The sequence below is a fragment of the Alexandromys fortis genome, unplaced genomic scaffold (genome assembly GCF_014885135.2).
Source record: "Alexandromys fortis isolate MF-2015 unplaced genomic scaffold, M_Fortis_MF-2015_v1.1 scaffold_146, whole genome shotgun sequence".
NCBI classification, from domain to species: Eukaryota; Metazoa; Chordata; class Mammalia; order Rodentia; family Cricetidae; genus Alexandromys; species Alexandromys fortis.
The window spans coordinates 4,112,178-4,175,763 of record NW_026068042.1 but is presented as its reverse complement, the minus strand read 5'-3'; the positions used below and the strand labels follow the sequence as shown (position 1 = coordinate 4,175,763).

Sequence of the window (63,586 nt, the reverse complement as noted above, 5' to 3'; positions counted from 1 at the left end):
CTCTCTCTCTCTCTCTCTCTCTCCCTCTCACACACACACACACACACACACACAATGTATTTGCAACAGCATTAATTTATGACCTCTTTTGTTCTGTGACCACTAAGATAAGCATGTCCGTGATGGAACAGGCCATTTAGAGCAAACCAAATGCAACCTCCCAACTATGGTTACCCACATTTGGCTCAGAACAAACTATCATTTACTCCTTTTGGACCCAGAGCTCTGTTTTGCAGACAAGCTTGCCCACAGATACAGATTCTGTCTGCCTACACAAGGCCTGTGGCTCTATCTTGGGGAAAGCCTATGAATCTTATCTTGGCTTCAGAGAGGATGTCCCAAAGCAAACTGTAGAACAGAACTCAGGTCCCAGGGACCACCCTTGACCCACAGCTTCTAGCATCTCTGAGCACCTTTGACCTTGTTTCTCTTCCCAAGAGCAGAGGGGGAGGGGAAGGTTTCTTCTCAATTTCTTGAAAGTTCCTTAATTTGAGTAAGAACACTGAGGGGAACTCCACCCAGGAGTACAATTGCCAAGCTGGGAAGATTAACCAGGAAAAGACTGGACAAAGACTAGAATCCTTTCCACACCCAACTGCACTTTTCCTCTGCTTCTCTCAGGCAGACAGCCTGGAAGACCTGATCCACATGTCATACCAGGCCAGTGCTGTTGCCTCTAGGTCAGGGGTCACCTGAGCATTGGTCTGGTGTGGGAAGTCCTTTTGCATATGCGCTGCTTTTATTGGTTAATGAATAAAGAAGCTGCTTCCAGCCAATGGCTTAACAGAATATAGCCAGATATATAAAGAGAAAGTAGGTAGAGTAAAAGAGACGCCATGGAGCTGCCAGAGGAGAAAGATACAAGCCGCCAGCTGGAACCTTGCCAAGGCCACAAGCCTTGTGGTAAAATATAAAATAATAGAAATGGTGTGATTTAAGAGATAAGAGTGAGCTAGAAATATACATAAGCTAATAGCCCAAGCAGTATTGTAATTAATACAGTTTCTGTGTGATTATTTCTGTTTAAGGCATCCGGGAACAAAAAAGCGGCTTCCTCCTACACTGGTCCACTCCTGGAGGCAGAGATGGTGAGAAGATCGGAGGGTCTGCTGTGCAGCGGGCACAGAACAGCAGGCTGTGGGTCAGAACATTAGAGAAATAACAACCTGTAGGTAGATACAGACATGGGGCTGGAGAGACAGCTCAGTTAAGAACACTGACTGCTCTTCCAGAGGATCAGGGGTTCAGTTCCCTGTACCCTCATGGCAGCTCACAACTGTCTGTAACTCCAGTTCCAGGAGATCCAACATCCTCACACAGACATGTATGCAGACAAACACCAATGCACATAAAATATAAGTTATAGAAAAAAGAAAGAAGGGTTCTTTTAAAAGGGAGAAGAAGATATAGACACTGAAATAATAGCATGGACATCATCAGTCAGAAATCTGTGGGTCCTGGGGAAATGCTAAGACCTGCTCCTGAGGGCCTAAAGGCCCAGCAGGGTTCATCTCTGTTACCAAAATCCTGTCCCAGTGGGACCTGAACTACTGCTGTCCCCAGACTGCTCTTTGCTTCTACATATGCCCACAAAACCACATCCAGCACCCACCAGTGACCAACAGGGTAGCCTTGGGCAAGCTGCTCCTTGTGGGTTGTCACCTCTAGGCCTAGACTGGAAAGCAGCTGCTCCTATTCCTAGTTGCTGTGGGGCTAACGACAGTGTGCAATGCCTGTCTGCTTGGCACAGATGTCCTTGGCCATGGCATGAGGATTTCCTGTCCACGGTTTTAATTGTAGTATGTTGTGTCCCCAGACAAATCCCTTTCCTTTTACTATTTTCTGTCTCCCAGCTTTTCAGTGGGAGTGGCATGAACCTTACTTAGGTTAAGGTAACAATTGGCTTCCACTATCCTGGTGCAGTCTCTTAGTCCCAGACCTTCCAGGGAACACCTTGCCAGTACCTCTAAGGATGAACCTGAATGCTACCTTCCTCCTTAAGAAACAGAACATAAGCACTCTTGAACTCCTTCCTGACATGCCTACATCATCTGAGTAGAGAGCAGAAGGCTGGACTGGGATGCAAGGACCACCGGATACCACAAATGCAAAGACCAGAACTGATGTATACTGTGCCTAACGTCAGAGACCCTGCAACCTGGCCCTCTACAGCCTCTCCTGGTACAAACTGGACCTTGCTGGAGAGAGAAAACTCAGTCTGGACAAAGAAACCTCTCTCCAGTGCCAGGACCATCTTGTTGATGCTGGTTATTACTCGACACCTGACAACACCTCCCCCACACGCCATGTATTCTCCTCATGGAGACCCAGGTATGTGTACAATTCAAAGTCTGGCAACAATTTTCTTGAGTCCCGCTGTCTAGACCCTTGTAATTCTTTTCCACAGGAAAAGGAGCCCTGCAGCTAGGAAGGCTATACCTGTGGGAAGGCAGGCTGAGGGAGCCCTGCTCTAAATTCCATAGGAGGGAAGTCTTGCTCTTATTTTGGACCTAGGATAAGTGAGTTTGCAGAAGCTTGTGCATTCTGCGGACTTAGATCAGGCCATTCCTGTGTCCTGATCTAAACTGGCTGTCTTTCAGGAGACCTGATTGACTACAGAGCAGACGGCTTGCATCTGTCCTGCCCTGCTTTGGCTGTCCTCCACACTTGACCCACAGCAGGACAGATGCAAGGCCTTTTGGCACAGAGCAGAGGCCCAGGGAAATCGCTGTTGACTGATCACATGACGTATGAGATCAACAGACTCTCTTTAGTTTGACAAGCTCCAGATAAAAGCAGAACTGGCCATTCAGTGAACCAAAGTGGCCAAATAAGGTGGTATAACGCTGTCAAATCCCAGTGGGGAGATTTTGAAAGCTCAGCCCTGCATGCACAGAGTGGTTGAATGAGGAGCCCACTGACATCGGGGCTCCTTTCAAAAGGACTGCCGACAGCTGGTAAAAGAAACACACCAAAACCCCAAGTATGAAGAAGTACTTTAATAGCTGAAACTCAAAGTCGTTGTGCTCCTGGTTCCAGGATTTCTAAGAGGCATCTCTGGCCATCTCAGAAGCCAGGGTCACCCACCTATGGTGTCAGGGCATGAACTTCTTCTGGGTGCTGAGAGTTGGAGGAAAGTGTGACCACGTCCAAGACCATGGCTGTGAGGACCTTCCTCTTATCTATGCATCCAGTCAACCGCATCAGTCGGGACAACATGGGCTAAGGAAAGAGACGAATGTTGACTGCTTAAGCAGGAACAGCCCAAGCTTGTAAGGAAAAGCACGCTGCCATACATAGCATACAGAGGGTAGGGCTTCTGCCTGCGCATCTGCAACGTTACATTTGTTTTGCCCGCACACTATCAAGAAGGATTCTGTCGGCAGGGATGTTCCCTGAACAAGCAAAACGTTGGACAAAGATCCTGGATGTCCTGCGTCACCAGCTCAGAGTTCTCATGCGTCATCCACTGGAGAGTTTTGAGGGAAACATGAAGTCAGGCTCCTGCCTCTGCCTATGGGTCGATTTCTTCAGGAATCACGGTAATCATAACGTCTTCGTTGCCCCTGCGGACAACCATGTTCAGGGTGTTTTCCTTCTTAATGACGTCACTGACGTCATTGGCAGTGACCACCGACTGTCCATTGATGCTGATGATGACGTCATTTTCCTTGAGCCCTCCACTGAAAAAAACAAAGGAAAACACACTGGTAACACTACCATTGTTCCCAGTTATCCAGAAGGCCACAGCTTACAACCCCAAAGCCCAGAACGCAGGGGTTTGGAGGAGATGGTGATGAACTGGCTGAAATGATTTCTGACTGATGAGTAGGTGACATTTCCTGTCAAGATCTTTGGGCTACATCAACAATGTCCATTGCAGAAATGCCTATGGCATTAGTACGAACTATGATCAGCTATCCTCAGAGGGGACAAGGAAACACCAGGTACTGTGACCGCAGCCAGTTTGCTCATAAATGGCATCATAATCCAGACAGTGATTCCTCCGGGAATGCTGGATGCCTCTATTCAGAGAGGCTCCTTTGTGCTGTGGCTGGAACTTTAGTTTATACGTGACAGGGTCGCTGTGCTACCACAGCCCTCCTCCTCCTATCCTAAGGCTACAGACTTGTTCCACAAAGGCCCAGAAGGGAAACAGCTCAGGCTTCCCAAAGTATTTAGTGGCTGTGTCTTAGCTATCCCAAGTCTGCCGCTGCAGCATAAAAATTGCTCCAGACAAGATGTCATCTTGTCTGGGGACACGGCTGTGGTCCAATAAAACATGTGTCCACATTAGCATTTCAGAGAATGTGCAGTGTCACAAGACGGTGTCATTTGGATATTTTTTCCCAAGCATGAAAAAAATGCAAAAGCTATATTTTGTTAGCCCACAGGTCACGGACAACAAGGCATCAGGCCAGGTCTGGCCCCTGGGGCTCATATCTGCAGCTTCAGTCCACATTGCTTTCTAGAGGTCACAAGGGGTCCAGGTAACAAACCTAACTTTTGGCTGAACTGCATCACGGGGGTCCAGGTAACAAGTTTAACTTTTGGCTGAACTGCTTCTTTCACTATTTTGATGTCATCCAGATTGTTTCTGCATAGGTGTTGACAGGTATGACTTCACTAGTCACAAATACAACCAGAGCAGGCCCTGGGGATCTGCATCCTGCTCCACAGACCCTTCCCCTCTAGCCAGGCTTCCCAGGAACTCGCAGCCAGCCCCCCAGTTGAGTGCTCTTCCCATATGGATGACCCCAGCCATGACCCAAGGCAAGAAACCTCCTTTTGGGGACAAGCCCTGAGTCCAACCCAGTCAGAAGCCCTGGCTGCGGGAGATGGTGGGCTGACATGGCCATCTGAGCCAGCCGTAAACACTGCTTCCTAACCCACAAGCCACGTGGATATTAGAAAAAGGGGAAAGACTTATCACTCACGCTTCTGCCGGGGTCTCGGGGATCACTTCAATGATATACGCTCCAGACAGTACATCTGGGAAGTCCCGGTGGCGGTCCTTCAGCTCTTTGGCCTTGCTGCTTAGGGGTCAAAGTCTTGGTGTTAATATCAGGCACCCACAGCCTTCCCGTGCCAACACTCGGCTCTTACCAGAGTCCCTTCTCATTCTCCACTTCAAGTCGTCTCATTTACTTGATCGTGACACATACATGCACAGGCTTTGACACAGCACATTACACTTGCAGAGGTCCGAGGACAACCTCAGTCATCGCCTGGCACCTTGTCAGGAACAGTGTCTCTTGCTTACTGTTTGCACACATAGGCCAGCTGGTCTGCAACGGAGAGTCTCCCCCATTTACCTCCAGTCCTGACATAAACAGCCGCAGGACTACAGGACTACTTCTATGCCTGGCTTAGCATAGGTCCACTACAGACATGTACTTCTATGCCTGGCTTGGCATAGGTCCTAGGGATTTGAACTTAGGTCCTCATACTACCAGAGCAAGCACTTTACCCATGGAGCCCTCTCCCCTGCCCCCGATTCTCCTTTAAAATGGCCTGCCTATTAGCATCAGCAGCTGCTGTATGATAGCAGGAAATGATCTAACCATCCGCATAAGACAGCTGTGGCAACAGGGGCTGTCATTGCCATGGCTGAGCCATACCTGACGATACAGTAGGCACACCCACCCTGTTAACCTCATCCTAACAGGGAGGGTGCTGAGCACCCAGGATAGAACGCTGAGAGGTGTAGGAGCTTGGGGAAACAACACCGAAAGGTGACCCTATAGCCTAGCTTCCTCTACCCACACTTCCATCTCTTTGGCTCCCAAAGACAACCCGGGTGAGTTCAGGCTCGGCAAGCTGTCCCATTCTTGACAACACTAAGAAAAGTACCATTGTTCATAGCTTGTATGGAATGTCTTAATATTTTGATAACTGGGTAAAACAGTACTATCAATACGTTCTGCTCTTTAGTGACTCAGACATGCCAGTCAGTTTGGTTTCCTGGATTTCCTGCCGTTTCCCTTCCACCCCCTCTAGGAGTACATCACGAGCCTGGCAACCCCAGGCAGCAACCTCCACACTCAGGAAAACAAGTCCATCAGTCTTCAGTACCCCGAGGCAGGGCCTGCCCTGGCATTCCTGCAGCCACACCCCACGCTGCTGCAGTGCAGGGGAGGCAGGTGCTCTCGGCTGGGGCAGGCAGGCGCTGGGGCACTCCTGGAATGTGAGTTTCAACAGAACAAGTGGCCAGAGGCAGGCAGGAGAGTGTGCTGGAGGGAGCCAGCCTTCTGCTGTTCAGGCCTGCCTTTGGGGAGGAGGGCAGGGTTTTCCAGGTGGTCAGAATGCAAAAGCAAAGAGGCCCAAGCCCAACGGCCCCTCCCTTTCCCCAGTGTGGCTGACTTTTAAGCAGAAACTGAGGTATCTGAAGGAAATAGTTTCTCTTCAAGAATAGCCATGAAGCCTTGTGATGCCCAGGGTTATATAAAGACAGTGCAGACGTCCACATTTATATCATTGTGTGTCCTGTTTACCCACCTAGATGTGAGCGACATCATTCGGATCCCGATATACTTCTTCTTGGTGATGGCTTTCCCTGGTGTGGCAACAAAGGCACAAAAAGTCAGTCCCAACTGGTGGGAGTATTGGGACACAGGAGCCAGAGTTCCAAGGCTCCAGTTTGTAACATGAGCCAGAGGAGGGCACCCAAAGACTGTGGTTCAGTCCTGGCCTGGGATTTTAGGAATGTCTCTTGCTTCAGAAATGGTCAAAAATTTGAGCTTGCCCTTCGTTCCTAACCCCTATGGGTATCTAGAATGCGAATCCTCTTTGTTCAGTCTCTACCACCACCACCCTGGTAACATACATTGACTCTTGAGATGACTGGTCTCAGGGACTGTCATCTTCCCCTTTCCCAAGTCCTCAGGGGGCAGCTAAGCCTCAGGACTGAACCTGCAAAGGGTCCCCAGGATGCCTGGACCTGGTTACCTTTGGCCTGTCGGTCGTGGGATTCTGTCAGGAACTTTTTTATCTTATCGGATGGAATTGCAAAGGAGATGCCCGCCGTCACCTTCAATGTGTTAATCCCAATCACCTCGCCATCCTGCAAAGCAAGCACAGCTCGCTGAACCCGGGAGGGTCAGAGGCAGGTATAGGCAGGAAGATGCGCAGACGCGCCAGGTGACAGAAGTCTCTGAATTGTGTTGCCAGGCGTGGCGCCTCGCACCTGTCATTCCAGCATTCAAGAGCAGCTGAGATAGGATCGCGCTGAGATCCTGGCCAGCCTGAGCTATGGTTTGAGACCTAGTCTCCAAAAACAAGGTTGAGAAGAAGATGCTATCTTCACTGGTCATCACGTACTCTAGCCTACAAATGTGTACAATTAAAACAATAAAAAGAAGAAGTGTGGGCTGAGAAGATGACATGATGGTTAAAGTGCTTACCAGGCACATGAGAAACTAGGAGTTAGGATCCTCAGAACCCATGTGTATGTTGGGTGTGTGTGGCGGCTTTCCTATAATTTCAGCCTCAGAGGCAGAGGCGGGATCCCAGGAGAAAGCTGGCTAGTACAACTAGCCGCAGCACCTAGCTCTGGGTTCCACTGAGAGACCCTGCCTCGAACCTTCATCAGCCCTGGTCCTCCCCAGGCACAAATACATACGCGCACAGACAACACCCCCCAGCCACCCACTCACACTTGGGACCATACATGCAAATGCTCATATACATAGACATATGGCAGGGAGAGTATTTTGGCTACGTCTGAGAATCTGGGGCGGGGCGGGGGGAGGCTGCAAGGAGGAGGCCTGAGGGTAAGGAGTGGGGAGACATTAGGGCACTTGTGTAGTGCCGACCACACTCAGTTCTGAAAGGATAAACAGAAGCTCCAGGTAGGAGTTTTAAGGCTGCTTCACTGCATGTACAGATGATGTTCAAATCCACCAGACTTGCTCTTTTCACTGGAAGAATGTGTCCACCCTTCATTATCTCCCTTTCCAAGGACCCTGATGTGACTGGATATGCTGAGTTGAGCCTGGACCCTCAGGGTTTACTCCCCACAGCTGCCCCAGGGTATGGTGGGGACGAGCGAGGATGTGGCTCTTTCCTGAGAAGTTTCTGGTGACCTACTGTTGTACTGAAAAAAGGGACCTTAAGAACGGTCAACATAAATTGCTCCTGTTGTACGTCACAGACAGCAGCTCCTGACAATGACACTTCCCAGGAAGTATCACTGGGTGGCCTCAGTTTTATACTCTCTTAAACAACTCCCAAGCGCTGGCGTGCTGTGACCTTCAGTTTTATGCTGAGGTATTAAAGTCTAGGTTAAGGGAGATTTGTGTGAGCAAGCGGTGGCTCCCCATCGTACCCACAGGCATTCAGGGAGAGTTCCGGCATGAAGACAAGCCAGGCCAGCTCATCTTCACTCAGCTACCCTCGAGACCAAAGGCACCTTTCTGCAGCCAGCCTCACTGCAGGGACCTTCAGTCCCCTTTCTGCCTAGAATTTCATGGTGTCCACCTGTATGTGGCCTGAAACACAAGAGTGTCCTCTGGCCTTACTGCTTCCAGAAAGGGCTGCTGGGGCTAGGTGCAGAGATATATACGGTACACTCCAGAGAGCCCCCTGTAAAGTTAATTACATCACGTGTTCTGACAAGCTCATGTCCAAAAAGAAAGCAAAGAAAATAGCATGCTCCAAGACGGAACAAACATAGCACAGGTATTGAAAGGCCTTACCAGGTTTACTAACGGGCCGCCGGAGTTTCCATACTGAAACTGAACCGAAAGGGAAAGGTCAGGTCTGTCTCACACCGTCATGTAGCCAATGTCTCCGCCCAGCAGATTCAAATCTGAGCTGAAGCAGCTGGCAGGGCTCTTCCCCAAGATTCTCTGCTCCCCTCATATTTACTTGGCTTACAAAAAGGATCATGACCGTTTTCACAAAGCTTGGGATCTGACATAGTGAGACCATTTAGGTCCAGGCCCACTGTGAGCAGCTAACCCCTTCTCACCTCCTCCTCGGATGAGACCAGCTACCCGCTTGCTTCAGGATCTTGTTCAACTCTATTCAGCCCCAAGTGGGTCGCCACCATCACCACCACCTGCACACCCCCGCTAGGACTACGCTCCATGTACTTATTCTAGTTCCGAGAATTCGTGGAGACTACAAGCAAGTTTGGGAACAATAGCTAACTAACTTCCTCTGACAAAAGCTTGTCCCCACCCCAGTAGGTAGAGGGAGCGGAGGGCTCACATTGATGATGGCGTCCGTCTGAATGTAGTCCATATCGGAGTTCCGGAGCCCCAGCTCTTTGCCGCCTCTCTGGGTGGTGCTGACAATCCCGGTGGTGACCGTGTTTTGAAGAGAAAAGGGGCTTCCGATGGCTACCACAAACTCTCCTGGTCGTAGCTCCGAGGAACGGCCAAGCAGCAGGACTGGCAGCTTTCCCTGCAAGCACAAAGGCAGGCGTTGCTGCACTGCAGCTTGGCATGCTGGATAATACAGATGCAGGGGCCACAGAGCAGTCCTGGCTCCTACGGATGAGTTCATCAGCGCTAACACCGCTCTCTCAAGCCCCTGCCATAATCCACACACCACAGGCCGTTAGGGATCCAATGAAACAGAAGACACCCAGAGCAAGGAAAATGGGGAAACATGAGAAACCATTTCTCGGTCTCACATCTTGGAGCTATCCACACAGCTTGACAGAGGACACCAGGAGACAACCTAGGCTGAAGATTCCAGACCGGAATCCTGAGCCCAGGTGTTTTAGGGGAAGCAAGGAACCTGGGGCCTACTTCCCACAGGCATAGCCTTCCTGAGGCCTGGGATATGAGGAGCCCTGAGGGCAGGGACTCACACTGACTTCTTTGTGCACCCCAGTGGTGGAGAGGCACAAGGACAAGCAGAGAGGCTGGCAGCACTCAGGACCCAAGTGTTGGGTTATCTCTCCTGCCGACCCTGGGAAGGTGTCTATGCTCCCAGCCTGGGCAGACGAAGGATGCAGCAGAAGCCGCATTTCCCATGCCCTCTCGTTAATGGGCAGAGTTGTGAGCCCTACACAACTCCTCATAACAACACAGGACCCTCCAAAGGCTACAGAGGTTGATGGGCTGAGGAAAGTCAATAGAGACTGCCTTCATTCACTAACAACGCCCCAGGCCCTGCGTTCTTTCTTCCACGTAGCCCAGCAATCCCGCGTGCTGCTCATGGAGTTCTGTAAGATCTGGTCCTGCTGCCTGCTAAGGGAAACTCTTTACATTAATCGCCTTGAAAAAGAATAAGCTTTAAAAAAAGGACCCAGTGTGGGTGGAGATAGGATGGGTAGAGAGACCAGTGACTTTAGCATCTCCTCTATAAAGACAATCGAGCTGCTGACAAGCTGGGACAATTGTTGAGCAGACAAGGGAAGCTCTGGGGACCTGGGTGACTTGTGACATAACCAAGGTTTAACCTGACTCATCTATTTTCCAGCACTACACAGTCCAGTACAGATTCTACCCAACACACACACAAAGCCACACACATGTGCTCACATGCACACATACTGAGACAGACAGACAAACAGACAGACAGAGGAGTAAGGTCAATACTGGATAAGAAAACTTATGCAGAAGGAGAGAATGCAAATTCTCACCAGCAAGGAGCCCGAGAAGCCACACCCCTTGACTCTCGGATAGCACTCAGCCCCACTGAACACCAGCCATCAGTGGCACAGGCTGAGGCCACACTGCCGAACTGAAATTCTGCTTGAGTTTACAAGCATGAACTCCTCATCTGAGAAGTGGAAATAAGACAGTCCACCAATCTCAGGGGTCTCTTTTGAGAACCCGATGGATCAGGAGCCTGACCGGCTCTCTGGAAACAGCCTGCTTGGCTGGTGTTATCAGCTGAGCATCAGCTATTCTCCAGTATTAAAGTCCCTGAAAATTCAATGAAGGATTCCAGCAACTGTGCTGTGACAAGCTATGTCACCTTTCCAGACACAGTTCCACCCAGTCTTTGACCCCTTCACTTTAAGGTCACCTGAGGCCAGAGCCTATGGCATTCCCTAAACAGACCCACTCAGCATCCAATGGCACGTAGCAAGCTCAGCGCGACGTGTTTACCCTGGGTGGGCGCCAACAGTCCCTGCCAACAAACTCTGCCAAGAATGACCTCAGCAATCACGGCAGGGTGAGGCAGAGTCTGGCTGCTGATGTGTGCTTGCTCGGCCACACTGGAAGAGGCCCACCAGGACAGTGCCGTTCCTTTGGGGGCCCAGGAGTGGCTAAAAGTCCTGTCTTTGAGGCTTCAGGGATAACTGAAGGGTATACAAAAGGGGTGGCCAGGGCTGGAAGCCTGGACATCCAAGGAAGCAGTCTACACAGATGGTCGAGCTAAACTTGGAAGGGTGGGCCCAGCTACACAGTGGGAACTATATCAGGTCAGAGGTAAGCTCCACTGAGAACCATTATCAGCATTTATCTTGCGCCACACCCCAGCCATTGCCTCTGCTTGAGAGGAGGGATGCCAGAAGCAGGCTTTAAGCCTCAAGGCCCTTAAGACAACAGGGACCTAATGACAACTCAGTCTGGCTCTTCTGTTCCAAAATCTGAGCTCAGGCCCAGAGGATGCTGGGAAAGAGACAAATGTTTCAGGGGAAGTTGTGTGGACAGATGGTAGGGACCTCTATGATGGAAGGAGATAGAGGCGTCTATGTCATAGAGTACTCAGAAGACATGCCAAGCTCAAGATCAGTGGACTCATCCACTGTCACCGAGGTGACCATGGGCTTGGACAAGAAGGAACACTAATGGTGAGAACCCATAGGAAAGCCCATGTCACCACCCTGTCACATCTGTCCAGGTGGGCAGTCCCAATGGTCATATCTCTTTAAATATATGTTATAAATCATGAAGGGTGACTATAAACACAATACTAAACAGGCAGACACATAATGGCAGGGTAAGGAGCAGGGTATCATAGTCCAAATCCTCACTTTATAGGAAAGGATTAAACCTTTCCCTGCCAGATGGCCAAGTTCTTACAGGGCACTCGGATGACTTGGGGACCTAACACCCCCACACACCATTTTATGGCTATGGAAACTGAGGCTCAGGATGGAGGCGCTTTTCTCAGCCATGAAAAGCCTGATTAATCTTGAGAACCAGCCTCCAGGCTTGAGCCTCCATCCCCATAAGGCAGGAATTCTAATTGTTGGACTCCAATTATAGGCTGAAATCCCTACAAGGGAGAGTGAGGTGGTGCCAAGCTGGCGGCCAGGCCTGAGTTATGGCTCCATGAGGTCAAGTTGCCTTAAGGGGCCCTTTTGGCCCTTGCTCCCTGCAGGTGCTGGCTGGCTTTGAGCCTCAGACTCCTTAGCCTTATTCAGATCCAAATGGGGCTAATTCTCAGCCACAATCCTCACTCAGGCCTGTCTGCTCGGTAGCTATAGCCTTTGCTGGCCAAATTCCTGCGCAGTAATTGAGCTTTTAATTCTATCCCTGTCTAGACAGCCACACTCTTGGGGGGACAGAGGGGAGGAAATATACATGTCTGGAAGGCATTGCAGTGCCGCAGCCTTGACCTACAGGCGCTCCGCCACACTTCAGGGTCCCTGCTCCGTGTCCGCAGGCTGCTTCCTCTGTGCCCACATCAAAGCTGTCTCCAAGCTCCTGGCTGTAGACACTCTGTCTAGGGTTCCCTTTGAAGGGCATCAGTCAGTCCCAGGCCATCCAAGAGATCAGCTCCTCTCTTGACAGACACTTCCCATATTCCCCTCCCCCCCCATCCTACAAATCTAAGCTCCCCTAAGCAGTAAACAGGACAAGCATCCATCCTGATAGTTGCAAAGATTGAGGGGAAAAAAGGGATCCATCACTCCCACTGACCTCACTGCTGGGGAGGCACGGACTTGTAGCCTGTGGGAACACTAAAGTCATGAGATGGAAAAAGAGCTCTGAGGCTCCATATCATTAAGCCAAGAAGGAGCCCTCAGCCTCTAACAGGAGGGGCAGCAGCTTACACCAGGTCAAAACGCAAGTCCTTCTAGGATGAGGGACACTGCCCGGTGAGTCTCTCACAGTTGAGTCCTCACCAGGCTGGAGAGCAACAGTAGCCTACGAGGCCAGCAGAAGAGAAGAGTTTGAAGCAGGAAGATGTATAAGTACCGTATCTTCAGGACACTGCCGGACGCTAAAGGGTATCCTCAGCATCAATAAGAAAGTAACCTGGGAAAGAGAAGAATTCCTGGAGGCCTGGAAGACGGCACATCCAGGCAGCCAGATGACCTGAGTTCCACACCTAGAAACCTCATACAAAGCCACACGAGGTGTCACAGATCTGTAACCCCAGCACTCCTACTTTGAGATGGGAGACAGAAACAGGAGATGCTGCCTGCGGCTCATGGACCAGTTAGCCTGGATAACTATATACAGGGCAGTGGCAGGAACAAGAGGGTCTTTCAACAAGGTGAAAGACAAGAACTGCACCTTAAAGCTGTCCTATCATCCCCACAGACACACTTGCATACATATGCACAGGCACACACACACACACACACACACACATACAACAACAACAACAATAATAATAAAAGAATCCATATGTCCAACTTATAGGCACACTGTCACCTGAGTAGGTGAAAAATGAGCTCAAGGGAGTGTCAGTGGCCCTGGACATAGACTACAAGCTTACCATGTGCACACAAATTACTAAATAGTCACAGACTGAATGCTAACTGTGAAGTAGGTCAAGGGCTTGGTCCACAGCATGGTTCTAGCTAATTAAATTATAGCCATCACAAAAGCAGGCTTTGCTTTCAGGGCACACTGCCTACCTGAAAAGGAATAGTCTCAACAAATTGTCTTCCCAGCACCTGGCATAGGACCAATGTATGCAGTCCAGCTCTCCAGGCTTCCTGTCTGATGGGCAGAGCATGGATGAACCACTGGGGCCCAAGAGTAAACGCAAACAGAATCCATTCCCTTGCTGTAGGCAACTGGGCACAGATTGTCTACAGTGCCAAGCACAGAGCAAGGATCTCTGCCTGTCTCACGTGCAAGGAAGAAAAATCTGAATCCAAAGTGGACACAGCCATGTGTCTGGGGCCTGAGTTGTACCATGCCTGGGAATAAGAAGAAGCACTTTGTGAGGTGAGCTAGGAGTGGGCTTGTCCACTGTGCCCAGGCTTCAGAGGCTGAAGGACAACATTAAGACCCAGGAGCATCCCCTTCTCTACTCTCTCAACTTCAGTATGCTTGTGGTCACCAGACAGTCACCACCACTCCAGATATCACACAAAAACAAGAAGATGCCTAGTAGCCACATGACAAAGAGGGCCAGTAAGATGGCCCATCTGGTAAAAACAACCACCACCAAGGCTGATAACCTGAGTTCTATCCCTAGGAAAGGTCCCACAAGATCTGGCCTGTGACATGTGTCTCAGCTTAGTCAAGGCGCAGGTGACTGAGTGGAGCCCGGCCACAGTAGCCAAGCTCACTGCTGGTTCACCTCACACAAGTGCCTCCTCCCGCTTCGCGGCTCAGGGATTGTTTACAATGAGCATAGGGCAGGCTTGCACCCAATGGGCTGGGGTGTGCGTGTGTGAGTTGTGAGTTCAACACTCCCTCTCTCCTAAGTCTGGGCTGTAGATCTACTCCAAGTGTTCCCACCAGCCCACCAGTCCAGCAGGCAGATGCTCAGGTCACACCAACCAGCAAGGGAAGAACTGATCCGTGCACAGAGGGAGGGGACAAGAGCCAGTGTAACAGAACAGAACAATGAGAGAAGTTAAAGAACCATGATATAAGCCAGGAGGTAGTGGCATATCATTTAATCCTAGCTCTCGGGAGGCAGAGGCAGGAGGATCTCTGAGTTAGAGGCCAGCCTGGTCTATAGAGGGAGATTCAGGACAGCCAGTGCTACACAGAGAAATCTTGTCTTGAAAAACAATAATAGCTGGGCAGTGGCGGTGCATGCCTTTAATCCCAGCACTCGGGAGGCAGAGGCAGGTGGATCTTGGTAAGTTCGAGGCCAGCCTGGTCTACAAAAGCTAGTTCTAGGGGGCTGGAGAGATGGCTCAGAGGGTAAGAGCACTGGCTGCTCTTCCAGAGGTCCTGAGTTCAATTCCCAGCAACCACATGGTGGCTCACAGCCATCTGTAATGAGACCTGGTGCGTTCCTTGCCAGCAGTACATTGTATGCTTAATAAATAAATAAATCTTTAAAAAAAAAAAAAAGCTAGTTCTAGGACAGAGGTACAGAGAAACCTTGTCTCGAAAAACAAAAAAAAAAAAGAAAAGAAAAAGAAAAACAGTAATAATAATAACCATATAAGAGAATGTAAGTGGAGCTCAGCACATGCCAAGACCTTGTGTTCTATCCCCAACACAAGGAAATTTTAAAATACAACGATCAGATGGAGCAGCCGACATGAGCTGAGCTAGTGGTTCATAGGTAAAGGTGCCCTTGCTTGTTATCCCACAGTATCTTTGGGGACGTCTGTCTTATCCTCATCCAAGCCCTGGTAAGCCTGGCCGTGGCTTCAAGGCGCCATGTGCTGGAGGTTTCATTAGTGATCAGAGGATGAACCCTGACTGCCAGAACTTCTCAGGGCAGGAAAGCTGAGCCTGCGCTAAGCAACACTTTGTGGTGATGGCTGCTCATCAAGGGGTTTTGCTCCAATATCAAACCAGCTGGTGCTGCAGAGAAAATCAGGCAAACAGGCTCACAGGCACGCACGCTCCTCAGTATGTTCCATGCTCACAGGAGAAGCAGACATCTGGGTTTGGGTTGAGTCCTGTGTGTGTGCAATAGCACATGTGTGTTGGTCAGAGGACATCTTTGTGGAGTCAATTCTCTCCTTCCTCTTTTATAGGGGCTCTGGAACCACACGTGGACATCAGGCTTGTGCGACATATGCCTTCCACCCACTAAACCATCTCCTGGCTCTGGGTCCTCAATTGACTCAGTCTGTTTCTTGATTGATTTCTCTGGACCTTATACCGTCTCCAAAACTAAGGCCGTTCAGTCTAGTCCGTTACGATGACGAGGGCTCTTTCCAGATGTGGCCGTTGCTGAAAATTCCATTAGCAGTAGTTAAAGGAGGAAAATCGGAAAGTAATGGGGGACCTTAAATTGCACACAACTCCCAAGGCGGTCTAAAGATCCTTGCCAACTCCTGAAGCATCAAGAGGAGCGACATCTGGACATCATGAGGTTGTGGTGTGACCAGTCATCCTCCCGCGAGGACAGCAAAAAGCCCTTTCACTAGCTCAGCAGCTGCTACCAGCTTGGGAACTCACCTCATTCCCTGAAACTTGAGGCGAAGAGCAATAAAATGAACCAAGAAGCCAAAATGAAGGAAGAGTTGCCAATTTTTTTTTAAGTCTAATGAGTCAAGTCAATCACTTCTTTCTCTCCTTTGAGAAGTACAGCAGGTTCCTCAGTCGCAAAAAAAAAAAAAAAAAAAAAAAAAAAGTTTTTGCTGCTGAGTCTGCAGTTTTACTGTGTTTGCCAAGCTGCCTGACACACTCCTGTTTAGGGCTAGGGCTTGCAGGCTGGGCCTCTTGTTGGCTGAAGCTTTCTTCAAAGGCTAATGTTGCAGCCACTGGCTGCAACTCAACTGAGTGATTCAACATGCCTTCTGGAAACAGTGTGTCGGCCTTTCATTTTCTTCAAAACTATGCAGGAGGATGACCTGTCCATCTCCCACACCCAGAAAGAGGAAAGTAGAGGGGGCTAGGAAGTCAGGGGAGGGGGATGTACCATCTAAGACTTGCCTAAAGACGATCTGAGAGTGTTCCAGACTGGCTGAGAAGAGACACAGCACGTGACCAGCAAGAGAGGTAGATCCATGGCTGTGGACCAGGTGAGTCAAAGCTTTGCTGATGCCCTGTACAGCATCTACAGGGCAATATGAGATAAAACGTGATCCCTTCTTCAGAGGCTCTTTCCTTTTTTCTACATACTCTCCCCCATATCTTAATAGTTTGTATTTGTTTTGGTCCTTAAAGAACAAAGAGATTCCCAGATCAGCAAGTGCAGACATCCAGTCGGCTTCCCAACCCAGCACGCTGCCACACTGCTCTGTAACCTGCATACTTTACCAACGGGGGTAGAGAAGAAAAGCCTGGCATCTCTGCTTGCCAAGGCCCAACCCATAGATGATGGAAGACTTCACGGGCTTTGCCATTACCACCTCTATGCTTCTACGTTGGGTACATGGATCAGAATAGAAGCTTTCCTTGCCTGGTATACCCTGAGTCTGTCACTGAAAGCCCTGTATAACTCTGTGCTAAGATCTGTGAAGTGTGACAGTGATCCTGTGCCCGTGCCTCTTCCAGGCATGAGGTATACTTACGAATACTACATAGACAAAGAAGAAGGGAACAGGCAGGGTCAGAGGTCCCTGTAGAGGGTAGTGGGAAGACCAGGAACTATCCTGAGGAGGAAGAATCACCTGAGCCAAGGCTCAAAGCCTACTCAGCACACACCATTGTCCCACTGGGTATCAAAGACAAGACACAAACTCAAGGATCAAACTGGGACAATGCTCTCAAAGCACAGACCTTTCTGAACCCAGGGCTTATAAATGCACAATCTATGTCCATAGTTACCTGCCAAGTGAACCAAGATTGAAATGTTTAGAAGGCTATGAATGACGGCAAGGTCTAGAGTATAGCCCTGACAGAGTCAAGGATGGCTATGGTGAATGGAGGGATGGGACTAAGGAGCGGAGAGGCCAGGGTGAAGAAGGACCTGCTGCATGGGTACTGAGACCACAATGTATCCAGGCTCATGAGACTGATGTCACTAGCATCCATTTCCCCATCGGACATGGTGTCTAGGGATGTAGGATACACGAGTTGTTGGTTGGAAAGGAGATGGAAGAAGTGAGAGCGATGGAGGGAGGCAGGAGGAGAAAGCGAACACAGGATGCAAAAGAATGTAAACAGCGAAAGTGCAAGCTCCTTCCTCCTCGCTGTTTATGAACACCACCATAATATTTAGTCTCCTGTAAGATACATCAAGAAATGTTTGCTGCTTCAAATATCCTCTTGCTCTGGTTTGGACCACAAAATGTCAACAGCTCTATATGGGAGCCAGCAGCCAGAGGCTTTATGTTCTGTGGTACCTAAAGCAGAAGAAACCGGATGCTGCTCAAGTCTCCTCCGTGCGCCAGCCCCTTTGACCACTGACCTCATCATGGCGATGGCGGCAGTGTCGGGTCATGGCGGATGCACGATAAATATTTAGGGGGAAAAAATCAATAAATGACCTTAAAAAATCCACTTGGATCTTGGGGCTAGGGAAAGTACTTCTATTAGCTGGGCCTAGCATTCTGGCCATGGTAACTGTCTTGAAATGTCTTGGTTTCCGATCATTTATAAAGTGTTTTTGCCATGAGATTTCAGTGCCATGTTTAACAAGCATCTTCTCAATCAGTGTGTTAGAACTAATTAGATTGTTCAGTTAGAACAATGAGTCCTCAATCCACCACAAGGTCTTAGCTCTCCCTTGCCATAGGAGGAGGTCTGGAGGGTTTCGAAACCGGTTAGGGGAAACTGTGTCCTATAACCAGATAATCGGGAACTCTTTTTGAATCTCTCGGGAAACATAGACAGCCTTGGGGTTCCCAGAAGAGGAACAGCAGAGCCAACCAGCCAAGGCCAGTAAGAAGCACAGACAATACAAAGAGATAATGGCTAACTAGACACCTCGGCCTTGTGTTCTAGAAGTTATCGTAAGCTCACCAGAAAATGACTGTTGACACACAGATCAAGATCCAGGACCTCAAGACCAGGTGGAAGAGGAGAACTAAGCAGCTTCAGCCCTCTCCCACCCGGCCCCACGGCTAGCTCAAGGCAACCCACCTCAGCTGGCCTGTCCCTTCTGCAGATAAGTTCCCCCAACACACACCATCTATGGATGGGCCTTCCAGCCCCCGGGAGGTTCTTGCCCTTCTTTCCTTTGTCTCCTTCACCGCCAACCATCCCACTCCTGACTCCCACACTAATTTCAGCTCCACGGCTTGTGCCCACTATTGCCACAGTGTGCAAACCTAACAGTATTTGTGTCCACTATTGCCACAGTGTGCAAACCTAACAGTATTTGTGCCCACTATTGTCACAGTGTGCAAACCTAACAGTATTTGTGCCCACTATTGTCACAGTGTGCAAACCCAACAGTATTTGTGTCCACTATTGCCACAGTGTGCAAACCCAACAGTATTTGTGTCCACTATTGCCACAGTGTGCAAACCTAACAGTATTTGTGTCCACTATTGTCACAGTGTGCAAACCTAACAGGATTTGTGTCCACTATTGCCACAGTGTGCAAACCCAACAGTATTTGTGTCCACTATTGTCACAGTGTGCAAACCCAACAGTATTTGTGTCCACTATTGTCACAGTATGCAAACCTAACAGTATTTGGCCAAGGCAGGTGTGCAATAAGCACAATCAGACACCAGCAAATGAAAAGGGGACCTAGAGGAGCTTAGAGTTGGGTAGTAACTTGTAAAATAGCTTGTAATTCTAATAAATTCCTTTCTACCAAAACCACAGAGAAATGGCCAGACCAGAACATCTCCTCTCTGCTTGGTCTGGCAAAAACCAAAGCCTCATTTTCACAGAGGCAAACTCCTCCCGAAAGAAAGACAGCAGAAGTCAACTTAGCTGTCTCCACTTCTGGTCCCTGTGGCCTCACCTAGCTTGGTGCTTATAAGCACCCTCTTCCCAGATACTTCCTGTTACCTCAGAATAAGGATTCTATCTACCAAGTCTCACTGTGAAGAACTGGAAGCAAATATGTCTGGCTTCCCTTCCCCTGTGGTCTCCAGGCCAAGCAGGCAACTCCTTCAGTACAGAATGAAATCAGCAATAGACTCTATACCAATGAACAGGCATGGCTGTGTTCTGATAAAACTTTATTTACAAAAACAGATGGAGGGTCAGATATGGACTAGAGGCTTCAGGTGGGCCAGTCTAGACTCTAACACACGGTCATGCTCACAGCAATCAGATAGACACCCCCTTAACGTCTCTCCTAGGTGGGATGGTCAGGAGACATTCCCAATGAGCTGAGACTTGTTTTGCCTGAACCACAATCTTCTCTCTCTAATTCCTTGCAAAGAGTGCCAAAGTGAAAAAAGGCATTGCCATATTAAGAGAAAAATGGAGCCAGAGAGTTTCCTCAACCATCAACGAAGTTCTTGAATTGGGGCCAAAGAACACAAAAGGCCCCGTTTCTGAGTTTGGGGAAGTGAAATATTTTCACATGCCAAAATGAACTACAGTCAGAAACAGTAAGGAGCCATGCCGCCATTTGCTTTTGGACAGAGCTGGCACTGCAGAACAAAAGCCACCCTCCGCGTCCCGTCTGCACTTCTTTCCACATGAAATATTGATGCTCTCCTTTCTAAAAAAAAAGGTAAATATCAATCCAGTAATGGGAGCCTTGCCATAGCAACAGGCTCTGTGGCATCTTTGGCAACTGCAGCGGAAGTCCTCCTAGTTTTGGGAGAGAAGGCCACAGAAAAGAGCAGCAAGAGGAGGCACAGAAAAGCCTCCAAAATGGAAAAAACACAAAGGACAGAGAGGAAGGTTCCGGGGCGGTGTGTGTCTACGCCAGGCTCCGGTTTACTTTATGAGAAGGGGGAGAGCATCCAGAGGATGCATGGCCTTTGGTTATCTGATTCGCTCTGGGAAGAGCCCAGGGGCTTAGTCAGCATCCTCAGACAATCAGGTGGCCTGAGGAGAACCCATGTGAGTCACACCCAGCTCCAGTCCGCTCCGCCTCCCTGGCTCCTGCCTCATCCCCAGAGACTGCCTGGGCCTTCCTCACTCGGATCACCAGTGGCCGGCTCTCCACACACAGGGCCAAATTATGAGAGGTTTAGATATGAACGCCCCAGCCTCCAGTGACCCTGCTCTGAACTCCATGATCAAGCCTTAGCCTTCAGGCCCTGTCAGCAGGCTCAGCAGTAAGAGGACCCTCAGCAAACAACACCAACCAGTACCCAGAGGCTAAGCCCCAGCCACTTCAAACAGGACTGTGGGACTGGTGGGCCAAAGGTGGCTGGGCACCATTGTAGGCCTTGGCGGGGGAGGAAGAAAACGACCTCAAGCCTGGATAAATGCTGAGTCCAAATATTTACCTGGTGGTTGGCGTCAGGGAAAAGAACCCACAGGAAGCTTCATTGCCTCATCAGCACTCTGAGGTACCAAGACCACAGGCTCAGTGTAGCCCTGGCGCAGGCTATATCCAGCCAAACTCCAAAACCAGGAGGCTGGAGACAAGAGTGTGCAGTCGGCCTGCCGCACAGTCCTCCTCATCTGAAACTGGTTCAGAAGAGCTAGGTACTAGCCTGTGGCGTCTCTCCTAATCCATCTCACTTGGGAGTTGCGGACCTGGTTTTTCTCTGAGCAGATGCTGTTGTCTTAGTTAAGGTGACTATTGCTGTGATGGAACACCATGACAAAAAGCAAGTTGGGGAGGAAAAGGATTATTTGGCTTACACCTCCATATTGCTGTTTCTCATCAAAGGAAGTCAGGATGGGAACTCAAAATGGCAGGATCCTGGAGGCAGGAGCTGATGCAGAGGCCATGGAAGGGTGCTGCTCACTGGCTCACTCCCCCCCCATCCCCCCCACCCCCCCCACCCCCGCTTGCTCAGCCTGCTTTCTTACAGAACCCAGGACCACCAGCCCAGGGATGGCCTCACCCACAATGGGCTGGGGATCAGTCCCTAATTAAGAAAATGCCTTACAGCTGGATCTTGTGGAGGCATTTTCTCAATTAAGATTCCCTCCTTCCAGATATCACTAGCTTGTGTGTTGACACAAAACTAGCCAGCAGAGCTGTCCAACACCCGTGACCTGACCTGAAGGCCAAAGGAAATGTGTTCCTCATGCTCAAGCAGGAGAAAGCTGAGTCTGGAAACGAAGAGCTGAGGAGATGGTTCCATCAGTCAAGTGCTCGCTGAGCAAGCAAGAGGACTCGAGTTCAAGCCTCCGAACCTACAAGACAGCCGGGCAGCGAGCGGCACACCTGTGATCCCAGCACTGAGCAGAGACAGAGAAATCAAAACCGAGTGAAACTAGGCACAGGGTTACATGCCTGGATCTTAGGTATTTGGGACGCTGAAACGGGAAGATCACTTGGGCCCAGCAGTTTGAGGCTAGTCTGAGCAATATATTAAGCACACGCACACTCCCCAAAAAATGATGGGAAATTAAACTATAAATAGCAACCAATTTCTATTTAAATGAGGAAGGGACAGCAAATACAGAATGTATGGAGTCTTGAGTCTTGTCCCTCCCGTGATGGGGGATGCATGCTGAGGGGACGACTCTGTGCAGTGAGTCAGACAAGGATGTCCCTGGGGTCTAAAGCAGGATGTGATCCAACACTGAAGGACAGAAATGCTGAAAGGAAGGCCAGAGAGAGAGAAAAATGCTCCAAGCCCCAGGGGACCTGAGGAGATGGAGAGGGGAGCAGGAGGATGAGAAAGGGGCGCCAGATCAAGTCAGGTGACCCCAGGAAGGAGTTCCGGATACAGAGGGTTTGCGTGGGACGGGCAGGACAGCGTCCAAAGGAATCGGCACAGCTGGAAAAACAGCTGTGTGGCAACAGGCACTTTCCCTCCTACCTTAACACTTGCCCGTGTTTCTGCCCACGCCCCGGCTCCAGCCTGAAGACACCCGATTGGTTCACTTTTTATGTCTCTCCCTATCTCTTATGGCTCCACCCTCCTCTTGGACTGCTCAGGAAAAAAAAAAGACAAAACGACGACAACAACAACAACAACAAAACAACAACCAAAAGCTGCCTTTGGATAAAAGTTAAAAATATTCTGTACACACGGCCAGTGGCTCGTGTTGAACACATTTGGAAGTAGTTTGTATCCTAAGCTGAACTAGTTTGCCCTCAAAGCTGCTTCCCATTAAAATGTTTACATGGGCGATCCCCATCCCGCCATCTCCAGACCAACACGGATCCCATTGAGGACCCCTAGTTTCAGCTCTGGGACAGGAGCATCCCATGAGGCTCAAGGGAAGATCCAACAGGGGTCACCCTCTCTCCTCCAAGGGGCGGCTCAGTAGCCCCGCCCACAAAGGGCTTCCCTTGTGAGCCTTTCCCACGAAGTCCTTTAGGGTCTCAAAATGTAGCAAGCAGAGCAAATGCACATTATGTCGGCTCAGCAGAGAGAAACAAAAGAGTCTTTTGGTCACAAGCCCAGAAACCTCTCTGGCAACTGCAAGCCAAGCAGCTTCAAGCCCTTAGAGATGGGAGGCGCACTCTGAGAGGGAGGAAGTGGAGGAGCTCTGGCCGGGCCTAGGCTGTAGCAGTGGCTACAATGGCCTTAGTGGAGGAGCTCGGGCAGGCCTGCGCTATAGCGCTGTCCTTCCTGTGAGCAGCATGCGACAACAGTTAGCAGTTTGATGGAGCAGCACGTGCTCACCCTACTTGGGCCGTGGGGGTTGAGGCTCCTCAACTCACAGTCACTCCCAGGCTCTCCAAAGGTGGAGGAGCCGATCCACTGAAAGATAGGATGGCTCGCGCACCTCAACATAAAAAGGAAGATGCAGCCAGGCAGTGGTGGCACACGCCTTCAGCACTCAGGAAGCAGAGGCAGGCAGATCTCTGTGCGTTCGAGGCCAGCCTGGTCTACAAGAGCTAGTTCCAGGACGGGCTCCAAAGCTACAGAGAAACCCTGTCTTGAAATGTCCATTGCACCTTCCATTTCGTGAAACGCATGTTCAAAGCTGACAATTCCAGTGTGAGTCATAGAGAACCCCTTCAAGCAAACTCATGATGCTGATGAGAAACCTGGCCCAGATGACCAGCCCTTGAATTAGTCACTAGATTCGTGCATGTGGTACATGGCCCAACACCAGCTTCACTGGGCTGCTCTTCAATGGCTCTGGGGAGGTGACAAAGCATCCTGGGGGGTGACTTTCCTGCCTGAAGCCCAGGCTTAACCTCGAACTTGATGCTTAACGGAGGCTGTCCTTAAGCCCAGATCGTGTTGCCTTCCATCCCCCTCCTCAAATGCTGGAACTGGAGGTGTGCACCACCTCACCCACTATCCTAGTCTGTCTTCTCCCCCCTTCCCTGACCTGTTTCTTTGTTGTTGCCTAAGAGGACGTGGTACCAAGCCAGCTCTGCTCCCATCCGCTGCCTACCACGCCTTGATCACATCGCATCACACATAAGGGGTAAATTCTGCCGGAACTCGGTTCACCTGGGTGGCCAGTTCCTTTCCAACCAAGCTTTGTTACAAGCCAGGCTAGACTCTCCCCAGAAATAACTCTCATCAGAACAGACAAACATAAATGGGGTGGGGTGGGGTAGTCGGCAGGAATCAGGCTTTGATGTGGGTGTCTGCCTTTCATTTCCAATTCCATTTTCAAAAGCTACGTCAGTTCCATTTTACATTTCCAAATATTCGGTGTGGGGGGGCAGCACATGTCAACATCAGGCTTCTGGCTGAAGGACTAAACTCCTAGGGACGGCCTGAAAGCCTTCACACAGCTCCTCTGTTGAGAGCTCTCACATTCTGCCTGGACATGCCAGAGGTGACACGAGGCTCCTGTCTCCTTGTTGGCTCAGAATCAGAAAAGAATATCCCCGGGCTGGAAGCAGTCACGTGGCATGCACCCACGCATTCCGAACGTGAAATGACATGAGGAGACATCTCACACCCCACGCAGGCCAGGGTCCCGCCTGCAGACGGCCAGGAGGCCACCCAACGCTGTCTGTCTTCCGTGAACTCAGTGGGTCTGAAGGGTCTACATGTGGCCGCCGGCTGTGCTATTCTGGCCAGCCTCCTCTGGTGCCACCACCATATTCTAGACGCCTCGCCAGCAGCATTCCTAAATGGGAAATGTGCCAACCTATTTAAGGTTGTGCTGTCCCATCCCACGTAAAGGCCAGGCTCTGTCCCTGTGGCTATGGCTGCAGAGTTGGGTACTTGAACGTCTGCCCACTGGCTCCGAGGAGGCGGGGGTGATAAGGTACAGGTGCGTTCCCGGGACGTTTGTACTTCCTTTATAAAATAGGAATAACACAGCTACCCTGTGTATTAGAGAATCATTGGATGTGAAGGGCAGCGCCTGGCCCAATTAGCCTGGTGCCAACAAACACAGTTAGAAAGATGAACTGTTGATAGAAATTCCACAGTAACCTGGCAGAAATAACACCCCACGGTGACCTCACTAAAGTCGGTCACCCGCACGGGCACAGAGCCTGTACGGGCTACAGCCTTCAGTCTTGTCTTCACCACTCAGCCTCTGAGAAGGTAAGGGAATAGACAGGGTAGAGAGTGAATGTTTGGTCCTGTGGTTTTTCCGGAAGAATGCCTGATACTATTTTTAAAAGGATAAAAGAACCCAGCATCCTACTGCCCCAACAGTACACTGAGCCGCCTCTATCCAATAGTCCAGAGCGCACAGTAGGACTTCACCTAACTGGCATCCTACCTAACAGTCAGGTGAGAGTAAGAGCTTCACGATAAGACGCTACACTTCATTAGCTCCTAGACGGGTGTCTTTTCCTGCACCAATCACAAAATTCCCACTGACCCTCCTACCTTCTATCTGGAGAAGTTTCTGGGGACAGGAAGAAAGGAGAAACAAAGGTCACATCATTGTGTGGTCTGCATGAGGGGGCGTGGGAATTTTTGCTGGCCATCCAGTAAGACCTGGATTTAGTTTCAGGGCTGAAGACTTTGCTAAACAAGGGTGGGAGATGTGGCTCCTTTGACAGAGTAAGGCTTGCCTAGCTCTCACAAAGGTCTGGCTTGATTCACAACACTGTGTAAGCCTGGCGTGGTCGTGCATACCCATAATCCTCACAGATGGAAGGGAGAGGCAGGGAAGTCAAAGGTTCAAAGCCACCTACAAGTTATCAAAGGTGTTTGGAGGCAACCTGGGCTACATGAGATTTTGATGAGCAAAAATAAGTGCAAACAGAGTATCAAATATTTTTTTAAAAATCTATTTTCTTTTCCTTTTATTAAAAAAAAATGCCAAGCATGGTGGCATATTTCTTTAATCCCAGCACTCAGAAAGCTGAGGCAGGTGAATCTCTGTGAGTTTGAGGCTAGCCTGATCTACAAAGTGAGTCTAGGACAGTCAAGGCTACACAAAGAAATCCTATCTCAAAAAAAAAAAATCACACGAAAAATAAATTAGGTTTTTTTTTGTTTGTTTGTTTTTCAAGACAGGGTTTCTCTGTAGTTTTGGAGCCTGTCCTGGAATTAGCTCTTGTAGACCAGGCTGGTCTCTAACTCACAGAGATCCACCTGCCTCTGCCTCCCAAGTGCTGGGATTAAAGGCGTGTGACACCACTGCCCGGCTCGAAAAATAAATTAATTAAATAAAAAAATTAATTCAAGTAGGACTAGAAAGAATCTGAGCTATAAACATCCCGACCCCCAAGGCAATTTCACACACGCATTCCTCAAAGTGAGCTCACTCTTGCTACGTCTTAGTTTTACACCCTGGCCCTGCCTCAAAGTTAAGGGCTCATAGAAAACAATAATTTGGGCAGATATTGCGTTCCAGCCCTTTTGCAAGGGGCTATGTGCACATCAGCACATTAAAGATTCTAAAAGGCTCAAGGAAGAGATGTTAATTTTGTCTTAGGTTCCCAAAACCTTGAGCACAGAAAGTTTAGCAAGGAGCTAGAGAGATGATGACTCGGTAGCTAAAAGAACACACTGTTTTTGCAGAAACCCAGAGTCAGGTAACCCCGTAACTTCAGTTCCAGGGTACCCAGCTTCTCTAATTACATACTCACATACAAACACAACACATGGTTAAAAGTCATTCAAAAAAAAAACAACTTTTTAAATCCATTCCATACACGCTGAGAACCCAGGACACCCCCAGTTATGCATGTGGAGACAAACATCTCTGACACAGATGCCTCAACATCGGGGACAGAGTCTCTCTTCTCACCAGTTACCCATTAACTTCCTTAGAGTCTGGTTTTATGAAGAAAAAAAATGCTACTTTTAAAAACTCTACTATGTGACAGGGCTTGACTTTAATCCCAGCACTCAGGAGAAATCCCACCTCAAAAAAAAAAATTAAGAAACTAATTTAATTCAATTAAAAACCTCCGATCTGAGAGCCAGCTTCTTCCAGGAGCTTCCCGAGCCCCTTCTCTCCTGCTGCCTGGCCCTGTAGCTTCTGTGGTGTGGCTGCGTGCTCCAGGGTTACCAGAGAGCTCTGGTGTCCTCACCCTCTCCAGGTCTGGCATCTGAGAGCTGAGCTGGCCATGTGGGCTGGGGAGGCGCTGGGGCCTCAGGAGCTTCTCACCTGATGGTCAATTTTGATAAGGGCAATGTCTGCCTTTTCATCAACATCCTTGATCTTAGCTTCATAGGTAGCTCCGTTCTTCAGCTCAACCTTGACCCGATTTTTGTTGGTCACCACGTGAGCGTTTGTCACGATCAGTCCGTCCTCAGACACGATAAATCCAGACCCGCTAGCCACCGGCACCTCCCTCTTTGAAAATGGAAGCCTGAAACAGACATTAGTGAAGACTGAACACCTCTAAACACTCACACAAACCAGGAAATGACTTTGCAGGAGCAACCCACGCACATCTAGCAAGTGTTTAACGGTTTAAAAATAACATTAGGCTACTTTTTGGAATGAATCAAAAATTCCACTTAGAAAATATTCCCTGGGAATCTCTTCAGAGCTAGAAGTTAATAAAAGAAGGGCCAAGATTATAGATTTAAGTAGGAAAATTTTCCTAAGGCAGAGAACTCCATCATACTATAGGAATCTACCCAGCGACATTCCTAACACTTTAATGTGCGTCAAAAATAGCCATGTCACTAGTTAGTGACAGCTCCAGATGTTACGGGAAAGGGGAGGAGGCACTCTTTACTTGCGATACAGTTCAATGTGAACCACAGCAGGCGCGATCTTCTCCACCACGTCAGCAATAAAGTTGTATTTATGCCGCAAACTGTTGGGATCTTCCTGCCCTGGGAACAAAAGCAAAGACGAGGTAGTTTAGCGATGCTGGGCCTGTGCTCGGGCCTGGAACTCGATGTGGCTTAGCGGGAGACAAAATGCATGAAAGGATCAACACATACATACATACACACATACTCAGGCACACGAACTCATGCACATGCATGTGCTTCCACACAGATGCCTACACTCACACATTCAGAGCATGAGCATATGCACACATACATGCACATGCATAATCATACGCACATACACATTCGTATAATCATACACATGAACATATGTACAATGTACACATCACACACACATGCCCTCTGTGGAAGGGAAACAATTATCCCCTAGGCTAAGAACTGGGACCTTCCCAGTCCTCTTGTAACCCACCACAGCCGCATGTCCCCAGGGTTCCCCCATTCCAGGGCATCTGTAGATTATTCCTGTTCCACTAAGATCTGCAATACTCCAACCAGACGTAACTGGGCAAAGGGACATATGGGGACTAACTTCCCATACTGGAAGGGTACCTCCATAAACATGGAGCCCTCCAGTCCTCTCTTGTTCCCCCTCAGCCTGGTTCCCCTCCCTAAGCTGCTTGATACAGCCAAGAAATTTGATCTCCCTTCCCACGGTGTGATGTTCACAGTTTCAAGCAAAGGACTACAGCTTCCAGGGAGATTAACTAACTTGACAGATTTCACGACAGCAACATCTTAATACGCCTGCTTTCTAAGCCCTTTCACTTTCTACTTTCTTACAGACTTCAAAATAAGTATCATTACCATATTATATTTGGGGAAACTGAGGCAAGGATTCCTCCATGAATACTAAATGGTCTTAATAACAAAAATACACTACAGGGAAATCTGGGAAGCCGCCCCCCCCACACTCCATAGTTTCAACAAATCTACAGCTTTTCTGCTTCCACAATGACATACACTGATCTGCTTCTGCATGAGTCACTTTCTGTTGCTGTGATGAAGACACCATGGCAACTTATAGGAGGAAGAGTTACCAGAGCTTACATCCCCAGGAGGTAAGAGCCATCATGGTGGGGGGATGGCAGGGACAGAAAACCCAGAGCTCACATCTTCAACCACAAGCACACAGAGAGAAAACTGAGTGATGAGAGGCTATTCATCTCAAAGCCCACCCCCAGTGACGTACTTCCTCCAGCAAGGCTGCGCCACCAAGATCTTCCTAAGCAGTGCCACCAACTGGGAAGCAATGGCTGAAACACTGGAGCCGGTGGGTGGGTGGGTGGGTGGGTGGATCTTATTTAAACCACCGCAGCTCCTCTCCCTGGAATCTAGATAGCTGTGATCAGTGTGTCCCCTGAACACCCAAATAAAAGATGGAACTGTGGGAGTAGAAGATTCGCATTCCTTCTGCACAGAGTCTGGCAGCCATCACGGAGACACAGCTGTAAACAAGTGCATCTGGGCTTCCTGGGACCAGCTCCCTGGGCAAGGACCAAGTGGAGGTTTAACTCCAGCTGGCCGGCAACCAGAGGGCACGTGGTATTCTGCAAGCACCAGAAGCACAGCTTTGAGACGCCTGCCTTGAAGGATAACTAACTCGACTCGCCTTCTTTCAGATGTGCCGTGTTAGGGCGGAAGAAGATCTGCCCACAGAAATATGAACATAAATATGGGATCCTTCTTCAGGCTCAAATGGGCAGGTGCCTTGCTGATGCAAAGCAGGGAAAGTGGCTCCAAGGTCTGTCCACTGGAATTGCTACAAGAAGGACCAGACCCAGGGGCTCGAAAGCCTGAGACCCATCCTAAGTCCACACGGTAACTCCCATTCTCTCACCATTAGAATGGGGCCATTGCCGCTTGGATGAGGTGTGTGTGTGTGGTTTGTTCCTTAGAGTTCAAACCTCGAATGGAACAGTCAACCTGACGGGCATCAAGACAAAGAGCAGGTGGCTCTGGGAATGGATTCAGGGCTCTCCCACTCAGTAGATGAGGCAGAAGAAGGAGAGAGAGAGAGAGAGAGAGAGAGAGAGAGAGAGACAGAGACAGAGACAGAGACAGAGACAGAGACAGAGAGAGAATAGACACTGACAAGCCAGCTGCCAACTTCCACTGCTGTCCTTGGGTAGACATCCACATAGAAACTAAATGGAAGCAACTTAACACAGGAGTACCCACAATTGCTCAAAGACGGACAAAGCATCACGCCAAGGAGAAGAGTGGCTTCTGCACCTGCAGCCCCAGAGCATCTTTACATGTTAGCATGGTTAGAGGCCTGTTCCTCTCTCATTTAACTGAAGGGAGCTGCTGCTGCTGCCGCTGCCTCCTCCTGTCTACAGACACCTTGGTGGCCCTGCTGCTCTGATCTCCACTGCAGTCCTCTGTCCTCCTTGTAAAATGGTCATCCCAGACACACACACCCCACCCCATAGGTGAAGCCAGGTTGGCTCTGCCAGCACCTGCTCTCCCAGGGAACGCAGAGGGGCAGAGCACTGCTGCATCGAGACCTCACATGAAGGGAAGAATGCCAAACACTAGCTCTGCCCTCCGTTTGATGGCTCTGGGCATCATACCCACTACTGTCTGGCCTTGGTCACATCACCAGACTCTACTCCCCTAAGCTTAAGTCCTTTGTCAAAAGAAAAAAAAAAAACAAAAAACAAAAAACAAACAAAAAAAAACAAACAACAACAAAAAAAACCTTGTGAAGAGCCACAGAGCTCAGTGTTTGCTTCACAGAATAAGAATGTATGACCCCGTGCCCAGGAAGCGTTCGATGAAGCCACGGAATATAGTTTAAGGAGAGAATGGCTGTTCAAAAGGAGGCTCTGGGCAGTGGTGAGACTTCCCATCAGTGAAACAACAGGGACAGAGGAGGGAGGCAGAGGTGCAACCAATTAAAACTTGAGTGGGTCCGGAGCGCAACAGTCTCAGTGGCCAACCCTGCACTGGTCTGAAGGGTAGCCTGTGACGATAGCCTGCGCCTGTTTCCCAGCTCACACAGTCACCCCCACAGCTATGTGGAAGAGGGGCCAGCAGTTGGGTCAGTACCTCATCTCACCCCAACTGCAGCCCAGGTGGGCACTCAACCCCAACGGAGTGGCCCAAGCCACTCACCAGCACACCCTGAGGAGCATGACCCCACCACACCCTTTCTACACTGGAAGTCTGTGGGGCTGCGGTTGGCCCTTCCTGATTGTTCCATGGCAATACAGAGAAAGCAGAGAGCTGGAACGGGATGCCCTGTTCATTGTGGTGATGCCATCCTTGGAGTGGTGGTCCACACACAATGAGGCAAGGGAGGAAAATAAAAGGCACGGTGCTTGGAAGGGAAAACAAAAGAATTGCGTTCATTTGCACATGACATGATGGCCCCTCTAGAAAAGTCTTAGAAATATAAAAATAAAATTACTAGGATAAATGAGTTTCAGTGTCATAGGAAAACACATCAATATACACAAATAAATCATGACAAAGAAACTTTAAAATAGTGTAACAACATCAAAAGAATTAAAATACTTGGGGAAATATGTAACAAAGGTTTGTCCAAGAACTGTCCACTGAATGCTCCAAAACAGTGTCAAAGCAAATTAAATAAGACCTAAATAAATGCAGAGAGAGACTAGATTTGCAGTTAGGAGACTCAATGTTGCTACGTTTTCAATTCTTCCCAAGGGAAGGTACAGATTAAAACACACTACCCACAGAAAATCTCAGGAGTTTCCTACTTCAGAAATGTTGCTGACAGTAAAAGCCTGTAATATACATAGCAAGTCTGTAATATACATACATAGTGAGTCTCAGGAAGGAAAAGGCGAATGACTTACAACAGGACCTTGTTTTTAAAAAACAAAATCCTAAATAACCAGGATTAGCAAGCGGAAAGATGAATCACAGTGATTTACAGAGATAAATCTTTCCACTTGGCTAATAAATATTTAGTATTACTGGTTTTAACACAACAAATGGCCCATTAAGTACAGGCAACAATTTCTGATAGCTTTATGAGCTCATGGCTGCCAGGATTCAATCCCAAGAAAGAAAATGACCCATCTCTCTCTTTTATAAACTACCAGACACACTACTTCATAAATGTCGAATCCATCGTTCTGGGGTTTACATCTGTGTTAACCACTTTTTGTTTGTTTGTGTTTTTGACACAAGGTCTTTCTACATAGCTCCGGTTGTCCTGAAACTCAATTTGTAGATCAGGCTGGTCTCAAACTCAAAGAGATCCTCCTGCCTCTGCCTCTAGAGTGCTAGGATTAAAGGTGTGCGCCACCACGCCTGGCCTTTTTTATTCTTGTTTTTCTTTTAGTTTCCTTTGGGGGAGGTGGAGTTTAGCTACTCTCAACAACTTTCTTCTGTGAGGAAGGAGAGAAACACAGAATTTGGAGAAGTTTCCATACCCATTACAGAATGCTAACTGAAAACAAGTTCAGCCATCCGACCCTCTGCATGGTGGGGGATGGGTTCCAAGATCCTCATCTAATGCTTATGTTCCTTAAGTAAAGGGCATGGTGTTTTTCATGCAACTTACCACATCCTCCCATGCACGGTAAGTGGGTTCTAGAATATAATCACAGCTAATATGGTGTAAATGTCATGTAAACGGTTGCTATAATACTGTTTAAGGAATTTTCACAAGGTGGAAGCCTACACATGGGCAGTACAGATAGAAGCTTCTTCTGTGCATATAGGAAAACTAAATAAATATACATATATATAGTTTTGCATATAACTATATATAGTATATGCATATAAGAAAACTATATCTACATATTATGTATACACACACAGTGGGGAAGACACATAGGTGACAGTAGATAGGTGACAGACGATGATGACATCACGATAGTAATGTACCTCCGTGGGCAGAAGGCAGGACCAGCACATCAGACGCTTTGAAGATAAGAACAGAGTCAGAGGAACAAAGCCGAGATGAGCTCGGTGCCATGATTCTCAGTGTCTGGTCCAAGGCACCCCAGAGCATACGGCAAACCCACAGGATACTCCCCAGCCCTGGTGACAGCCGGTATCCAGTGGACACCTTATAAACGAGTTCCAGCTTGTTCAATTTCAAAACTATGTGTCACCACATGCCTTGGATCACCCTCTTTGCCCAGAAGGTGAGGCTGCAGGCACTCGCTTTGATAAAAGGAACAGACCACAGAAAATTTACTCAACACTGGACATGGTGGGAGGAGTACTCAATTGACTGTAGTCCCGACAAGGTCAAGGGGACACTAGTCTTATCTGGTTTCTTATTGTTTCGATAAATACCAAACCAAAAGCAACTAGAGGAGAAAATGATTTATTCCATCTTGTAGTTACAATCCATCACGCAGGGAAATCAGGGCAGGAACCCAAAGAGGAACCATGGGGAAACACCGCTGACTGGCACTAGTTTTCTGACACAGTCCAGGACCCCTTGCCTAGGAATGGTACTTCCCACAGTGGGCTGGGCCTTTCTATATTGATTACCAATCAAGAAAATGCCCCATAGAGCAATTTAATTAGCAATCACCCAAGTAAGACCCCCTCAGCCAACCCTGGGTCGAGTAAGTGGCTACCTGAAGAGTCACCAGAAGGGACAAATATCCCATTCATAAGAAATTGGTGTTATGAAATTGTGACTTCTACACTGTAAAGACACAAATAATTTGTTTGGACATCACTGCTCAACAAATGGAACTCTTGGGTATTCTTTCAGCCTGGGAATGCCATGAAAGATTTATTGTGACACAGCTGTCTTCTAGGAAGAAGGAAAGGAACACACGTTTCAGATACTGTCATAAGCCAGGAAAGTTTGGGAACCTCCAGTACCACTGAATCTCTACACCCGGTGTGGATGATGCAGAGCAGAGGCGACATAAGACGAAAGTCTCCCAAAAAGGGCCCCATGTACAAGGGGCTTTGGTTAGCCCCCAAGCCCAGGGCTGCGGGAAACTTGTCGAGGTAAAAGAGTTAATCGGCTGCAGTTGCTTGAGTTTTGTGGGTTGGACATGAAGGGTCCCCCTCGAGGCTCATCATGTGTTGGAGGTTTGTTCCCTAACTGGTGGTGGATCCAATCACTGAACGACTTTGACTTCACCAATGGACTAACCCACTAATGAAGTCATCATGCGGTGGCATCATTGGGAGGTAGCAGGAGATGCAAGGAGGTCACTGGACTGTATCTTTAGTTCTCCAGATCTTTCCTTTCCCCCTCTCCCCACCCCAACCCTCTTCTCAGCCAGCCTGAGATGAGCAGACTCTTCTGCCACCAGCTCCTGCAAGTGTCTCGCAAGCCCACTGAAACGGAGCCAGGTAATCGTAAATCTTTCCTCTCTTGGCACTGGGGATGTAACTCAGCCTGCAGACTGCTTGCCTAATGTGAAGGAAGAAGCCCTAGGTTACTGGGTGCAGTAGCTGGTAGCATTCCAGGCAGGCAGGAGGACCAGAAAACTCAAAGTCATCCTTGGCTACAGGACTGAGTTCAGCGCCAGCTTGAGATTCCTAAGTTCTTGTCTAAAAAACAAAACAGAACAGAAACCGCTCTCCTCCCTTAAGTTTGTTCATATCAAGTATTTGTCACGGTGACCAAAAGCCAACAGAGATGTCACAGAGCCTGTCCTTCCTTCTGTTACGCGGCAGCTATCCTAGGTGACAGACTGCACAGAGAGCATGACCGCCCAAAGCCAAGGTCTCTGTTATCATCTGCTCACACTTGCTTAGCCAACAGCAGGGGGCCGGTGCCTGGCAATAGCTCCAAGTGGCTCTTCCTGTGTTTTGGAATCTTCTAAGAATCCTAGGGCCCTCCCTCTCAGTCCCCAAAGCACGGCTCTCCACTCCAGCCCTCTGTACTCACACCCTTTTTGCTCCCTGCCTACAGGAAGGTAGTGTATTCTTTATTCTTCCCTATAACTAGTCAAATCCCACCCAGCCTTCAATTTTGGCAGTAAAATACTAGGCAAGACTAGCCAATAAGACTATGTGCTTGAGCACAATGCTAGACACAGATGTTTCCTCTAGTTTCTCCTCAAAGCCTTCAGGGTGACTCTTATGCCTGAATCTATACAGAAGGAGAGTGTGTTTTTGTTCAGAGCCCTGGAACAGGATTAAGGATGTAGTTCAGTTGAGAAGAGTGTTTGCCTAGTATGCAGGAAGCCATGGGTCCGGTCCCTGGTACCACATATTAATCCAGGCACGGCAGAACCACATCGGTAATCCCAGCACTCAGAAGATGAGGACCGGAGGATCTGAAGTCCAAGGTCATCCTTGACTGCCTATCTGTCAAGTTCCAGGCCAGCCTGGACTACAGGAGAACCCCTATGCCTTCTCCTCATCTCCCCCTGCAAAAAAAGCCTCAGAGTTGGTGAGCAGCAGAGCAGGAGACTGAGCCATGCGCAGAGGCTCCCCGATTGATCTCTGCGTTCTGTATTTGTAGCCTCCCTTCTCAGCCCCAGCTCTTTCAGCCCCTTACAGCCACACCACTGTGGGAACCCAATTCACACTTCTGAATCAGGAGAGCGGGGCCAGGATGCAAGTCCAACAGTCCAACCTTCGCTTCCAGCAAGAACAATCCCGCCATCTAATTTCTCCGCTGAGTTGATAAGTCCAGCTACTTTGGAAAACAGAACACAGTGTGTTCAAGGGAAAAGAAATGAATCCTCCTTTATCCCAGGGAACAGCTTGTTCCCCAAATTCAAATCAGTTGCAAGGACAGACTGATCAAACCCGTGGCATTTTAATGCACTGCCCTACATTCAGCACTAGCTGCGTCGTCTGCAGGACCCGGGGCAAGATGAAAATGAAGCTTTTGTTCCAAAGATTAGGAATCTCAAGGCAGGGCCTGCAGAGCATTAAACAGGTGGGGCCCTTCTGACTATAGCTACGGGGCCCTGTGGGACTAGACAGGTCCATGCCCAAAGAAGTCGGTTTGCCAACATTTCAAGTGCATCTGACTTTTAAAGCCATGCTAGAGGCATGGTTCTACTCTGTGGAGCCAAGGAGCCCATGGACCCTCTAGGAGCTCACACAGCATCCACCTGCTGGGAGCACTGACCATCTGTCTACAGGGGTTCCCACAGCATCCATCTGCTGGGAGCACTGACCATCTACTGGGGCTCACACAGCATCCATCTGCTGGGAGCACTGACCATCTTTCTACAGGGGCTCACACAGCATCCATATGCTGGGAGACTAGGAACTTTCCTTGTCCATGGTGATCTGCAATGTCATGACAGTATGCACAGGCAGAGGCAAACTATACAACCACAGACAGGGGGACCGTCAGGCTGGGGCTCCTCTTCACAGTGACAGAGTCCTGCTGGGTGGCCTCTATGGTCCCAACTAGCTCTCATATCAATTTCCCCCTAATTTCTTCAACTCCAAATACTAGCACAGGCGGTTATACCTGATTTCACGTCTCAAAGACTGCAAATAAAGAGTGTGGGTCACTGCGGCAGAAGCCAGGTCTCAAGGGAAGGAAGAAGATGAAAATACTCAAGGGTCATGCCAGGGCATGCTCAGTAGGAGACCAAGGAGACAAAAGGGGCTTGACAGGCCCTTAAAGGGAAAACATGCCTTCCTCCCTGGCATTTCAGGTTCAGATTGGCTTCCTTCTGCCATGTAGGCCTGGCCAAGTAACACAAGTCATTTCAAGGCAAGAACCTAAAATGCCTTGCAAGAAGTTGGAGAGGAAGGCCCGTGAGAAAGGTGTTCATTCCCACTTGAGGGGCCTTGACCACCTTGATCCTTTGACAACCTGAGACCGAGAAGCTATCATCTTAGGAGATTGGCTGCTGGGAGCCCCGAAGTCCTACTCATGAATCTGGAAAAAGAGTCTTCCCCAGGCTCCCGCAGACACAAGTAGGCATTCTCCCCCTGGCAAGGCAGTTATAAACAACACAGGCAAACACGGCCAGCACCCTGCGGGTGTGGAGGAAACCAGGTGTGATCTTTGGGAAAGGTCCAGTGTGCGAAGGGGTAGGACACACACCTCAGCTGTCACCAGCACCTTCCCACAGTCAATAGTCACCATGTGAGGTCCAGCTTCAGGCACCGCAGCCTTCAAATGCCAGCAGATCTGAAATACAGACGATCCCCCTGCTGAGAACCTACAGCCAACTGGGTACACACTGCGCATGTCCTCTTCTTCATCTTTGGGCTGTCCCAGAGCCACATGTTGTCTTTGATATTTGGGTCAGTCTGAAGCATGACCCAAAGACGAGTAACTACAAATAGTTTGCTAGCTACCTCGCTCAGGAGAAAAGCTCACTGCTCTCCAGGGGCCCATCTGCAAGGGCTCCCACCCACCCCACTCACTGGGTAGCATCTGTGCAGGAGTCCACAGCAGAGCAGGGCAGCTGGGGGCTGGAGTGCAGCTTCAGCCAAGGCCCCAGCACTCCTAGCTCAAGCCAAAGCCCTCATACATGCTCACTCTCCCTCCCCGCTCTCTCTGTTAGTCTGAACACGCACATGCTTACATGGCACAGAGGCTAGAGGTGAGACCCGGATGTTATCCCTCAGAACAGCCATCGCCTTGTTATTTGTTTGTTTCTGGAGATGGGGGTCTCTCACTGTGACCTAGGGCTTGCCAATTTTGCTAGGTTGGCTGGCCTATCCTGTCTCCACCTCCCCAATGCTGGGATTACAAGCACATGACGCCCGCCCTGCCTGGCTGGTACTGAGAGTCAGCTTGGGTCTTTAGTCTTGCCTGGCAAGCACCTTTCTGCTCACACGCTTCACTGCTCGGAGTGGACAGACACTAAATGATACACAACACAGCAGCAAGAAGGAGCAGCCAGCAGGATCAAGGCAGCTAACACCACTGCCGGAAACAGCTAGTCCCTGTAAGGAAGAAGAAAGCACCTGGAACAGCCTTGTGCAGCACACTGAGTCCACACCTTGGGACTTTCCTTGTCAGGATGGAAACGCAGGCAGCTGAGACCCAAGGCAGGTGTGGGTGGCGTGTTGAGACAGGACTAGAACCTGCAGCTGGGGAGGGAGGGGTGTGTGCTGCAAAACCAGGGAGGGGAACAGATGGGAAGGAGCGAGCTGTACAGTCATGGAGGGGACAGATGACTTGTCCCCAGGAAAAGCTCCCTTTGTGAGAGTTCTTGCTGAATTTGAGAACGGCCTGAGAGGTCAAGGGTGAAAGCCCAGGCGAGCAGAGGGGGAGGAGGGCTAGAAAGCCCCAAGGAAAGAGGCAAGGGCCTAAGGGGAACGTGCAGGGCTCCACCTCTGACAGTGAACTTGGATTGCTTTCTCTGAGGATCAGGGATAGCTGTAGGCTGGATCAGGTATAAAGTGAGCAGGACATGGGGTTTCCTATTCTAAGCAGATGCGCCTGGAGGTAAGGGGGAGAAAAGGTATACGCCGCCAGCAACCACAGCAAAGACATCCCACCAGGCTCACAAGCCCCATCCTCAGTCTGGATAACTGGGTTCTGCATGTCCCACTCCGTTGAATTCCAATGTCAGCAGCAGCCAGCATGGCCCCAGTGCTGGGTCTGAGTTGGAAAGGCCATGGAAACAGAAGACCTTGAACATTCCGGGAAACCAGAACCCCTTTTCTGAGCAGTGCTGTGACTGTAAATTTCAGGGTTTTGAGCATGGGATCCAGGCAAGAGCAGGGAGGCCTGGGCAGAGAAAGGGGCACAAAGGGCAAGGCTGAGCGGCAGAGACAAGCAGAGGAGGTCTAAGATTAACCTGAAAACAAACCCCTGTGCCATCATCTGGTATCGCCTGCAAGCGGAAGATGGGAACAATAAACACTCGGTCCTTGGTGTCCTGGGTGTGCAGCTCATGCAATGAGTATTTTGCCATTTTCTTTTCCCCCCTTTTTTTTGGGGTGGGGGGCGGCAGACACTCAAGGTCTCACTACTTAGACCAGGCTGATTTGTGGCAATGCTCTTGCCTCTCCCTCCCGAATACTAGGGTGACATCTGTGTGCAGCCATACCTGGTTCCGATATTTCTTTTTTATGATTAAAACTTGGAGGCGAGGGCACTAGGGAGGTGGCACCTTTGACAGTGTCTGCAATGCACGAAGTCTTGGGTTAAATCCCCAGTAGAAGAGAGGGCACACATCTGTAATCCTAGCACTCGGGAGGTAGGTGCAGGAAGATCAAAAATTCAAGGTCACCCTTGAATAGAGAATTCACAGACAACCTGGATACAGGAGACCCTGACAAAATAATAAAAAAAATAATAATAATAATAATAATAATAATAACAATAAATGGACTCTGCCCCTGTCTTTTGCATAAAATTCCAGAGAGTTTCCTGTGACCTCTTTCTTTCCTCCTGGTGAATAAAGAAGGAAGGAGGAGGTGGAGCCAGGGAGCCTAGCCTTGATTTCCAGCCCACACTGGCACTTCCAAGCCTTGGCAGCCCCTCTTTCCGGTACAGTCTCCCAGACGGCTCCACGTGGGAAAAGCTTGCCCTATGCCAGACCTCAGGCTGGGGGTGGTGCAAGAGACAGCCTGCAGGGGCCGGGGCAAGGCTGCGGTGCCAGGTGTCCAGACACTCACAGCAGGTGAAGAAAAGGGGGCTGGATCACCCAAACAAGTCTGAGGCTGTCTTCCTCAACTGACCACATGAGGACCCAACTGGGGGCACCTGGCCAGCTGGCCTGCAGCCCCTAACTGTTGTGTTGTGACTCACGAGTCGACCTAATTCTGTAGTCTTGGCGGTCCTGGGAAAAGGTGCCTTTTACAGAGGCATGTATCGATGCAGATTGACGTGTTCATTGAAAATTTACTTTTCTGTCTCAAGGGCAAGAGAAAATAAAATGAGAGGAACCTTACTGGCATGCCCGAGGTGACTGCTTGGGGCTGGTTGTCTTTTTTCGACGGCTCAGAATGCCCAGCGTGTGTCTATTATTAACTGCAGGGACAAAGCTGACAGCTCAGGCCACACCACCTCCCTCCACTTTCCCCTGATAAGCATCTGGCTCCAGTCCCGACCTTCACAGATTTCTTGGCTGAGCCTTCTTCCTGCTAGATTCCTCTAGTTGTTTTGTCTGGGGCTGCCTGGCTGTGCAGTTGCTGAAACTCCAGCCTCCAGGGCAGGGCTGGAAGGTGGGGCCCAGGAACTGCACCTCTGGAGTCAGGAGAGCTGAGGCTAGAGCCAAGAGATGGGACTTCTCATCTCAGAGAAGTGAGCTGGCGCCCGATGGAACCTAAGAGAAGCACCGATGCCCAGTTGCCAATGGGCCGTGGCTCCCGTGGACAAGCCAAACAGCAGGGGGTGCTTATAAACCCAAAACATACACCAGAAGGAAACGATGTCTCAAACAAGACATGAAAAGGGGAGCCTGAAACAAGGCACGTCTTCTTTCTAGGCCTCAGTTACCTTGTCCATTAGACGAGGGACGAGGCTAGACCATTTCTGACATCCTTTCTATAACTACAAAGAAAGTAGTTATAGACTTAATAAATCTGAAACTTACGCTTCCTGATCTTTTCAGTGTGGGATTCTCAACCTTATAATTCTGGCTTCCTGTGGTTCGGGTACCAGTCTCCTCCCAAAGAACCACGGAATACATTAATGCCGCCTGAGCAGTTTAAACTTTCAGGCCTGGGATTTACGAGTTCCCCAGCAGGGAGAGATGGCTTCTCCATAACCACACAATGGAAAGATTTTTTTTTCAGTCGTGAAATGATGGTACAATGGCAACTGACAGAGGCCAGTCCCAGCGGATCGTGTGATAGGACCCCACTAACAGAAAATATCTTGAAAAAGTGACTCCCCAGATATAGGAAGTAGACTGGTAGCTGGCTCCGCCCAGGCCAAGCACTTATGGGGTGCCGGCGAAGGACTGCTGTGCTTATTCCAGAGGTGACGGGAACTCTCTGTGTTGTGGGAACTGAACAGAGCCGCTGCCTCTGGGGGAGATGTGAGGATGAATAGTTGCTTGTTTTCTCGAAGTACTGTGACCTTGAAGAATCCTTGCGGTAACCTGTAAAGAATCTTTGTGGAAAACAGCGATCGTTTTCCGTGATTCGTTGAACTGTTTCACTGAAGGGGCACTGCAGCCATCCCATGACTTTGGTCACGAGACCCCTCCGGCACCTGAGGCGCTCAGATTACTGTGTGCTACCAGCGACACACAGTGAAGGACTAGAGTCATGAGAGCATGTGCTGCTATAGGGAGACATGCAGATTAGATCAGGAGCCTTGGTATGAGGAAACACTTTACCAAAAGACAACTTTGGGCATAACCATCAATAACTCCCCCTTTGTACGGCTGCGCGGGGTTCAATCCATCACAGTGGTTGCACTGTCCTGCTGCCGCGTAGGCCTTAAAATTTCATCTTGGAGTGATTTCTTTCTTCGACTGATGCTTGCTACACAGAACCCCCCAGAGAGTTCTGGAACTAGGAGCTCTAAGGACATATGAAAACCCTTTGAAATGTTGTCATTAAAATGAAAATTAATAATGTTCTGTTTTTATAAACTATGAAGCTGAATTTATGGGGCTCACATTACACTCCTTCATGTGTCCAAAACATTTGAATAAACACATTCTCCGATTTTCAAAACAGAAACAGACTGGCCTTAATCCACATCCTGGAAAGAGCTGGCATCTGGAAGGTTCCATGTAGTGAGCCCTGAGCCGGGCATCTGGGGACTCGCATTTTCTGTCATACACTGGACTAATGCCCTTGGAGCTTTGTATACCCTCACTGTCCCAGGCTCCTCCCCCTCAGGTGATGAACACAGGCGGTAAACCAGATGACTGACGTGACAGTCACAAGTCCTTTCTAGATGGTCCATGATCCCAAGTCACCTACCCCAGGTAAATGGAAATGTCTAACGTGCTCACTCATTCCACCCCAAACAGGGCTTCCCCTTACAGGAGGTGAGCTTGAAGGTACCCGACAGGCAACAGGAAAACCTGCTGACTTGGACAGTATAGCTGGCTTTGAACCAACATCTGCCATTTATCATGACGGATTTCCTTTGAGGGGATTTTTTTTATTGACTTTCTTGTGACTTGAGAGACTGACATTCCAGAGCTGGGCTGGGAAGAGAGCTCAGGCAGTGAAGTGCTTAAGCACCGAGGACCTGGGTTCAATTCCCAGAATCCACAAGAAGCCTATACAGAGGCAGGTGCTTGTAATCCCAGCACGGGAGGGTCAAACAAATGCACTCATGGCAAGCTCCAGGCCAATGAGACCCAGGTCTCAAAACAAAACAAAAACAAAAACAAAAAAAACAAAAACAAAAACCATGGTAGCCAGCATCTAGGAATGACAGCAGAGGTTAACCCCTGGATTCTGGACCCCCACAAATAGGTGTGCAAACGTGTACCCCTAGACACATATTCATATTCTCCCCCAACACATAAGAAAGAAAGAAAGAAAGAAAGAAAGAAAGAAAGAAAGAAAGAGAAGGAAAGAAAGGAAGGAAGGAAAAGGAAAGAAAGAAAGAGAGAGAGAGAGAGAGAAGGAAGGAAGGAAGGAAGGAAGGAAGGAAGGAAGGAAGGAAGAAAGAAAGAAAGAAAGAAAGAANAAAGGAAGGAAGGAAGGAAGGAAGGAAGGAAGGAAGGAAGGAAGGAAGGAAGGAAGAAAGTCCATCACTGGTGAATACTGTAGCAACCCTTTGGGGAAAGAGTTTGACAATAAACACCACGGCTACAGCACACTGATTCCCTCCTCTCCAGCTACTGTATTTGTTACTGTGTCTCCTAAAAGAATTTGACACAGGAAAACACCCAAGAACATTAAGGGAAGTGTTAACAACCATGGCCCCCTGAGGGGAGGAGGGGCCAAGCTTGTGTTCCCTGGTGACAGCAGGAACATTTATCTCTTTCCTCATGTATTTTGACGATTATGCTTCTGATTTTCAAAGCTGATAGGGTACAGTGGATCATCAGTTGTAGAGATGGATTCCCACGATGGCTAAACAATATGGAGCAAAGACACCCAGCCTGTCCGCCCAGGGGAAAGCAGGCTCCTCCTGAAGAAGCTCGACCCACAGGTTAAGACGCTGAGGCTGCTCAGCCCTGATTCATCTGTGATATTTACACAGCTTTCCCCTGAGGCTTGTGTGCTGTAATTAGCATCCGACGGCCTCAAGATGCTTCAGGGGAGAAGCCAGTTACCACAGTGACAATCTGAAAAGTGAGACTAAGTGAAAACACCCACTATTTCTCGGGCCTCGGGGGAACGCCCTGTGTGGACCCTAGCCTCCTCCAAACACTTAAACCACTCCAGGGGAAGGGGATCGCGAAGATTGGTTCATAGCAGCAGCCACCACCACCAAGCTCATACATACACAGCAGTAACCGTTCTGACGGGGATGAAGACATTCTTTCTAAAAGGTTTTATTTTTATTTTTAATTATGTGTGTTGTGCATGTGAGGCCAGGAGAGAGTGCTGGATTACTCAGACAGGACTTTACAGGCAGCTGTGAGCCACCCAGCGTAATGAGAACCCAACCTGGGTCTTCAGCAAGAGTTCACACTACTGAGCCATCTCTCCAGCCCCAGACAGGAAGATAATTCTAAGAGAGTCTTGTGTCCCCACCATTGGCTATCAGACTATTGAAACAATGGAATTTCCCCAGGAATCTCATGCTGGAAGATGGAAAAGGGGGAAACCTGGCACCAGACCAAGGAGGAACGTGTCTTCAGGGAAGAAACCACACAATTCTGACATGTCAAAGCATTCTTCAAGAGAGACTAGAGTTGAGACAAGGATGGGTCAGTGACGGGTGGGACCACACTGTGACCTGGACTGCTTACACTGTCTGCCTCTGGTCCTCTATTTAAATCTAATCTCATGTCAGAACTCCCACAGATAAACTTAGGAAGGGTCACTGGACTATTTTGTCTCTCTCTTCCCAATGTGGCCACATTGAACATCCTATTTCTGCTTTCCACTATTAATTGTGACTTTAATTGACCTACTGAGGACACACAGCAGAACCTAGGTCGATAGGGATGCCAGGGCCCAGGCTCTGACCCTAGCAAGTCTGATAACCCAGCTTGTGGGAATCTGTTCCCTTTAGGTGCCTCAGTTTCCCCAGCTACCTTTCAGCTCCAGGTTGCATGCTCTGGGAGACTGATTTCCCCGCAGTCACGTGGTGGCTTTGGCCAGCCCCTGGTATCTCCACACGGCAGTGAAGTCTTGGCCCACAAGAGCCACGGAAACATGAAAACAAGGAGGTGGTGGGGCTGCAGATGTGTAGTGGGGAGTACAGCAGGTCGCCATGGTGGCCATGATGAGCCGCTGTGGTTGGAGCATGTCCCCTGTGCGGTGCTGCTGTGAGGAGGTAGTATGGAGCCTTTTAAGAGCCAAGCCAACCGGATGACTGGGGTCCGGCCCTCAGACGGAACTGGGTCCCTGGTGAGTTCTTATGAGAGGGTCGTTACGCTAGAATAAGCCTGGCCTCTCTCTGACTTTTATGTTGTCTTGTGATCTCTCCAGTCCACACGCCCATCACTATGGGGCCGCCCACCATGACATCTCAACCAGAGTCAAGCAGAAGCCTGAACCTCCAGGAGAGTGACCGGAATAACGCTAGTTTCTTTGTAAAGTACCCAGTCTCAGGGATTTCCTGAAAATGACCATGGCCAGAAGAGACTCAGTAAGCATGCGCCTTAATTTTCCATCTTTTCAAGTGCCTTGGTCTTGGTGTATTTTTTTTTCCTAGCAGGAGATCTGGAAGAGTCTGGAACAGCTGTCTAGCAGCCCAGATATGGGTCAATCATTTGTACTCCGGGTTGACAAGGCCCTTTCACTATCTCATTAGTTTATCTGACCTCACAAGATCCTGCTGATGTCCTCCAGGCCATATCTTTGTCCTTGTGCAACAGGACAGGCAACAGAACACAGAGAGTCCGGAACCCATCCGGGGTGGGGGTGGGGGCCTCGGAAGATTGGTTTTCTAAAGCGCAGTCTTTAGAGACTGCAGCTGAGAGAGCTTCAGCATCCACCCCTTTCAGACCCTGCCGGCAGAGGTGCTAAACAAGCATCCAGTTGACCTGAGGAGCACTGCCAATGAACTCCATCTAAACTGATATCTGAGAGAAGTATCTGGAAGAGTCCAGCCAACCACAGCTGAACACATGCTCTTCCCGAGCCTGTGCAGAGAGAGCAGTTACCAAGACTGACCGCATTCAAGGCCAGAAAACACACTCCGATGAACTCAAAAGAACAGAAGTCATGAAGCATGTTCTCAGATCACAATGGAACTGAACTAGAAAGTCATAAAAGGGAAGAGGCTGGAAAAGACTCCAAATATTTGAAGATTAATCAGCATGCTTTTAAACAACACTTGAGTCAAGGAAGTTCCCCCCAAACAGTTTAGCAGAGCCAAGTTCAAATCTTAGCTCTCTCCTCCTTCCTGGGTGGCCCTGGATGAATGAAATCTCTTGGAGCCTCTTTTATTTCTTCAGTAAGGTAGCAGGGTTTGATGCTACTTTCTTCCTGGGTGTCCTTGAAGGCCTGTTACACAATTGGAACAGTGGTGGTAACTTTTCAGGTCACTGTGGTTTGGTGACATTTCTCCCATCCTGACCCAAGAATATAATCTCCACTTCCAGGCAGCTCACTGTGTGTGTGCAAAAAGCAACCGTAACTGCCGCATGAGTCCTCCCTCCCCGTATCCGCTGGCCACCATCTACTGAGGCAACTCCAAACGGCAGCACTCTGTGTCCATCTGTTCACACAGAACGAGGACTCCCACTTGAGTACGGGCAGCCAGAGAGAACTCATCTCAAGCCACAGCGTGTGAGATGCCACGGTGCTGGATAATCAGATAGCGCCTTGCCCAAGACTGTGTGGAAGGGAATTCTATATCTCATCCACACTGAGACAGACCCGGCTCACCCGCACAGGCAGCCTAGCATCTCCATCTAGAGAGCTTATTGCACAACCAGGGGGGGGAAGACATTCCTGAGGTCTGAAGCATTGCACAAGGCTCTGACTCATGAAGACATGGGTTATTCAAATTTGGGAATTATCAGAAATTCCAACCATGACAGCCAGCCCTCAGAGAATTCAGTGCACAGATGTGACGGTCCCGTGGCGAGGGAGCACTCGCAGTCAAGAAGTGCCGTACAGGATCATTTATGGAATATGCTAAGTCAACAAATTGTTCTAGCAATCAGAATAATAGGGCATTTGTAAAACTGTTTTGGTTATTTTTTTATTTCCCTCTTTTCTTAAGACACGACAATTTTTTTTTCCTATGAGGAATTTCCAGAACATAAAAACAAAAGCAGACCAGATTCAAGAAGGACCTGGAGTGTCGATCAAACGTCATGTCCTGCGGGTCACCAGCTCCGTGAAGGGCAAATAAGATAATGTGTGTAAAGATAATGTCTTAAGGACTGAGGAAACACCCAGGTCGGTAAACTGAGGCACAAGCACGAGGTCCCAGTTCCATCTCTTGCACCCATGTGAAAAAGCCAGGCACAATGGCACACCTCTACCATCCTAGCACTGGGGAGGGTCTATGGGGCTCGCTGGCCAGGCAGTCTAGCTGAATCTATGAACTCTAGGTTCAGTGGGAGACTCTGTCTTGAAATACAAGGTGTAGCGTGATTGAGAATGGACTGCTGGTCTCTGCACACACACACATGTGCACGCATGCACACACACACACACTCCTAGGTGTCCCACGCATGCAACTCTTAGTTCAAAGGGAGTTGTATACTTCTCAGAAGAAAATGATTAAATATGAGTAACTGGGACCATCAGAGGGTATGGGAAAGTGGCACTTGACTCCCTCAGCCCTGAGAGCCTTTCCAATCTAGGAAACTCCTGTGTCAGCCTCGGGACACATGTTCCCATCACCTCTTCTCTGTACATCTTTTCTAACCCACCCACTCACCAACCCAAAGGGTCCACGGGACAAAGACATTCTAAACTTTATCTCTGCACTGACTACCTCATTAGAGCTTTGACGATGATGTCAGTGGTTATGTGACAGGACAGGGTTCTAGCTAAGGGGCAACAGATGATGCTCCACACTTCATGAAATGATGTCCTTCTATGCTAACAGCTCCAAGAGCTGTGGGCAAACAATCTTGTTTCCATCAGTGTTTTACTGGTGAGGACACTAGTCACACATCCAAGAAGAGAAGCTCAAAAAGAAGCCTGGCCCACAGTCAGGCATCTCACCTGGATAAGAAAGGCCAGCCAATCTGACCTCTCATTCCATTTATTTATTTATTTGTTTGTTTGTTTGTTTATTTATTTATTATGTATACAGTGTTCTGTCTGCATGTATGCCTGCAGGCCAGAAGAGGGCATCAGATTTCATTACAGATAGTTCTGAGTCACCATGTGGTTGCTGGGAATTGAATTCAGGACCTCTGGAAGAGCAGCCAGTGCTCTTAACCAATTAAAGCATCTCTCCAGCTCCTCATTCCCTTTATTTTTGTATACCTCTGCATACACTGTAGCTGTTCAGTAAATGCACGGAATGAAGTTAGAGTTTACACCACTGCTTCTGGAAGCTGAATCCTGCACCCTCTAGCACCATACCCATCCTTCTTCGCTGCCACTTCTGTCTGTCTCTGAAGCATGCTGTCTTGGCTAATGTTCCCCTGTGGTTCCAGACGCCCGTCATTTAACAGGACTGAATCACACCAACTTTCCAGCCATTTCTGAGAGCCTTTAGGGAATATCTACTACCCTCCTCGGTTTCTCTGTTGGAAGCGTTTTTCTTTCCTTTTCGAATGGCAGAGAAAGTGGAAAAGTAAAAAAAAAAAAAATTGTACAGTGGGAGATCTCAACCTGAAGGAGCAGGAGGCCGGGCTCAAAGTCACAGAGAAGGAGTAAAGAATGGATTACCAGACTCGCTGGCATTGGCTCTTGGGAGTGGGCATGTAATTCTCGTTGTCTCCCAGAAACATTCATAAGCTGGCAGACAGCTGACGTGAAGGCGGCTAAACACAGGGTGGGGGCAACCATTCAGTGCCAACCCTGGCTTTTCCCATCATAATTTAAGGAAAAACAAGTAGCATCTTTTAGGGCATCCAAGCCTTTGACACAGACACAGGACCACAATCTCCTCACAGATCAGTTTCCTTATAAGACCTGTAGGCCATTTTAGCTAAAAGGGACCTTAGAAGCACGGATCCAGGCCCTTCATGGCTGCGGCCCTGAGAGCCAGAGGAACTGGTACTGGTCAGGGCTGCCCCCACACAGGCCAGAGCCAGGGGTCAGTACTCAAGGCTTCCTCAAATCACTGCCAAGCGTGACCGCTCCTCACAGCATGTGGAACCAGAGCTATTTGTCCATAAGAAACATAAGCTCATGAAAAGCCTGGTGTCTGAATCCAAGGCACAAAATTCATCCAGCATCCCCCAGCTCCAAACTAACTCAGAATTCGGCCCGCCGTACTGAGGCATCTGGCCAGCCAGCTCACAGCCTCATCATCCCTGACCAACCGTGGTTAAGTTCCAAAGCAATCTATTTATTGCTCCCTGGGATGGGATAAAGTAAACCAAATGCCTGGCTTTTGATCCTGTTAACTTACTCATTTTATCAAGCCTTACTATTTAACACTTTAGCAAACCGTCGGGGCAATAAGGGAAGGCGCCAGACAATGAGAAAGCCGTACAAAGGCTAGGAAGACAGTTTAAGATGACAGAATCCTGCTCACTCTTTCTACCAACCCTGCCCTAAGATGAAGCCTGGTCCCCACCCTGTATGCATATTCTCTTAAGGAACAAAAGGTACATCCAACTGCCAATAGCAGAAATTACTCTAGTGTACTTGCACTAGACAAAAGGAAACAGCCTCTGGCAATGAACGACTGTCTTTACCCGCACTGTGTTAACTGTGAGCTCCCTCAGGCAGGGACTTGGTGGTATTTTTTGTATCTCCACTGTCCAGCAAGGCCTGGCACTAAAGCTCACAGTGCTCAAGGTTCACAGAAAAGAGTCTGCTAAATAAAATCCGTTTTACAAATAGTTCGTGCTGCCAAGAGTTCAACCTCTAGCTGGCCCCCTCCAGCCCTTCTCTGCCCCCACCTGAGGCTTGGAAACCTCTATGCTTATCCCTTTGGGATGTCCAGGGTAGGGTGGGCTTTCCTGGCTTGTACAGCAGGAGAAATGGATGGACTAAGTTTCTCCTCTCTGGGAAGTCTTTTTCCTGGCTCCTTAACAGACATCTGCAGCACCTCACACCATGGTTGGTCTTTTGGCATGTCCCTTTCCTGCCCAAGAACAGTTTAGAGTCAGGAACTCTGACTTGGAGACTCGTCTTTTTACAACCCCTTCTACCCTGTGCTTCTCCTTGGCCAGTAACTGAAGGCAAACCTTGCCCTGACTCCTGTGCTCATTGAAGGAGAAATCCATCCCTCATCGTCCAACGCCATGGCCATCTGGAGTATTGTTTATTTCAGCTATCAGCTGCTCCTCAGCTGGATCTGGTTTATAATCTCCGTTGCTGTGTCAACAGCACAGAGTGGTGGTTAAGAGTGGGCTCCGGATCCACGCACGGGCTCACGGTGTGATGGGCAGCTGTACCAGGAGGTACAACACCGGCCCTGTGAGGAGGACCAAAGGCTTGGGAAACAGACGCCTGATGCAGAATTATGAACTGTATGGCACCTTGTTGCTGGCATGCTATATTTATCAAAACTTTTTTTTTTTAATTTGACACAGGGTCTGTTGGCCAAAACTGGCTTCAAACTCCTGGAATTCTTGCTGGAAACACAGATGTGAACCAGCACACCCACCATTTATTCTCACTTCCTCTTTGCACTCTCCTGGTCAGTAGTAACAAACCCCGGTCCTCTGGATACCTGTCTATCTACTTCTCAGCCTAACCCTGCAGCACTGATAATTCGTCTCTATTTCCAAAACAAGAGATGGTCTCTGGTGTTTTCATTAACCGACTTACAGACAAAAGTTTCTCTTTTTTTTTTGCCGGGCATTGGTGGCACACACCTTTAAACCCAGCACACAGGAGACAGAGGCAGGGGGAATCTCTGTGAGTTTGAAGCCAGCCTGGTCTACAGAGCGAGTTCCAGGACAGGCTCTAAAGCTACACAGAGAAACCCTGTCTTGAAAAACCAAAGCCAAAACCAACAACAACAACAACGTAAGTTTCATTTGGTGTGATGGCATTTTCTCCATCCAAAGGGCTACCATGACTCCCAATGCAATGCCTGGGACGGCTCCTCCCACCACATTCCCACCTGTCTCCTGACCTGTCTGCGTAGACTCTGCCTCAGAACCTCTCTGACCTCAGTGTCTTCTCACAGCGCTTGCCCTCACCTTCTACTCAATGGTACTTCTCCCAAAAGGCCTCTGTGTCTTCCCAGCTACAACAGAACCTCTCTGCCCTTCACACTGCAGCACGTGGTCAATTCTCCTTATTCAACTGTGACATCAAGTGAGCCGGCTCCTCCCACCACATTCCCACCTGTCTCCTGACCTGTCTGCGTAGACTCTGCCTCAGAACCTCTCTGACCTCAGTGTCTTCTCACAGCGCTTGCCCTCACCTTCTACTCAATGGTACTTCTCCCAAAAGGCCTCTGTGTCTGCCCAGCTACAACAGAACCTCTCTGCCCTTCACACTGCAGCACGTGGTCAATTCTCCTTATTCAACTGTGACATCAAGTGAGCTAGCTGCCCTGGTCACCAGCTGCTGAAAGCTGGAGTGGGGTGAGGCAGAAGGAAGGGGGCTGACCCCCAGGGTCTGGGAGCTACCTCAGGACACAGCCTCAGATGGGAAGTAAGGGCAAAGCAAAGCTACGGGTCCATTGTGTGTGCCAAGCATCTCCCATCTTTCCGTCCACCCACCCATGTAACTATCAGTGCCTAAGTACCAGGTAAGCAGACAAAGTATGTTAGACGCCATACAGAACAACAGGTGCTTACAAATGTAGGAAGGATGGCTAACCTCCAGCTCTTCTTCCCTGGCTGTCTCCACAAAGAGGGGCCACTGGGGCCCTGGGTCAACAAATGGCCTGTCTCCCCGCGACAATTCAACCAGCCAAGTATTTGGTCTCTGCTAAGTCCAGGCCTTAGCTGACTCAGCTCCACACAGTGTCAGGAACTCAGGCCCCATGAAGTGGAGCCACAAACAGTAACAGCTGCTTCGTTCTGCACCAAAATGTGGTTTTTGGACATCACCGCCCCACACTCAGATTCTTGCAGAAGCAGCCCAGACCCCGTGCCCTCTGCAATCCTCCTCTAGGTTAGTGCGAGCTACGTCGGCCCTCTTTTGAGAAGCGCCTATCAGAGAACTAGTCAAGAACCTCAGCCTGTGTGCCACACCTTCCTCCCCAGGGGATTCTGAACGCCTACTCCGGGTTACTTCTGGACACCTCTACTTGTCTCCGGCAACACCAGTCTATTCTCGGCTTCAAAGAAGAGTCCACTCAGCACCGGCACCGCGCCCACTTCTTCCCAGGGTGAGACAGCCATTCCAGCCCACTGGAAGCCCCTTGCCTCCATCCAGCCTGGGGGGTCAAGCTCTGACCTGGTCTGAACGAAGCTGCTGGGTTCAGGTTCCAGCTGAGTGACCTTGGACAAGTTAGTCAACCTCAGTTCCACTTTGTGTGAGACACTAATAAAGACAGAAGCTTCCTCCTCCAGAGGCTGAGACCAAATGAGCATGGAAGGGGAACTTACCTGTCACACGGGCTGGGGCTCAGTGGGCATCCGTCCTCACCATGCCCGTTAGGAAACCCTCTGGATCAGTCCTCTCTGGAAAAACTTTCTTCTCTCTAATGAGGCTGAGTTTCCTGGGGCTGAGGGTCAGCCCTGGACTCTGGTGGTTAGACTATAAACAATGGTCCACCTCTTTCTACACCACGCTAATACCTTCCTGTCCACATGAGTTAAAATCTGCCAAATCCAAAGTGGTCATTTGCACCATATTCCTATAAAGAAAAATCTAGATGAATCCCTCTGTCCTGTGCTCTCCTATCCTCCCACCACATGCCCAGAGGGAGGTGCTAGGTTTGGGCAGGAGCCCTGTAGCCGAAGCCAAGTGCACTACCGAGCCCAGCTGGCTGGTCCCCACACGGCTTGAGTGGCCAGTCTGAACTTACTGTTTTTCCACAGGGTATCTCTGCATTTAACCTTGCATTTCTCTGGAAGGTCCGGCAGGGAGCTGGACACTTTCTCACCCTCCTTCACCCCATCACCAGCTCCCTGCCCCTCCAGATCTTGTTGGTACAGAAAGGGTCACACAAGGAGGGGGTGGGAGGACATTTTCCTCATCCCTAGCGGGCCTCTCCTCTACCTCGGCATATTCTGTGGTCCGGTACCCGTTTGAGCTCATTCAAAAGAACCAAAGGATTAGTTATGGAGCTTTTTTCTTTTCTTTTCTTTTCTTTTTTTTTTTTTTTTTTTTTTTTTGTAAAGTTAACTCAAATCAATGGAAGCAAGAGGGCTGCGGTAGTAAACCGGTTTTTGCTTAGGAAATGAGGTGAGGAAAGTGCGGGCTGACTTGGTCAGCGCTGTTCCCTCTTTCCACATCTCCAAAGTGAAAGTTTTCACTGAGGAACTACAGGAAAAATACTGCCTGGCTAATTTCAAGAAGAAAGCGGGCAGCAGAAAGAAAGAAGTGAGGGAAAGCGACAGACAGGAGTTCTAGTGGCCCCCCAAGGCCATGTATATTAGTATGCCAAGATCCTGGTACTATGGGGCTCTCCCCCAACGGCATGCGGGTTTACCCCGGAGAGGTGATGCAGGACCAAAGTGCGCAAAGCACCTGCTCCGTGTTGCGCTGAACGACCCTATGCCGGGCGCAAAAGTTGGGTCCGAGGGAGCCCTTGTAACGCAGCAACCCCGAGTGCCGTTTCTCTCCCCCGGAACACCACACAATTCTTTGCTCTCCCTCGATCCGGACAGGTTGGGTTGGGTTGGTGAGGGTGGGGAACCACCCAGGAGTGCAGTGCAGGGTGGGGCGGGTACCTTGGCCGCAGGCGCCGCGCTGCAGGACGATGACCGGAGGCTGGCGAAGCTTCTCAGAGCGGCGGCTGGCGGCGCGCAGCTGGCACAAGTTGGTGTAGGTCTTGGCGTCGCTGCCGCACACCGGCTCGCTGCTGGCACACACGCACAGGCCGGCCTGAGCGCGCCGTCGTACTGTGGCCGAGGCGGGCACCCCGAAGGGCACTACGCACTGCAGCCCCTCGCCGCAGGGACCCTCCTGCAGGCCGCACGCTGCACCCTCAGTCGCGCCGCACACCTCGCAGCAGCCGCACGCGTCCCGGACTCGGCCGCCCTCACAGTCCGTGGGCGGTGGGGCGCAGCGTGTGGGATCGCAGCGCTCCGGGCACACAGTGGTAGCTGAGGCCGAGCGGCCGGTCCCGGACGGCAGCGCCAAGGAGGGCGCCGCCAGCAGCAGCAGCAATAGAGAAAAGAGCGCGGTGCGTGAGGACTGCATGGCGACTCCGACGGCTGTGGACCAGACGAGAGCCGAAGAATCGCGCTGGGGACGGCGTGTCGGGGTCTTGGGGACAGCGGGTGTAAGTGCGCGCGGCCGTGCGGCCCAGCCCATTGGCCTAGCGGCAGTGACGAGGAGCCAGGGGGACGGGCACAGCTCCCGGGAGGGGGGCCGATCGGGGACCGCCCGCGGGGACGAGGCGGGGCAGCGCGCGACTCCGCCCTCCGTCCAGGCTCAGTTTCCCAATCTAGGCTTCTTTTTCTTCTGAGGTTGACGACCTTAAAACCAAAGTAATACTCAACAGAGTGAAGCCTGCTCAGCCCCACGCTATCGCCTGGGAAAGTTCCCGTAGGTCGTCCAGCGCGGAGGGAGATCACATAGACCCCGGCCACAACTGGAATGGACCAGTGCCCAGCATGGGGATCTGTGGATGCGAATCAATCTGACCCTGCCGTGGAAAGGCAGCGTTGGCAAGATTGGCAGAAACCCAGTGCCCAGACCCAGTTTCAAGCGAGAAAAGCTGAAAGCAGAGGCAATTGGCAGCATAAACCTTCCTGACGCTTCTTTTATTTTAAAAGTTGTTTTCGGTTCTGTGTGTGGCAGCGCACGCGAGGGTATCTGGGAATGGTACCTGGAAGGCTTGCCGGGAGCGTGGAAGAGGCCGCAGGGCTTTGGACGGTTTTTTGTTTAGTTTTGTTTTGTTTTTCTTTTCTTGTCACCTTGAGTAGTCAGGGAACACGTCTTTACGACGCAGAAGCGCCCAGCCCGCGCCTGCAGTCCCAACACTTGGGCAAATCAACCGGGTCCCTATCTGTCTTTGAATTCCCACGTGAGGATTTCAATGACAGTCACTTCTTTTGGACATAGATGTAAGAATCATTTGGAAGAGCAATTGTAAGCCTGGAAGGGGGTCTCTGTGCCTGACACACTTACTGGCCAACACTAAACACTTAAATCTTGTATTGGAGAACCAGAGAATCAAGCGGTTTGTGCACGTCCCACCTGAGCTGCCTCCCCCGCCTCTCCCCACACCTGGTGGGGTGCTGTTGACCTTGAGGAAAGGAGGAGTCACTGATAAATAAGGCTGATCTTGCTTTAGTCTACTTCTGGGTTGTCCCTTGTGCACAACTCCTTTTCCAGTAAGAATACTTTTAAAAACTAAAACCCAAATGCAACTCCCCTCAAAGTATACCCAGCCCCATGTTAAATCTCAACTGCCAACAGATCCCAGAGGGTCCCTCCCACCAAGGGGCAGAAGAAAGGGATCTCCTGTGAGAAATACTTTGGTGTCCCAGCTGGAATCCTCAAATCCTACAACATAGAGATGGGCTAAGGAGCGGAGTCCTTGACTTGAGATTCACTCATCTCGGGATGTGCTGGAGACCTTGTGTTTTCCTCTATTGTAATAAACTAAAGGGGGGAAGCAAAGGGGTATATTTGCAAAGCTGATCAGCAAACTTGGTTCCATCCCGGTAGGCTGGTGGCATAAAAGGAAAGATGTGGCGGTGAATAGCGAAACTCCTCGTTGTCCAACCCCCCTTGTTTTTCAGGTAAGAATGAAGGCAGGAAAGGCTAAGCAAGCCCTTAATCCCAGCAGTTGGGAGGCAGAGGCTGGCAAATTTCTGAGATCAAGGCCAACTTGGTCTACAGAGAAAGTTCCAGGGCAGTTAGGGCTACCCAGAAAAATCTTATCTTGGGGGGAAAAAATCATATCCAAACCAGAGCAGGTCCCAGTAAATCCTTCCCAAAGTCTCACTAGAGCGATGGTTCTCACCCTTCCTAACGCTTCAACAGTTTCTCATGTTGTGGTGACCCTGACCATAGTGCTTTATGCTTTCTCTCTTCCAGAGTCTTCCCCTCTGCAGCCACTTATATAGAGAGAATGTTTCTTTTTCCTTTTTGTGCACTTTTTGGACACATCATGAAAACTCATTTCTCTTCCATCAGGTCTTGGCACCGTTTCCTAGAGAAGTGTTTTCCAGAGTGAAGAGGGCAGTTCTGCTGGCAAACGGGCAAGTTCCCTGCCACTCTTTCTCAACCCCAGTTTCTTACATCGAAGCTTCAGTTCTGAACAGTTGATCTATTCATGAATAATGAATGAGGAGACACCACAGCTGCCAAAGCCTTACTCAGCAAAAGGCTGAGCTGACCCCAGAAGCTATGGCCACTGTGCAGCAGGAGAAAGATCTGTCATCCACGTGGGGTGTGAGTTCACTCGCGTGTGCAAAACACCCAAAATGCCTGTCCTTCATACGGCCCCAGATCAAAGGGACTGTATTGCTGATTTTGACTCTTCCTGGGCTCTTTGCACTCCAGCCCCTGTTAGTCCCAGCAAGATCAAGTCCAGGTCTTTCCATTTCCTTTCCAGTGTCCTGGCTGTCGCCAAAGTGCCCCTTGAATCAGGCTGCCCATCAATCCCAGGGCTGCGGACAACCATATTGACACATCCATCCCCCTCCGCCCCACCTGTCCCTCCTTTCTCATAGTAACAGAAGCCTGCCACCAGATGGAACTCCTTCTGAACTGGTTTAGGCTTCCATCCTCTTGAGCATACCTCCTCCCTCAACACTCCAGCATCGGAAGGCCACACTGATGCACTCTGCCCATCTTCCCCGCGGCAATCCCATATCGTTCAGTCTGGTTCACTGTAAGAGAAGTCTCTTCAGCACAGGCCACATGGCAGGATAGCACACAGGCCCTCAGCAGAATTTTGTTGAGGAGCACTTTGAATGGGAATGGCGATTGGGTTAATGGAACCCAATGGGCTAAAGAGACTCCGATGGCTTTGTAACATTTCATTTTCAGGGTGACACTTCAGTGCAAAAACAAAGGTAAGAATGTTTAGGATATTTTTTTGAGGACTTTTGTTTTGTTTTGTTGTTTTGAGACAGGGTTTCTCTGTAGCTTTGGAGCCTGTCCTTGAACTAGTTCTTGTAGACCAGGTTGGCCCTCGAACTCACAGAGATCCTGCCTGCCTCTGCCTCCTGAGTGCTGAAGGCGTGTGCCACCACTGCCTGGCTTTTGAGGACTTCTAATGTACTTAAGAAGCACTGTCATCAATGGCTATTCATTATAGAAGGCTCGACCCCTAAACAGCAATCCCAGTATCCATTGCTGCTCTGTCGCTCTTCAAAATGATGCATTTGATGTCATTTGATGATCTCCAGTTTCAATGGTCCCTCAAATTAAACCAATTGAACAAGTCCGCACGACTGCACTGACGGGCCCCTTCCAGCACAGGAGCTTTAGAAAAGTTCAGTGTGCCAGGCTTGTGACCAAACTCCTCACCAGATGAGGCTCGGGTGAACATGGGTTCCCACAGAAGCACAGGTAGACGCCAACGTGCAGTGAATGACAAGACTATTATTCGGAGGCAACAGGCAAAGCATGAGCCCAGGTCGCCTTTGGGACATGGTACCTTCAGGCAAAATTATTCAAATAAAGGAAAGTTTAAGTCATACTTCCAATAGGCCTACTTAGAGACCCCAGACCTAAATTAAGTTTTTTTTTTCCTAGGGGGTGGGTAGGTGGGTGGATGTTTTGAGACAGGGTTTGTCTGTGTAGTCCTGGCTGTCCTAGAACTTGCTCTGTAGACCAGGCTGGCCTTGAACCCACAGAGATCTGCCTACCTCTGCTTTCCAGGTACTGAGATTAAAGACATATGATACCACCATCCTGGTCAGATCTAAGTTTTTTAAAGAAAATTGTAAGTAGTATTTTTATTTATTACTTGACAATTTCATACAAGTATACAATGTATCTAAATCATACCCCTTGACTCCTCACCAACATATCCTCCTCCCACCCTATCTCTTCTTTGTTTTCTTTTATATTTTTACTATATTTTGTTTTTTGACAGGGTCTCTCTGTGTAGTTCTATCTATCCCAGAATGTACTCTGTGGTCCAGGCTGACCGCGAACTCAGAGATCCACCTACCTCTGCCTCTCGAGTGCTGGGACTAAAGGCATGCACCATGCTTTACTTTCTCTTCCTTACTTTAAATAACCCACTGAAACCTGACAATGGTAGTGCACGTCTTTAATCCCAGCACTCAGGAGGCAGAGGCAGGTGGATCTCCTGAATTCAAGGTCAGCCTGGTCTACAGTACTAGTTCCAGAACAGCCAGGACTAAACAGAGAACCCTGTCTTGAAAAACAAAACAAACAAACAAGCAAACCCACTGTTTGTAATCCCAGTTAGTGCTGCCCACATTCTCACAGGTGTTTGGGCTAGCCACAGGAACATGGGCAATCTATCCATAGCCACATCCTGAAGAATAATGACTCCCTCATACACTGTACCTCCCCATCCATGCTACAGTGTTGATAAGTCAGTCTTGTGCAGATAGCTGGTACCCCACAGCATCTGTCCAGGAGACAGTGCTTTATATTATTCCTGTCTTGGTTTAGCTTCTGTTACTGCGAGAAAATGCTCTGATCAAAGCACCTTAAAGGAGAAAGGGTTGACTTTGGCTTCAGTTCCAAGGGGCTAGAATCCATCATGACAGAGATGATGGTAAGAACACAAGGCTCCAAGTAGCCTGTTTTCCTCCAATGAGGCTTTCGCAACCTTCCGAAACAGCCCGTTTCTGTTTCCAGCTACAGAGCCACTAGCTCTTCCTCCTCCACTCTGATGGAGTACATTCTCTCAGACCGGGAGCCAAAACAGATCAGTTCTCCCTTAAATTTCTTTGCCAGATCACGAGGGAAAACGTCACTAATGTAGAAGGTGAGGTGCAGACTTCAGCAGCTGGGGTAAGAATGCAACAAAGGCACAGTTACGCCCACCTGTCACCATGTCTGTCCTCCTGTTCAGTGGTGAGCACAGACCCTCCCACGGTAGAAATGCAGGGTAGATGTTTGGCTATGCCCCAACATCCCAAGTCCCCAAGAGATTCCTTGATCTGTCTCCCACTTTCTCACAGCCTGCTTGGTCCTGGAAGGGAAGGAGTACCATGTGCCAGGGTACAGAATCATGAGGCAGAGACAAGGGCACTGTCCTCTCGCCAAGCCAGCTTACTATCTCAGTCAGCCTGAGTAGATATGTCCTTCCCCACAACAGACAAAAGGGTCAGACGCCCTGACTATTCTGCCCCAGACTTGGGTGACCTTGGGGTAAACGTCCTCTTCTTTTTATCCCAGGGTGGTAGGTTTGTGCCCCGTGCTGGGTGCTAGATGTAGCATGAATTCTAGTTGGTCTTAATAAAAACCCAGAGTCAAGTATAGGGGTTAATGCTGAAAAGCAGAGAGGCACAGTGGCCAGCTACTAGAGAGTTCTTTTACCTCTACCAATGCTCAGACCAAAGGGGTGATCCTGTATTCAGACTGCATCTCCAGACTGCATCTGTCTCCACCAACCCTCAGACTGCCCTGAGCTCCTGTCTCCTGTCTTATGTTCCTCTCTCCACTCAGCCATATCACTCCTGTCTCCAACTCCCTCTAATCCAGCATGTGATTCTAAGTACTGGGATTGCCTTTATGTGAGCTCTGTTTCTCTTTTAGACAGATTCAATCTTGTGTAGTCCAGGGTGGCCTTAAACTAACAGAGATCCCTCTGCCTCTGTCCCCCAAGTCCTGAGATTAAAGGTGTATGCCACCATTCCCTGGCCTCTAGTGGCTTAGCTCAGCACTCTGATCTTTAGACAAGCTTTATTTGCTAAAACATAAAATATCACTACATTCCTCCCTTTTGTCTAAAATAAAAAGAAGGCTATAACTAATATAAGAAAAACTATATACACCAAGTACAATAACTATATACTGTATATACAGGCAATAAATACACCAACCATGTCTAGTCTATTTGCACCTGACAAATTCCGAGAAAATACTCCATTATCTATCCTATCTTGTTGAGTCCCAAGTGTTGTACATAATTCACTTCCTATTCTAAGTTGCATTATCAAATACCAATTCAAAATTATCTTTTTATGTCTCTCAACCTTATATACTTTACATTTCTTTAGTGAATTTCCTTTCTGAGTATGGTAAACAAGGAAAACTATAACTATTTTTTCAACTCCCTCAGAGACCTGCGAAGGAAATAATATGAATTGAGTAAGCAGGAAGTGTGAGCAAGTAACTTCCAAAAAATGTGAGAAATGACAGAAACAGCTGCTGCCTGGATAGTCACCCATGGTTCCTCTGCAACAATAGGGGACCCATCCTTGACCTACAGGCCTAGAACATTAGACAGACTTTTCTATGAAACAAGGATTTTTGAAGGAATGTCCCACCTTGTCTTAACAAGGTTTTGGAGTCACTCTCTTTTGTGTCCTGCTTGTCCAGTTTGGACAACATACCATCTACAATCAAGAAAAGAGCACTTTCTTGCCCAGTGGCTTACTTTTGCCACAAAGAAAGTAAACTCCATGTGGAGTGTCTTTGATTCCTATCATCTTCTCTGAAGTAGATTGGTGCCGCCAGGAGCAGACATGTCTCATTGTCACTAAAAAAAAGAACCTATATTATTAAAACATCTTAAATGCCATATTCTATAGAACTCTGAAGTGTTTGAGGATGACCTATCTATTTAAAATATATCTCTGTTCGACCTTGTAAACATACCTAATGTGAAAGCAAATTCAACTGTAATAAGTGCATTTCCTTATTATCCTAATTAGTTGGTAATAATAACTTTCAAGGGCTAAAAATTTACATTACATTATTAAATGAGCTGTATAGGTGCAATAACTTGAACAAGAATAGAAATGTATGTACAGAATGTTCTAAAAAATTAGTCTCAAATTTGTATCAATATACAAAATTTGTATACAGTATACAAAAGTTCAAACCAATGTAAAATATTTAAAACTAGTAGTTGCTTTTTTAAAAAATAGATTCAATAATCTACCTTTTATCCTATCATATCTATATCCCCTTTTTTCTTCTCAAAAGAAGAACCTTGAATCTAATCTTTTTTGTTTACTCTTTTCCGTGACCATTCCCAATAACAAATTGTAACCAATCCCCCTAAACAATGTCAAATATCCATAACCCAATGAATGACCAAAAACCACCCACCCTACCTCTTGGGAATGTGGGTGTCCTATTCTTAAATTTACTGCCTTCTGTCTTGGGGCAATGACATCTTTAAGGGATCCTGAGAAGAAAAAAAAAAAAGTGGGTTAATTGTCAAGTCCTGGGAGAGGTAGCTGTATCACCTGTTGTCCAATCGCTGTAGAGTGGGAAAGTTTAGGGCTTGTCTCAAGTCCTGGCTAGAGTAGTCTGTGAGGCTGGATCATCTCAGCTATCCACCTCAACATTGTTCTGAGCAGTTTGTAGTCCAAAGCCAATCTTTAAGTGGTGTTTTTCAGCTTAGTGGCGTTATCATAGTCCTGGAGAAAATATCGTTGTGGGTTCCTCCTTTTGGAGACTTCAAAGGTCACTGCTAGGCATGGTCATGGTTCACTGCAGAAAACTGATAGGGACTCAAACCCCAAATCATGTACAGGAAGACAGAAGAAGCCTTTTTCTAGAACTAATTAGTACTCTATATGACTATTAACATCATGACAAAAATGTTAAAATATATTAATTTTAAAATTAATCTTATAAATTAATTTTATATCGTTTTATGAAATTAATTTTTAAATTAATTTTTATAAAATTTGAGATATTTTTTATACCTTAAGAAAAGCTGTTAAAAAGTCAAAATAAAGCCGGGCGATGGTGGCGCACGCCTTTAATCCCAGCACTCGGGAGGCAGAGACAGGCGGATCTCTGTGAGTTCGAGGCCAGCCTGGTCTACAAGAGCTAGTTCCAGGATAGGCTCAAAATCTACAAAGAAACCCTGTCTCAAAAAAAAAAAAAAGTCAAAATAAAATCAAAAGTTTATGAGATTAGTGGCAATATATTAGTCCTTAAATTTTGTTTTTCTTCTGTCCCGTATCACAGGAATTTGGCAAACTTGACTAAGTTTGGTAGATCATAGTACTTAGTCAAGATTGGTCTTCTCATTTTGATCATATCATAAGAGAAAATTTTGGTTTAGCATTTTTAGACATTATTAACATATGTTAATTGTATAAAATTATGAGTTTCATTATGAGATTTTTTTTATAAATGCTGAAGTATTTAGATATAAAGGGCCTATATATATGTATATATATGTGGGTGTATATTTTGGTTCGGGGCATCTGTCTGTCTGAGATGGGATAGTGAGGCTATGTAGCTCTGGTTAGCCCAGAATTCATTATGTAAATCATGCCAGCCTCAAACTTTAATTAATCCTCCTGTCTTTGCCTCTCAAATCCTCCTCTTTGGAATACAGACATGTACCGCCAGCAACTCATTCGTTTCAAATGTTTCAGATAGACATTTCAGGCAGACAGACAAGTCTTGAGGCAGTGAGATTCTGCATTGGGGTAATGTTTTTGAAGCTTCTATTTAGGCCTGAAACTATTTCAAACTAATAAACTTTTAAGGGGACAAACAAGGAGACAGGTGTGGTGGCTCATGCCTGTAATCCCAGCACTTGGGAAACGGAAGCAGGTGGATCTCTAAATCTGAGGCCACCCTGGTTTACAAAGCAAGTTCCAAGACAACCAGGACTACAAAGAGAAACCTGTCCCACCAAAACATAATAGTGTGAGTGTTGGGGAGTGGGAAGGACCCAAATGAATGAAGGAAAACTCTAGTGGCATCAACAAACACGAGAATAACACACCAAGCATCAGCAGCCGACAAATCAAAACCTTCCAATGAAAGGACAAGAACGTCAGATGGCAATACTGCAAGGGTATGGGAAATCAGAGTCCTGATTAGGGGAATGTAAATGGTGCCATGGCTCCGGAAGACAGATGGGTCTTCTTCAGTTAAACAAAGAACTCCCATATGACCCATATTTTTATACCTAAGCATACGTATAGCCAAGAAAAAGGAACATGTGCACACAGAAGCTTGGGGTCACCACCCATAGTGACATTCTTTTTTTTTTTTTTTTAGACAGGTTTTCTCTCTGTAACCCTGGCTGTTCCAGAGCTTACTCTGTAGACCAGGTTAGCCTCAAACTCACAGAGATTTGCCTGCCTGTCTCATGAGTGCTGGGATTAAAGGTGTTGCCACCACCACCTGGCTGAAAGAGCTAGAAGATTATGATGGCTGCCAGGCATGGCGGGCTGTAATCTCAGCACTTGGGAGATGCGTGGAGGGGTGTCAAAGAGTATCATCCTCTGATACATGTCAAGTTTGAGGCCAGTTTCAAGTCACCCTGCCTCAAAACCTCAAAAATAATATGAAAAACAAGTCACTGTGATGGTTGTATGTGTCTGAATATACTAAACACACCAAACTGAACAACTTCAATGGGCAAATTGCGTGCTGTTTAAATAGCCTGTCAATGTAGCTGTTAGAAACAGCTGGGGCAGGGACCGAGCATCCCATGTTTCTGAAGACTCAACCAACTCTACGCAGCGATGCTGAGAGTCACAGACAGGCCGTTCTACATACTGACACCATGTGGGTAACATACGCTTATGTATTTCAGTCACTCACTTATTTTGTATGTGTACATATTTGATACATACATGTGTGGGCAAATGCGCACGTAGAGACCAGACTGGGAAATCCTCCTTTGGTGCTATCTACATTGTTGTCTTGAGACAGCAGTCTCTCACTGATCTGGAATTTCTCATTTGGGTTAGGTTGACCGGCCAGCAAACTCCCAGAAACTACCCATCTCTGTTTCATATTACTAGGGATACTGGAACACCCAGACACACCCAGGTTTTTTCTGAACATGTGTGCTGTGGATTTGAACTTAGGTCCTCATGCTTACAGAGCAGGTACTCTTACCCACTGAGCCATCCCCCTTCCCAGTTATTCTTTAACCAGAGTAAAGACCTTCAAGGCCTAAAACACTGGAACACTTGGTTCGATCTGGAACATTAGCACTCATTTTACTCAGTCAGTCTGTGTCCAGATGGTGACTGCATTGCCCTCCCCCCAATGTGGAAGTCTGACTTGCCCGATGTGTCTACACTGCTGGTCATACAGCAGGCTCCGGTCTGAGGTTGCCGTGCGAACAGATGTTTGTGGCCCCAACCAGGTTCAACACATTTTCATCTTGACTTTCATTTAGCTTCTTGCCCCAAACTTGATTCCATTTTTTGATGTGACTCTCAGCGGAAAGCTGTGTGCGTGCCAGATGGGTAAGGACATGGCCCCGGCAGAGCATTGTCCCCAGTGATTCACGGCTGAGGTACTTTTCCACTTGGCCAGCTGCCACCCTGCTTTCTCCATCCTCCCAGAGAGCCCTAAGGCCTTGTCTTGTGTCATTTGTGTTCTTCCTGCCTGGCTGCCATGTCTAGATGT

The 63,586-nt window shown here is 48.7% G+C and overlaps 1 protein-coding gene across 1 annotated transcript; it reads right to left on the bottom strand.

Moving 5' to 3' along the window:
• Positions 1 to 2,979: 2,979 nt before the first annotated feature.
• Positions 2,980 to 53,392, bottom strand: Htra1 (HtrA serine peptidase 1). Its single transcript, XM_050166033.1, has 9 exons — positions 52,801 to 53,392; positions 27,856 to 27,955; positions 27,276 to 27,480; positions 9,214 to 9,408; positions 8,697 to 8,729; positions 6,949 to 7,063; positions 6,499 to 6,556; positions 4,938 to 5,033; positions 2,980 to 3,683 (listed from the first exon to the last, which is right to left on the bottom strand). Exons 1-9 carry the CDS (start codon positions 53,384 to 53,386, stop codon positions 3,515 to 3,517), a joined length of 1,557 nt encoding a protein of 518 aa, XP_050021990.1. The 5' UTR covers positions 53,387 to 53,392; the 3' UTR covers positions 2,980 to 3,514.
• Between the last annotated feature and the right edge of the window lie 10,194 nt (positions 53,393 to 63,586).

Bases quoted from the DNA above. Each gene is read 5' to 3' on its own strand.
- Htra1 (XM_050166033.1), bottom strand. From the start codon at position 53,386: ATGGGCTGGGCCGCACGGCCGCGCGCACTTACACCCGCTGTCCCCAAG. The intron at 27,481-27,855 runs GTAAAGAGTGCC...TGTCTGTTTCAG, and splicing joins CACATTGAACTGTATCGCAA to GCTTCCATTTTCAAAGAGGG. The intron at 6,557-6,948 runs GTAACCAGGTCC...TTGCCACACCAG, and splicing joins CCACGACCGACAGGCCAAAG to GGAAAGCCATCACCAAGAAG.